At 37.9% G+C, this 71,375-nt stretch overlaps 4 protein-coding genes and 3 pseudogenes across 9 annotated transcripts; 4 read left to right on the top strand and 3 right to left on the bottom strand.

Moving 5' to 3' along the window:
- Positions 1-20,971: 20,971 nt before the first annotated feature.
- Positions 20,972-23,714, top strand: LOC143587310 (putative WRKY transcription factor 33). Its single transcript, XM_077068633.1, has 5 exons — positions 20,972-21,100; positions 22,052-22,794; positions 22,865-23,018; positions 23,087-23,245; positions 23,342-23,714. Exons 2-5 carry the CDS (start codon positions 22,104-22,106, stop codon positions 23,595-23,597), a joined length of 1,260 nt encoding a protein of 419 aa, XP_076924748.1. The 5' UTR covers positions 20,972-21,100; positions 22,052-22,103; the 3' UTR covers positions 23,598-23,714.
- A 77-nt stretch (positions 23,715-23,791) lies between these two features.
- On the bottom strand, positions 23,792-25,703 carry LOC143585003 (UDP-glycosyltransferase 76H1 pseudogene; annotated as a pseudogene). Its single transcript, XR_013144475.1, has 2 exons — positions 25,163-25,703; positions 23,792-24,651 (listed from the first exon to the last, which is right to left on the bottom strand). The product of XR_013144475.1 is annotated as a UDP-glycosyltransferase 76H1 pseudogene (transcript).
- LOC143585388 (uncharacterized) lies at positions 25,263-27,961 on the top strand. Of its 3 annotated transcripts, none has more exons than XM_077067200.1 (4): positions 25,263-25,268; positions 27,057-27,114; positions 27,259-27,451; positions 27,539-27,961. In XM_077067200.1, exons 2-4 carry the CDS (start codon positions 27,061-27,063, stop codon positions 27,667-27,669), a joined length of 378 nt encoding a protein of 125 aa, XP_076923315.1. In that variant the 5' UTR covers positions 25,263-25,268; positions 27,057-27,060; the 3' UTR covers positions 27,670-27,961. The 3 variants fall into 3 exon arrangements, with proteins under 3 accessions (XP_076923315.1, XP_076923303.1, XP_076923308.1); XM_077067188.1 differs by lacking the exon at positions 25,263-25,268 and adding an exon at positions 26,789-26,918; XM_077067193.1 differs by lacking the exon at positions 25,263-25,268 and adding an exon at positions 26,826-26,918 and having other exon boundaries at positions 27,051-27,114.
- A 2,449-nt stretch (positions 27,962-30,410) lies between these two features.
- On the top strand, positions 30,411-32,564 carry LOC143584996 (putative MO25-like protein At5g47540). Its single transcript, XM_077066899.1, has 11 exons — positions 30,411-30,618; positions 30,789-30,982; positions 31,092-31,210; positions 31,283-31,357; positions 31,441-31,534; positions 31,639-31,698; positions 31,804-31,869; positions 32,002-32,100; positions 32,172-32,216; positions 32,296-32,398; positions 32,467-32,564. Exons 1-11 carry the CDS (start codon positions 30,411-30,413, stop codon positions 32,562-32,564), a joined length of 1,161 nt encoding a protein of 386 aa, XP_076923014.1.
- A 1,037-nt stretch (positions 32,565-33,601) lies between these two features.
- On the top strand, positions 33,602-36,317 carry LOC143587293 (putative WRKY transcription factor 33). Of its 2 annotated transcripts, XM_077068623.1 has the most exons (5): positions 33,602-33,777; positions 34,467-35,206; positions 35,276-35,444; positions 35,514-35,672; positions 35,759-36,317. In XM_077068623.1, exons 2-5 carry the CDS (start codon positions 34,531-34,533, stop codon positions 36,003-36,005), a joined length of 1,251 nt encoding a protein of 416 aa, XP_076924738.1. In that variant the 5' UTR covers positions 33,602-33,777; positions 34,467-34,530; the 3' UTR covers positions 36,006-36,317. The 2 variants fall into 2 exon arrangements, with proteins under 2 accessions (XP_076924738.1, XP_076924743.1); XM_077068628.1 differs by lacking the exon at positions 33,602-33,777 and having other exon boundaries at positions 34,461-35,206.
- Positions 36,318-40,573: 4,256 nt separating this feature from the next.
- On the bottom strand, positions 40,574-42,767 carry LOC143587284 (scarecrow-like transcription factor PAT1 pseudogene; annotated as a pseudogene). Its single transcript, XR_013144856.1, has 3 exons — positions 42,749-42,767; positions 42,599-42,642; positions 40,574-42,144 (listed from the first exon to the last, which is right to left on the bottom strand). The product of XR_013144856.1 is annotated as a scarecrow-like transcription factor PAT1 pseudogene (transcript).
- A 13,673-nt stretch (positions 42,768-56,440) lies between these two features.
- Positions 56,441-58,794, bottom strand: LOC143584986 (WUSCHEL-related homeobox 8-like; annotated as a pseudogene).
- Positions 58,795-71,375: the final 12,581 nt, after the last annotated feature.

The raw sequence follows: 71,375 nt of genomic DNA, 5'->3' as shown, positions 1-71,375 counted from the left end.
GAAAAGAGTTTTTAGTTTTAAGGCTTTCCGTGGGGATTCTTCCCGCGGTTTTCCTAATGTCACGTGCAGAAATTCCCGACTTTTCTGCTTGATCTTTGGGTATGATGCGGGTAGGTGTGTAACCTCCTCGCAAGTCAGGAGCATTGAGTTTCACTTGTGTAGATTCTCCGCGAGGTTTTGGTAGTTTTAGACATAGTGATCAATTATGTTAAATAACCAATTCCATCTTGGAGCTTCAAACAATCTAGTTCTCAACGTTCCCGCTATGCGGGGATGTTATTTCCCTTTCCACAAGCATGGCCCAGAAGATCCTTCTTGGTTTTAATTCCCTGCAAGTGCTAAGTATGTGAAGGGTTTCGCCTTGACACTGTACCCGCACTCGTCTTATAGTTACTTGACTTCCAAGGTATTCTTGGCTTCAATTCCCTGCAGGTGCTAGGTATGTGAAGGGTTTCGCCTTAACACTGTACCCGCACTTGTCTTACGGGTTCTTGGTTACCAAGGTATTCTTGGCTTCAATTCCCTGTAGGTGCTAAGTATGTGAAGGGTTTCGCCTTGACACTGTACCCGCACTTGTCTTACGGTTTATTGGTTACCAAGGTAAGGGGGGTATATTCCCCCTTATTTTGAATCTTTGTTTCACGCATATTTTAGTTTAACTTAGCAATTTCTTGAGTAGTTTGGATAAGTTAACCTTTCAACGTGGTAGATAATAGGTTAAAGTTTTGCTTCCTCTTTCGTGATTGTGTGGGTAAGACCGTCACTTTCACTTAGTAGGATGGCTAAACTTTACCTATATCTGACCTGCGTGAAGGTTTTCCTCATCTTTTCCTTAGAAATTTTCTAAGTGTTTTGAATAAGCTAACCATTCGACGCGCGGTTGTTAATAGGTTAATGTTCAGTTTCCTCTATCATGATTGTGCGGGTAGGACCGTCACTTTCATTTAGTGGGATGACCAACTTCACCTATAACTGACATGCGTGAAGGTTTTCCTCATCTTATAAATTTTTGCCGTTTTTTGTGTTTATGCGGGTTTTGCCGCCTTCCACACGCAACTACTTACTTCCCCACTTATTTATGCGGTGAATACCGGCATATCAGTGTGGTCAGATCATAAGTATAAATGTAAGACCATCAGCGTCAATGTGATAAGGAGAATCATTTTCATTAGAAGTGGCTCTAGGCCTTTTCTTTACAAGTTTGGAATTGATCTACATGCAGCCTGTGTAATTGAGCTCCCTTCCATGTTCTTGGGATGGGGGTGTCATCGAGCCTTTCGAGCCGATATGCACCTGGTTCGGAATCTCGTTGTTTACGCAGTTGTAGTCTCCAACATTGAAGCTGCAGTTTCATTCGTGTTTTCCCCAACTGGGGTTCTACACGCATTAGCCTGCTTAGCGTCTATTACGCCACGAGCTTTTGGTGCTGTGAGCGTTGGGAGCTTGATCAAGCGTGACCGAATTTCCTGAAAAGCTGCTTCCGCTTCTGGTGTCCAGCGGAAGTGCGTTTTCTTTAAATAGTTTCTCAATGTTGACACGAATGGGAACGATCTATCCGCATGGTTTGCCAAAAAGCGGTTAAGTGCGACTAGTCGTCCATTCAGTGTCTGAGCTTGCTTGATGGTAGTAGGTGATTCCATTTTGATAATGGCTTCGATCTTTTCAGGGTTCGCTCTGAAGCCATCTTTAGTAACAATGACCCCTAAGAACTTCCCTTCTTCCATCCCAAAGGAACACTTGCTCGGATTGAGCTTCATGTTTATCTTTCTGAGCGTGTTGAAAGTTTATTCGATGTCTTTCAACATCGCTTCTGGCTCATGGCTTTTGATGACCAAGTCATCCATGTAGACTTCCAAGTTCCTCCCAATTCGGGCATGAAACTCTTTGTCCATCAGGCGTTGGTATGTGGACCCGGCATTCTTAAGTCCGAATGGCATCATTTGATAACAAAATGTGCCATCGGGCGTCCGAAATGCGGTTTTGTCCTGATTGTCAACGGCCATGTGGATTTGATGGTACCCCTTATACGCATCAAGGAAGCATTTAAGGCGAAACGGTGTTAACGAATCTACCTTAAGATCAATTTCGGGTAACGGGTAACAATCTTTGGGGCATGCTTTGTTTAAGTCTTTGAAATCTATGCACATGCGCCATTTTCTGTTAGACTTCAGTACCATGACTGGATTTGCAACCCATGTTTGATAACTGCTAACGCGTCCGATGCCCGCGTCAAGGAGTTCCTTGACTTGGGTTCTACACGCGTTAGCTTGTTCCACCCCCATTACTCTGCGCTTTTGTATGACTGGCGTAAAAGCCGGGTCACACTTGAGCTTATGCTCTGCCTTACTTCGAGGTACACCAGTCATGTCAGCTGGTGTCCACGCGAAGATGTCAGCGTTTTTCTGTAGTAAGCGTTTGAGTAAGGTGCGCGTAGGATCAGTGACTGTTGGGCCAATGGTAACAGCCTGGTCAGGGTATTTGCCATTGAAGGCCCATTCTTCTGGTTCGGTGATGGTTAGTTTAGCCATCTTTGGTTTGGGTTTTGATGAGACAGATGCGATGCATACCTGGGGAATACCGGTGATCATCGCTACACCCTCAGCTGTTGGCCATCCCATCATGCCGTGGACTGAAGATACCACGGCATTGAATCTTGCCATCCCGTCTCTCCCGAAGAGAATGTCGTATGTGTGGTGTGGCTTCCTCATTACGACAAAGTTCACGTCTTCTGTGCGGGAGTGTTTCCCGTCTGTGAGAATGACGGGGAAAGATATGATACCCAGGGGGGTGTTTGTGTTGCCGTCGAACCCTTCCATCGAGGCGTAGACCGTTTCCAGGCGTTCCTTGTCTTCGTCGTCTAGCTTGTCGAAGAACTGCCTGTACATAACCGTTGACGAGGCGTCGTTGTCAGCAAGAGTGCGGGAAGTGATGTAGTGCCCCAGCTGGCTTTTGATGACGATAGGGCATTCTTTGCTGGGTCCTCTTGGCACTCGCGGGAAGCGCACCTCAGCTTCCTTCCACGTGCATGGTTCTGTCGTTCGTCTTTTTCTTCCTCTGACGTTACCATGAACCATGTGGATGCTGATGTCAACGGGCTGCTTTTGTATCGGTTATCATTCTTCCCTCCATTCTTGATTGATGCCACAAGGTGTGTAAGTTTTCCATCATTGACGAATGTTTCAACAATATCCCTCAAGGATATACACTCCTCAGAGGTGTGACCCTTTGTCCAGTGGAAGTCACAGGATTTGCTCTGATCCGCGTTATGTCGCTGCCGGACCATTGGAGCTTTTGGCCATGGGAGTTTTTCGGTGGCAAATATCTCCGTGACGCTTTTGGTGAGTGGCGTCCACCGGGGGTTTCGGCTTGATGGGTGCGTGTTATCCCTTCCGCCTACTAGAGGGCGAGAGCTGGATGAGGTGTCAAAGTTTACCCTTGACTGCCAAATACCTAGCTTCCTCTTTTTGTTTTGCCGGGCGGTCCGGACGTTGTTTTCTCTAGTCCTCTGCGTGTAGAGGTTTGTACTCTGGGGAATATCCCTACCCAGTTGCTTCTCCGTTTCGGCAAAGCGCTAGGCCGCCGTCATGATGGCATCCCATGTGGATGGCATGCCGTCTTTACCCGTCAACGTGCGGATAAGCTCTGGGTATTCGGCGCCCTGGATGAAAGCGGCGCGAACAAGATCTTCACTTATGGTGCCCAGACCCAACTTTTTCGAGTTGAAGCGAGTGATGAAGTCTAGTAAAGATTCATCCTCTTCTCTAACGCAGTTGAGGATCGTCCACTACTCTTCAGTATATTTCCTCTGTTGGCTGAAGTGCTGGCTGAACTTGTGTTGGAAGTCCGCCCAATCATAGATGTGGTGGACCGGTAAACGATCAAACCACGCCCTGGCCGCTCCAACCAGCGTCATATGGAACATATAACACCACGTGGGTTCCGTCCAGTTGCTGACGGTTGCCCCCGCTAGGAATCTGTTCAAGTGATCATCTCGGCCGGATATACCATCATAAGTGCCGATGTTGGACATCTGTTTGGCACTCTTCGGGGCGATTGCTTCCGCAATGTCCCTTGCAAACTTGGACGTTCCCGCATTTGCAACAGTGGGTCTAAAGGCTTTGGAGAAGTCACGTGGGTTTCCCCACGCGTTCCTTGGTTTGAAGGTTTCTCCAAAATTCCTTCTTGGTTGGAAGTTCGTTTCCTTGCGCTTCCCTTTCACCCTATGACGAGGGTTTGCGTCACTGTCGGACTCCTCCCAATCATCATCCAAGTACTCGCACTCATTGCTCATGTTGAGCTGTTGTCGAGTGCTTCCGAATTCGTCGGCCTGTTGGAGTGAACGTAAGCGTTCATCCAACTCAGCTTGGAATTCCTTCTGACGTGCTTCCGCCCACACTTTAACTTGATCAAGTGTTTGGCGGGGGAGCCTCGTTTGTTGTTTCTCCAACTGGGTATCAATGAATCCCAGGGGAGGATTGTTTACTGCACTTGCCCCGGCTTGGGTAACCTGGGTAGTGTTCGTAAAAATTGTGTACTCGCCGGTGTTCCCCCCAGTAGCTGGGGTTGTGGTTACCGGGGTTTCTTGGTCACTCGCTGGCCTTGGCACCGGAGTAACCTTAACCATCTTTCCAGAGGTTTTGAAAAAACTGAGAAAATTAGTTCTAGCTTTTATGCACGGATGGTGCCAATGAAGAAACACTAAGTGACCCCGGCGGATTTCGGATAATCTTAGGGTCAAGTAGATGTTTTTCCACGAGGGTTAGGTCCGGCAAAGATGGTTATTCTTCTGATGACCTGCAAAACAGACACCGTGAGCTCGTCACTGAGAAGGGGGGGGTGCCTCCTTGTGACCACCCTCCGGCGTGAGAATCAAACTAGATTGCTCTGAATATAAGTGTATATTAAGAGAAATAGCTAGAGAAGATAAGATCATGATACCGTTCCAAGGTGTTGGAGTATTTATAGCCGAAAGTAGGTTTCCAAGCAGGTACAGCCAGCTGTATAATATTCCTTTTCTACCAAATGTGGGCTACGCACGTGCCGTGCTGGTGGTTGGTGGGTAGGCAGCGGCTGATAGTGACATGGCCGGCTGTGTACTATTCATTTTCCACCAACTGCAGGCTATGTACGTGCCACGATGAGGGTTGGTGAGTAGGCAGCGGCTGATAGTGACATTTTGTACTAGAGCGTGCTCCTCGTCGTACTGTTGTCAGTGAGTTGTCACCCTGTGATGGGCTGCTTTGGTCAGATCTTGTCTATTTTGTCCATACCTTGGCAGGTATAGTACAAAAGATCCTCCAGAAGCGTACGGACTGACTCATTTGGGCGGGAGTATTCCCGCCTTGCTCATTCCTTCTTCAGGTGACATTACTGAATTATTGAGAGTTAGTGCCTTGTGCGTGTAGCCTTACTATTAGTGCGGGTAGCCTTCCCTGATGGCTTGTATCCGCAGCTGCGGGAACAGGCGGGGTACTTCACCATTGGGAGGCTTTTCCTACGGGAACAGCTGACGTACTGCGCGTAAGGTCTTCATCTCTCTGAGCATGGTGGGTCCTGCGGAACCAGTTGGTCTTTGCGCAGACGTCCCTCTTCAAGGTGAATCTTGCGGGTCCAACTGGGCTCTGCTGGGACCTACCTCTTCAATATTCTTTCACCCAATCACCGGGTTGAGGTTGGAAGGTCCTTGGAATATAAAATCCATCTTTCTCTACCCTCCAATAACACTCCATGTGGCGTTGTAAACGAGCACAATAGGGTTGAGTGTGACCAACTGATGCCTCTTGATAGACAATGAAATCCTGATGTTTTGACTCCCAGTTAAAATGACACGTGAAGCGTGAACGTCCCCAAAAGTCTAAGCAAAACCTAATTTGAAATTCCTCCCCGGCATTTCTAACGACATCTCCAAGATCATCATCTTTTGAGTGACAATGAAATCGAAGACTGTTTACCTCAGCTTGGATATGAACAACACCTTTAAACGTAATGCAGTTAATGTCTTCATAGTTGCTAATGTTCTTCTCATAAGTAGCATAAAAAAGTTGAAGTATTAAGACGAAGAGAATTAACAATTTTCCCATGAGAAAAGCGATTTGCTTGAACTAAACAATTGAATAAATGAATTATTTTACATCATATTAGACTATAATATACTGATATTATTATAGTTATTACCATATTATATTATATTATATTATTATTGACATAATATTACACTACTTTATATTATACTTTGTTACGTAAAAGTATTTTATATGTGTTAGGATTGGTTCCTTCTTGATCTTGGCGCTCTCTACAATTGTTCGATTTGTAGCGGAAGATTGAAGAACAACAATCAAGAACACAACTCTTTTGGTTATATATTATTTTATAAGTTAATAAATCGTTAAACATGCTGGAAAATTATAGATAAAAAATTACGTTCTTATTTGTTTTAAAATATCAGCACACTATTAAATAGCAAACAAAAATAATAATAATTTCGTGAGAGCCTTTCATTATGCAACTTTGTCCAAATTGTAATGTAAATGGTGCAAGCATACAATACATCTTTCTATACAATTCTTCTTTATCCTTTGATATAAGTTGTAGTGCTTGATGTACAAGGTTCTATAGACGTGCTATATTTTAGGTTTTTTTTTCTGTAGAATATAGTAGTACGTACATAATAACCCTTATACAAATTGTAATGCTTAATGTGTAAACTTTTATTGTGTGTGATATATTTTAGTTTTCTTTTGTTCAAAGTATTAACAATAGTATAAGTGAGCAATTTCATACATACTATTATATATGTATATGATATTTATAATGTTTGTAAAGATATATATGATATTAATCTTGATATATAAAATACTCATGGTTGACTTTTAATTTTAACAAACATTATACTTTATAAAGTTATTTAACTATTATTATTATTATTATTATTATTAGTGTTATATTCTACATCAATTCAATCCTGCTTCAATTATGAATTAACGTGCCGCAATACATGTCATGGTTCAAATTTTTCATGTATATTTTTTTGTTTGGTTTAATGATCTCGTCGTAACACATTCCCCCTTGAATTGTGACTGACCATACCGCAACTCGCATGCTCAATTGTTTTTTTTTGTTTGGCTTAACAGTCCCGTCACAACACCCTATAACATTAGTAAAGATACAAAATTATCCTAAATTAATTCATATCCGTTTGAATAATGTCATTTTCGGTTTCGACTCAATTTCTCCTTTATACATTGATGTTTTACGTTTTGGTCTAAGTTTTACGTGTTAACGCGACATAATATGCGTGCGTGGTTTAATGATTTACGTTTGTTGTTTATTTGATCAAATTTTTCTGCTAAACCCAATCCATAACAAATGGACACACAGTGCCTTAGCTTTAACTTGCAAACACCTTAAAGAAAATAAGAAGTAGTTGAGTTGGTTAAAAAAACAATTAAAATCCACATGTTTGATATCATTTAGATGTAAAGATATGCTACGCTAGAGAATAAGAGAAACAAGGATTATGGCATCTAATTGCAAAGGAACCCTAAAATCTAATGCATTTTCTAACTAAAACATGTAAAAAAAACAACCCTAGTGAAAAATAAGACGTGTGATACACATTTACGAGAGTAAATTGACAAAAAAAAATTGTGAACAGTGGTGAGACTACTTATACTTGGTAATATTTAATTTGAAGCGTTTATATTTCATTTTGAACCCTTTTATGGATATGAAATTTGTTCAAGTACTTTAGCTCATTTATTATTATCTTTTTGACGTCTGTAACATAACCTACTCAAAACGCTTCGAATCTCATTACGTAAGGGATGTAAATTATCTACAAATTTAGAAAAACGTGAGAGAGTGGGATGGTAATTAGCCTGATACGAGTAATTCTTTTATAGCGATAAGATTCTTTTTTTTTAATCTTATTTTTAAAACCATTAATTGATTCTAATGTGGATTTTATAAAATCATGCCTTCAACTTCAAAGTTTGCACTTGGTTTTGCATTTTGATAAGAGACTGGAAGGCTACTTGTAATATTTAGTTTTATAATTTTATTATATTAAATTTTCAGTTTTAATTTATTTTTCGTCTATCTTCGATATAATCATAATATGTTTTTATTCTTTGTTATTAACTTATTATTAAATTAATTATGTATTATGATGCCATCCTTTTTCACACCGCATTTTTGGAAGTGTAGCCAAGTCAAGTATGTGAGTCATTCGAGATCGACTTACTAAAAGCTCGAACCGAGTGATGCTTGAGCCTTGGCCAACTTCAATCTTGATTCTAAGCCTAAAAAACATGTTTAGCAACTGAGGACTAACCCGAGCTTCACTTATCAATCTCAAGTTGGCATGTAAGCCTAAACATGTCTATTTTATTAATATATTTTTTTATTAAATATGTTTATATACTTAATATCATTGTATGCAAAAGTATGATAAAAACACTTATATAACGTATTATTATATATATATAATTGTAATTTTTAATACACAATGAAAACACGTTAAAAAAGACCGTCGTGATTTAGATTGTCAATAAAAAGAACAAGACAATCTCAAGTGTGATAAAATACAAACGTGTCAAGATAAGCACCTACCCAAAAATCATAGGAAAAAAATGTCCAGATATGATTATCTAAGAAATGCTTTTCAAAGTATAAAATAAGACGTACAAGACAATCACATACCCAAAATGCAAAAAAGAAAACAAGTTTGCAAGTTAACATCACCTTTTCACACTGACGTACTATTGTCTCTTTATTATTTTATCGATTGAATTACAAATTTTGTTCTTTAAATAAAGCTAAATTACGGTTCGTGTCTTTTTTTAGTTTCTTTGCAGGCAGTGTCCTTTAAACACTTTTTTCCTACACGTTATGTCCTTTACGCTAAATGAGTTAGAAAAACTCAGTTAAATACTCCCATGTAAGGCGCATGTGAGAGTATTTTGGTCTATTCAATGAAGTGGTTCAAATATATTTAATAATTAATATTTATAAAATAAACTCTATCTCTCTCTCCAACCCATGTCCATCTCATCTTCATCTCCATTCCACCTCCAAACTTTTTTTCTTCCACCACTCTCCCAGCCACCATCACCACCTGCAACATATGTCACCATCACCATCTCCAGACTCTTTCTTCATCTCCATTCCACCTCCAACATGTGTCACCATCTCTATGACCGCCATTAGCCATTAGATCCGACCACCCTACAACACTAAACGACTTAGATCCAAACTCCGACGAACCCAGATCCGACGAACCGGATCCAAACTCCGACGAACCCAGATCTGACGACCCCATATCCGACGAACTAGATCCAAACTCCGACGAACCATATCCAAACTCTGACGAACCCAGATCTGACGACCCCATATCCGACGAACTAGATCCAAACTCCGACGAACCCAGATCCGACCACCTCCAACCCATCCACCGCCACTGTTTTGAATAGCCATGGCAGATCTAGCGAACAAGAAAAAAACATCCCAGATCTAGCGAACAAGAAGAAGGATGGTTGTTGTTGTGGATGAGAAGAGACGGCGACGAGGATGATTAGGATGAGTAGAGTGACGGTTGTTGTGATTCCAGTGGTGGTGGTGAGTCCGGCGGGTTGTTTAGGGTGGATTTTCTCAGCCTGTGATGGAGAATTGGTTGGTGAGATTGGATGAATAATGTTTAGGGTTGATAATGGTGTATGGATAGAGATTGATGATGGTGATTCAAGAAGGTGTAGTTATGTTATTATTATTGTTATCATTATTAATATGATTATATGAATTTGTTTTGAAAAGACTAATATGCCCTCACATGCGTCTCACGTGAGGGTATTTAACTGAGTTTTTCTAGCCCAGTTAGCGTAAAGGACATAACGTGTAGGAAAAAAATGTTTAAAGGATACCGTCTGCAAAGAAACTAAAAAATGGACACGAACCGTAATTTGTTTTTTTTAAAGGGCAAAATTTGTAATTCTGTCTATTTTATTTTGAAAATGCACATATGTTAGCAAGAAGCTAGAACTGGTTAGAGAAAGTTTTAAAGAAAAACTAAACTTACTCAATTTATCCCGTTCAAGCTATTGCAATTTACGTTGCCAATAATATTGGTAAACGATGACGTAATATTGTTAAAAACCACCTCTTTCCTTGTTCTTTCATATAATAGAATCCAAAGGGGTATAATAATTATTCATTTGATTAAATTGACAAATTATTACACTTTTAATTGACTGGAATAGAAATGAACTCGGTACTCATATCACATAAGAAAAAAGTTGTTACCCCTCTCTCTCTCTAATGTTACCAGCATCGGCATATCTACTACTAGGCATGAGTTAAGGTGATTCGATTGATTCAGGTATGAGATCTTAATTATCATTCTTAGCAGTTATTAATCAATCATCATATATGGTGACTTATTCACTGCATAATCTGGTGCCCTAGGTGTCATCAATTGCCTACACGAACAAGATAGAAACGATGAAGTAACTACTGCTACTACCAGGAGCACAATAATACTAATGTAAGGCTGTTTATTTTCAATTATCACCTTCTCATCTGATCTGATCTGATAATACTAGCTCTTAGGCATCAGAATTCGATTACATTACATTACATTACATTAAAGTTAAGTATATCGTGAAGCACAAATTATATTCAGATTAGGTTTTACAGGACCTAGGGATTGATTAATTGATTTTGGTTTTAATTGCCAGCATTAGCATTTAGTAGCATCATGAGTATTAGCATTTTTGAACAGAGGCGTCGGAAATAATATAATTTATTCACTTAAAATTGTTTGTTGTAATTCTGAATGAAGATTGAATCAGTTAGTTGATTTTATATTTGTTTTTAAGTTACTTCATTGAAAAGTTCACCTTAGCTAAAATAAGTAGTGCTTTGAACCTTCATGGTTGTGGGATGAGGTTTACCAACGATAGCATGTAAACTGATCTCGTTAGGATCTTCCTAAGTAGGCGACTTCATTTTTTGTTTGTTCAATGAAGTCTTCATCCTCCTCTAGCACTTTGAGAGGGCCCGTTTTACATTGATGACTCGACCAGTACCTTATTAAACAAAGAAAAGTTATTCAGCTCAAACGGGTCGTGTTCGTGTCAAGTCATGATCGGGTTGCGAGCACGACCTGTAACCTTATTAAACCATCTCAACCTAAGAATTGTATAGGTTATTATAATTTTTAAGCGGAATAAATACCTAAGATGTATTTCGCTGCAGGCCCGCCACCTGTTTTGGATTTGTCTGCAGGCTTTCCGCGGAAATCAAGTGTGTAGGTTTCATAATCAAGTGATGAAACGTAACCACTAACAGAACTCAAAGGTGACGGTAGACATGTATGAATCTCATCATCGTCAAGATTCCTTGGAGATTCTAGTGAAGCTTCACTGTTTATGCCGTCAGGATTCCCTTGGAAATCTAGTGAAGCCGAAGATTCACTGTCACAGTATGATCGAATCTCTTTGATCAGCCGTGTGGCGCCAACAGTGGTACTAACCTGAAAAATTTTGCTTAAGATGTTATAAATATTAAAGTGATTAAATCAAGTAAACAGAATGGGAATAGGGAAGTAGATTACAGGATGACGTTCGGTCATGTCCCATAACCGCAAAATGCTGTCTGTAGCAGCAGACGCCAGCTCATCTGACCAGACCGTTTCACTTGAAGCAGTTTCTTGCTGGCCACTCACTATACAAAGTGGACGGCAGGTCTTCCTCAAATCGTAATAGCGTGTACTGTGGTCCGCTAAACCAACCTGCAAAAAGATTCATAATTTTTGTCGAAAAATGAAAGATTCTGGGATTGGTTTTTGTTGGAGTATAGTTGGATGCGGGTCAACAAAAGTCAAACAGTGGAATTGGGTCAACAAGAAAGTCAACTGCATAGCTTGTATATTGCTAAATATATGGGCAAAAAGGAAATTCGTTATTTAGAAGAAATTTTTATGCTGCATAAAATTCTGAGTTAGCCAACATCTTGGTTGTAAAAGTCATCAATAGATTATAATCATAAGATGAAACCTGGAGATCAACAAAATAAATGTGAACACTTTTTGAGTGATAAAAACAAAAGTCCAACAATTTAAAGAATTTAATAGTCAAAATTGGTACAAAGTTATTAAGACGTTTTACTTGAGTGAAAACGGTTGAAGAAATTGTAAGGGAAAACAAACTAGTAATTTTGTATTTTTGTGTCGAGTTTTTATATATTTGTGAAAACTGTAGTATTTTATCAATTATTAAATTACCAAGAATCACGGTTCTCAAAATATAATACCGTCAACGAGACATAATTATTTTCGGGGCTAATTTTAGACAAAGTATATCTGTAAAGGAATATAAATATAAGACCCTAAATTATTATATGCCATAGGCAGTTCGGCACCCGAAAATCGTATTGTCGTGCGTTTAGACGAGCCATTGAAATAAACATGTTCAAGGTAAACGAACCGAGAGGAAATTAAATAAGGACTCTGACCGCAGTTAACCAAGTTTATTATTTATTAAAGACTGAGTTACAATATTTGTCATTTTGAATATCCTAAATTATGGATTGAGTCCTTTCCTAAAGTCACTTTCACTCTATATTCTTTATTTGGATATTCGCATCTTTTTAGCTAACCTTTTAGCTAACGGGTATTAAATTTTCAATTAATTCACCCCATGGGCACTGCACATGAGGGCAATTTTGTCAATTTACCCCTTAAAGAGCTATTTTTGTAAATATAATCATAATAATTTAGTTAAAACTTTACAGGGACTAATTATGTAAATACATAAATATAATATTACATTTATTGTTTTTATATTAAAAAAAAAGGACTTTGGCACGCTACTACAGACTTTAAAAAGTCAAACTTTCAAAAATACACAGAATCGTATTTGGGCTCGTGCCAAAAATTCGTGTTGCTTTGGGGATTTGACACGCCAACCCCCAAACATGATCCGTTTAACACACTACTTTGTCATATTTAATAGTTGATAAATGAAGTATCAGTAAGAGGTAAGGTTAGAATGGTATTTTAGGTAACATTCAAGACTTTGACTCTTAAGTGGAATGTTGAGATCCGAAGCTGCAAAATCATATTCATACAATCACTACTTGATTGAATGTCAATTTTTTCCGATCAATCTTTGACCTTTTGAACCTCTGCATTTAACCAAACAATTTGTCTTTTTTGTTATGCAAAGACAACCAACCAATATTTAACTCAAATAAATCTCAAACTGCAATTATATTAGTAAGGATTCCCAATCTAGCCTTCAAGCCTTCAGTTACAAATGTCTGCTTGGTGAAAAATGTACAATTCCAGATGCAACTCGTGGACTTTAATTGAATCCTCTTCAGTTTAATTTCTTTGAAGTTAGCTCTTGAACTTGATTTCCTAACCATCCAAACTAGCAATCCTTAACACGAATGGTTAGTATACACATCATTAATGTAGTCTAATAACTTCTATGTATCATATATAATTATTCTACGGTCCTAGTTGGGTATTAAGACATAAATTTTCAGAAATGATAACTTTGGATTCAAAACCTCAAAAACACCCATTTTTTAGTAACTTATGATTACACTATCTAAATGAAATTCAATGGATTCTCATCATGATATTGGATGATTTAACCCATTAGACTCTACAATCACCATAGAAATTTTTGATTACTGTAGAATATAAAACCCATACAACACACAAATTATATGATGTCGAATAAACATAAGCTATAAACAGAGACAAAACATTCCTAAACTAAAGGCAAAATTAAGGGAAAAAAACCCTAAAAATTCATGAAACGAATTAGCTAGCATTTGATGATTGACTACCTATTGGAATTGAGGCAGATACACTCCTGGGACGGAAGCAGGGGTAGGATCAACAACCGACATATTGATAGGAGGAGCAGAATATGAAATTGTCGCCGATGGAGGTAGAAGGCGAAGACCGCCGAAAACCGTTCGCCGATGGAGGACGAAGGCCACGATTCGCCAGTGAAGGAAGGGGATGACGGCTTTGACGCTGCAGACGGAAAACCTTCTCCCCTTTCTGTTAAAACCCTAGGTGTTATGTGTATTGAAAGATGCGTCAATGGATTGTATCAAATGCAGTGGAAATTCTACGAAGAATGAATAGTAAATTGTGTGACATAATTTAGTTATGTGTATTGTTGCAATTGAAACATAATTCTTGTCCTGGTCGGGTGGTCATTATGGTGTTGTGCTTTGATGGTGTTTTGGTCTTTGCACAGGTTAGTCGACTGGCAGTCTAGTATCAGCTGAGCATGCCTTTGCTTGTATACATTGTTTTTTCAATTGCCGCATTCTTGCGTTTCTAATCTTCTGTGTTTTTTTGCAATCAGGTTAGTCAAATGATACCAGGCGGTGATTAATCGACTATTCGTTTCCATTGTTGTGTTTAATTGAACTGTAGTTCTTAGGTTTGGGCCGTTTGGCTTAGTTTCATATAGTCAGGGTATTCATTGAATGTTTTTGTATTTTAGTTTTTTTTCCTTATTTTGTTTGTGTTTATGCTTTAGTTGTCTATGTTCGGGGAGTTTTTGTGTTATGGTTTATATGTATGAAATGGGTTTCGGTGTCAGTATTCTAATTACAGGCTTTCATTCTAGTTTAGATGTCTGCATACAGATTACAAGTTTTCATTCTGTGTATGTATAAGTTATTGTCTGATATATTGAATTTTTGGTGTTGCCTTAGTGGTGTAGTTATTAACTGTGTTTTACTATTTTTTAAGGTTGAAATTGATTAGAGTATGTATTATTTCAACAATTAATAACTATACTATACTATACTCAAAAGTCGAAACATAACACAAAAATAAAAAAAGCAATAACTCGTTACAAAGCATGATCATAATAAGCATAAACAATTATGAGTTCTATTAACATGTTTAGCCAATGATTTGAAGTCCAACACGTTAATTTTTGAAAATTGTATTTTTGGTTGTTCTTTACACTCTTTTCCATCCATACACGTAATGGTCTTGTTAGAATTTAAATTTAAACGTATCCAACATAACTATTTTCTTTACATTCGAAACCAAAATAGTATATGTTTAGGATTAAAGCTCAACTCGTTTAAATTATAAGTAAAAATATTGGCCGACTTCATTAAAAGAAACACAAAGCAATAAATCAACAAAACAATGAATGCTAAACAAAAAAACTAAACTTAACTATAAAAGGTTGACCAAACTACCATTATCAAAAAAAGAAATGTATTTAAATTTAATTTTTTTCAATATTAGAATGAGTCTTCCTTTGGCATCTATGTTTAATATAACCAGATAGTGGAACAATCATAGTAATGTTTTAATATAAGTAGAAATTGTTGGTAAGTACCATGATTATGATTCTAAGCAGATCAGATGTTCATGAAACTTTTAAGAAGGCATAGTGTGAATGAACCTTCACACACAAATTTTGAGTAATACAGGTACCTATCTAAAAAGTTTCTTAATGCTATTTCTCAGAAAAAATTCACAAAAGTTTGTAATCAATTACACAAAATTATTATTATTTAATTTTTTTTTTCAGGAAAACAGATCTAATCTTATTTCATAAACTTACTTTTAAAAAAAAGAAAAAAAAATTAAAAAAAAAAAAGAAAATGTTTGTGTCGACCCATTGCAAAAAAAAGTATATGATTTTAGACAAAAAAAATCAAAAATAAATAAATAAATGTATTTAAATTTAATTTTTCTCAATATTAGAATGAGTCTCCCTTTGGCATCTAGTGTTTAATATAACCAGACAGTAGAACAATCATAGTAATGTTTTGACATAAGTAGAAATTCTTAGTAAGTGTCATGATTATGATTCTAAGCAGATCAGATGCTCACGAAACTTTCAAGAAGGCATAGTGTGAATGAACCTTCACACACACGCAAATTCGAGTAGTACCGGTACGTATCTAAAAAGTTCCTTAATACTATTTATTAGAAAAAGTTCACAAAAGTTTGTAATCAATTACACAAAATTTTATTATTTATTTTATTTTTTTTAAAGAAAACAGATCTAATCATATTTCATAAACTTACTTTTAAAAAAAATAAAAAAAAATGTTTGTGTCGACCCATTGCAAAAAAAAGTATATGATTTTAGAAAAAAAAATCAAAAATAAATAAATAAATGTATTTAAATTTAATTTTTCTCACTATTAGAATGAGTCTCCCTTTGGCATCTAGTGTTTAATATAACCAGACAGTAGAACAATCATAGTAATGTTTTGACATAAGTAGAAATTCCTGGTAAGTGTCATGATTATGATTCTAAGCAGATCAGATGCTCACGAAACTTTCAAGAAGGCATAGTGTGAATGAACCTTCACAAGCAAATTCGAGTAGTACCGGTACGTATCTAAAAAGTTCCTTAATACTATTTATCAGAAAAAGTTCACAAAAGTTTGTAATCAATTACACAAAATTATTATTATTTATTTTATTTTTTTACAGGAAAACAGATCTAATCATATTTCATAAACTTACTTTTAAAAAAAATAAAAAAAAAATGTTTGTGTCGACCCATTGCAAAAAAAAGAGTATATGATTTTAGAAAAAAAAATCAAACATAAATAAATAGATGTATTTAAATTTAATTTTTCTCAATATTAGAATGAGTCTCCCTTTGGCATCTAGTGTTTAATATAACCAGACAGTAGAACAATCATAGTAATGTTTTGACATAAGTAGAAATTCCTGGTAAGTGTCATGGTTATGATTCTAAGCAGATCAGATGCTCACGAAACTTTCAAGAAGGCATAGTGTGAATGAACCTTCACAAGCAAATTCGAGTAGTACCGGTACGTATCTAAAAAGTTCCTTAATACTATTTATCAGAAAAAGTTCACAAAAGTTTGTAATCAATTACACAAAATTATTATTATTTATTTTATTTTTTTACAGGAAAACAGATCTAATCATATTTCATAAACTTACTTTAAAAAAAATAAAAAAAAAATGTTTGTGTCGACCCATTGCAAAAAAAAGAGTATATGATTTTAGAAAAAAAAATCAAACATAAATAAATAGATGTATTTAAATTTAATTTTTCTCAATATTAGAATGAGTCTCCCTTTGGCATCTAGTGTTTAATATAACCAGACAGTAAAACAATCATAGTAATGTTTTGATATAAGTAGAAATTGCTGGTAAGTGTCATGATTATGATTCTAAGCAAGATCAGATGCTCAAGTTACATCTGATCTATTTGGGACATAAGAAGTGTATATGTCCCAAATAGATGTAAGTCTTGCAAGAATGTTGACCGAAGTTACATCCGATGACATGATTATGATTCTAAGCAGATCTGGACATTTTCCAAAATAAATATAATCATGGCATAAGCTCACTTTTTGTTTAAAGTGATTTTAAACAAAATTATTATTATTATAAATTGTGAACATTTAGCTTGTTATTTAAAACAAAAATTAATGAATTGTAAACAACATAAACAGTTTAGCTTGTTATTAAAAATGCCTTAAAACTACAGGTTGCAAAATTATTATTATAAAGCATGATTTTGTTTTGTTTTTCCACTACTTACAAAACAAATGCACTCGAAAAGATCTGGACATTTTTCAAAATAAATATAAATAAATAAAATAAACTACTATAAACAATTTGAATTGGCCCGTATGAAACTAAAATCGGGCTTGTCCCCTATACATTTTTTCTCAAATTTAACTACCCAAAAAAAAAAACCCCACTAAGATCCCAAACAACCAAGAACCCAACTGAGTAAAATCCATCGCGCTTTCGGTTATACAAGAAGTTGATTTTATATATCCTTGTAACTAAGCTCATGCCTAAGTAGTTATTTCCATACCCCAAGATGGATAACAAAAAAATTGAGCAAGGCATGCACAAAATATAATATATTGAATGATGACTTACAAAGTTAAAAGTTCCACAATAACAAAAAAGTAAGAAATAAAAGCCTGCATAAGCTGGACTACATGTCTACAAACATGATGTAACATATGTCTCGAGCATATGCAAAAGGTTTCCAACTCCTAAGTGCTTTTATGTTAGATAATACATTTTCTGGTCATTCGATGCTTGCTGCAATAAACTGTAAAATGAGAATTAAACATAAGTTTGACTTCTAAAAGTCAAAAGATCAACAAATTTCCTAAATGTACCTTGTAAGAACCCGACCCAGAATTCTGTAATCACGCCCAAAACCACGATTCCAATAATACCCTTTTACCTGTATATTTAACAATCAAATTCAGCCATGCAAATAAGAGCAAAAGCACTTGAAGTTTTACAACATACAATAGATACTTATCATGATGAAAAGTATGACATAGCTACTACTGGTTAGTGAATATTATTCCAATTAATAATACTTTTAAGGAATTTGAAGTCTTGCGATTTTTCATGGTCAGGGGATGGAAAGTTGATGTCTCTGATGCTAAATCAGGAAATTTTTGGAGGTTTTTTAGTGGCTTTGCTCCACTTGCAAGAAAAACACAAACAAATGATATTTAAGATGTTATTATAACAGATATAATACTGACAACATACCGCAAAAACTGAAAACTTGATGATTGATGGCCATAATCTTTTTGGCAATCAGTTTTTATCAATCGTCATGAAATAACTGTACTAAACAGTTGATTTATCCATCTTCTCACTTCTCATTTTTCTATAGATCAATGCCACTAATGGCACAATATCACGATGTTGATGCTTCTCTGCCCTCCATCTAATCACTTCTCATTACTCTACCGATCAATATCACTTCAGGAACATGCTTACTTTATCAACTATTTAATATTCAACTTAAATTCAAATACACAAATCTCATGGGTTTTTTTTAAGAATCATTATCATTGCTGTATAATCTGAACCATGCCATCCTCAAAAAAATGTATCTGTGTAAAGTGAAACTCGTTACCAATTAACAATATATTTTTGCAATTTAAAAAATTCATTAACTAAAATTGAAGTGCACACAAGAAAAATACTATAAAGAATCTACATGCTACAATCAGAAAGCTCAACAACACAGCAATAAACAATGTTTTGATTTACTTTGAAGGTATTGGCATTGTGATGCTTATGAAGGCAACTAAGCTGGCAGTGCTACTGCAAGTTATCGCCCAATTCTGCATGCCACAGCAAGCCCCTATCCAACATTAGACCAGGACCCAATATTTGACTTGACCAAAATGAAAATAGTATTATTTTTTTTTCATTTTCAGTTTATATAGCGGGTCAGTTAGGGTCACTACTACAAAAATTGCTTAGAATAGCTCAGCTAGTGTGCGTCGCCACAACCCAAACCAAACTGAGACCTTTAAAACATGTTGTGGCCCGAACTCATTTTGGCCAGAAGTTTTGGCCTGGCCCAACCTGCCCATTTTGTCCGATGTGGAGAAAAATAAGTGGATATGGATATCATAAAGATGAGCTATACATACCCTTTGGTTTTCTAGATGAATGGGAAGTCAGCCAATTTATAAGTGCAATATGCATTCATCATGAATCAGTCATCAAAACCATATATAAGGATTTAAGTACCTCTCAAAGTTCTTTCACAGCATGTAGTCACATCTTTTTTACCTCTTCAACATGATAAGATTTTATATTCATTTCCTACTTATCGTTCTACCGGGGGTGTTAACCTGCAAATTGAGCACAAAAAAAAGTTTTAATTACTAATATTATTCGTTAAACACAAGAAACTAACAATAGTTTTCATATATACCAGAGCAGTGTATCCTCCCTTTGTCTGTATCGGTTGCCACTCTCATTCCTCTGTGCACTATGAAAGCTTTTGGTGGCATATTATATCCCACAACTATAAGTTGACTTCTTAGTATGAGAAAAAAATATATAAAGTATAAGTTTAAAATCCAACAAATTGGTAAACAAAATCATTAATCATCCTACACAAAAAAACAACTTATACACAGTCACATAATTAATACCTACACAAATAAAAAATCATACACTAATTCATGGTCTTGTTAGAATTTAAATTTAAACGTATCCACAATTTCTAAAATGTAGTATTTCTACGCTACTAGAAGTTTGAAATGAATAAACGTGTCAAACATCATATTGAATCAGTCTTATTAAAGACACCTTCATTTTACTAACATTTTGATCAACACTAGTTATACCAATTCAAGAGTGTTGATGTTTCATTAACCTCTACCTCCAATTATGTTTTGAAACAATCCTATACCTTCACTTTTACGTAAATTCAAGTTCTTGAACCTCAAAATGGTGACCGTAGCTTTTCATTCTATATTCTAAACGGATCTTTCCTTTGCAAGAATGTTGACCATGTTATATTCCCCATTACATAATATATTTTTATAGAATAATTACACACATAGTCTCTCAACTTGCTTATTTCTCAATTTTAACACAAGCTTCACAAAATTCTCTCAAATAAAGAAATTTGCAACTTTTGCAAAATCCCTTCTTCATGTATCTAAATATAAATAAATATAAGACATGAATTCTTAATAATTCATTTCTCCATTACATCCCAATACAAAATATTATATTGTAAATATTGATATGGTTTCTAAGGAGTTTCAAGTCGATAGATTGCATTGTTTATGACGACTGTCGGAAAATTACATATTTAGAGTTTTGTTATGACTTCTAGACATGTTCTAAGAAAAAACAACATAGATAAGTCTGTAGTGGCTCGTGAAACGACAATCAAATCTTATACTTTGAAGTTTTAACTAGCTTACTACAAACTATTAATACTTTTCAATAATAACCCAAATGTCCATAATAAAGAAATCAAAATGTCATTTTCATATTCATAGTTTTAAAATTAAAATAGTCAAAAACAAGGTAAAAGGAAAACAAAGGGACAAGTTGTATATTAATGTAAGAAGTTAAGGGGAAGTTGATGTAACTTATCCAACTACCAACCAAACACATCATATTCTTCACAAACACACATTCCTCTTTTCCTTCGATCCAACAACGTTCGTGGTTTCCTAAACCCACTCTCCCACCGCCGTCCGACCAAATCCACTCTCCGGTTTCAACTCCGCCAACCTTAATTCCACCAAAAAGGTACAAGCTCTAGGGTTTTGGGGTTAATAATTTACTGGGTTACTTATTGTTTTTATTTTTAGTTAACCATGATCAGTTTTTAGCTTTAATAGACAAGTAATTCAGTGAATTTAGTGTGTAATTGTGTAACTCTGTGATTTAATTTGATGGGGTTGACTGTAATAAAAAGGTTGACTTTTTAAGGGTTTACATCCAGTTTTTAATTTTGACTTAATTTATTTTAGGTTTTGGAGTGGGTTGTTTTATGTTACAAGATTGAGTTGGGTTTTAGTTAGATTACTTGTGTTTAGGGAATTAGGGGTTTATTGTGGATGGATATGTTTTAGATTTGGGTTAAGTTTTTAGCTTATTATCTGTTCAAGTTTTCGGTTGTTTTGAATTTTTGACCAGGAAGATTGGTGACTTTTTATGCTTAAAATATGTTTATTTAATCGTTCGATAGAACCGAGGGAAGAATATCGTGCATTTAGCAGTGTTGTAAAACTCGCTGGTTGTTAGTCGTGTGGTTGAGTGGGGACCGGCGATTTAGCGGGATTAATCGGATCAAAATTTTTATGTATAATTTTTTTATTTACAATATACATATTTTGATGTATATGGAATCGCTGGAAAGTGGAAACTGGCCCAAAACTGCAGCAAATCAGCTGGAGTTAAGGTTGGCTAGGACCGATTAGGTCCGACTACCGATTTGCTCGTCGCCGATCACCCAAAAAGTTATCACTGGCCGACTAGCAATTAATCGTCGAGTTGTCCTGATTTTTCCAACACTGGCATTTCTAAGAGAACATGAACCTTTTAGTTTTTCGGAAGTTAATTATGTTTTATGGATCGGTGAATAGGACTATTGCACTTTTGTTAGCTGTATGAGAATCCTTTCGAGATGTTTAAAGATATTTTCAAGAAATGAGTATATAGTATTTGCTTATGTTATATCATTACTGTTGTGTGCAGATACAAATAAGTTGAATCACAATGCAACCAAGATGGAACTGAAGTTACAATAATGGACAAGTCATCCGACAGTTTAGAGTTGGCTAACGACTCCACCAGTGGAGACCAGTCGAATCAAGAAACAATATCAGAGCTAGCGAAAGTCAAGGAGTCTCACGATAGTTCTAATCAAGAAGGAAATTCCGCAACCGTACAACCTGACAAAGAGTTAGATGGTCAAAATGACACACCTACCCTTCATACCGAAAGTGCTGGAACGGAATCTTTTCAAGAAAAAAAAACCCCGGTTATTATAACACCTCAAACCGTCACTGACACTTCACAGCAAACTCCTGCATCAGAGTCTGATGATGAAAGGTTTGTTGTGGCGCCAAGGCCCGAAAAAGGGCTTGATAAGTTACCACTAAGACGTAATGCTGATAATGCTACGGCTGCTCAATTACCAAATTCGGAACAAGGTGTTACTTTCTCAAAACTACCTGAAAAACCTACTGGTGACGGGTATAACTGGAGAAAATATGGTCAAAAGCTTGTAAAAGGGAATACATTTGTCAGAAGCTATTACAAATGCACGTTTGCTAATTGTCCCGCAAGGAAACAAGTGGAACGTACGAATGACGGGTATATTACAGAAATAAATTACTTATGCAAGCATGAACACCCAAAACCGCTACATACACTTGTTAAAGGCTCGGCTTCTGTTCTTCCCGTCCAATCTGAAGCTTCACACGAACCTTCTGAAGGTAAAAAGATTACATTTTTATTTCAGTTTCATGTTTTGGTGATAAATATTGATTTTTTTGTTGTGTGAAGACCGTTCGTCTCATGATCAAGAGGTGTCGGAAACAGAGACTGGTCGACTCGTGGTGGTTCCTGTAAGTGAGAATAATAATGTGGAAGCTGTTGTTAAGGTGTATCAAAGGAGAAGTGAGATTAGTAATGATTTGTCTTCCGACTCGAAGAGACAGTAAGTTAAAACGTTACCTAATTCTTTCATTTTCTTTAAATAATGAAATATTTATATCTCCATTGCAGGAAGAGAGATAATTTTAGCATGAGTGAAGGTATCTCAACTAAGACAAACTGCGACTCGAGAGTGGTGGTTCAGACAACGAGCGTAGTTGATATTGTAAATGACGGCTATCGGTGGCGCAAGTATGGGCAGAAGTTGGTGAAAGGCAATCCTAATCCAAGGTACATAACATCATATCATTATTATTTTTATTAAAGTCTTAACATAAGTCTTTAACATATGTTTCGTATTATAAATATGTTTTCGTTTTATTATAGGAGTTATTACCGGTGTACAAGTTCCGGTTGTCCTGCTAAAAAGCATGTAGAACGGTCGTCTAATGACGAGAAAGTGGTGATTTCAACTTATGAGGGGCGACATGATCATGATATGCCAGGTGGTGTTGGTGGTCGAGCGGTTGGGCAAAACATGCCGGGGAGTGGGACCGGGGGTGGTCCGGAGTCTATGGATATTGTTCTTCATGAGGGGCGCGGGTTGTCTAATTTATCCTATGGTTCTACTCTTAGGTCTTGATGGTAGTCACGTAGTGTTGTTATATACCCATAAAGCTTTGTGATTTGCAGATTAACTATTGGATTATTTGGATGAGTTTATAGATATCGTGAATGAACAAGTATTTATATTTGATTTCGTTTCTTTCAAATATTTTGGTCGGTATTTGGGATAGTTTCTATCGCTTTAAAAATATATTTATCATTAACTATTAATTAGACAATGAAATCCACCAAAGCCTTCAATGCATCTTGTGAAGAACCTTTATCTCCAACAGCTTCTTTAACCATTTCCTTCATATCATTTACTCTAACTCTCATTTCCTCTCCTTTGTCATCCGCCATAACTCTTTTAATCATCCTTTCAATCTCCCCTCTCTCGACCCGCTCCAACTCTAGCCCGAATTTCCACACGCAACTCACATAACGTGCGTTCACTCCTTGGTCAACACCAAACGGTTGACATATCATCACAACTCCTGATGAAATACTCTCCAAACACGAATTCCATCCACAATGACTCCAAAACCCACCCACCGCATAATGGGCTAACACCACCTTTTGGGGAGCCCATTTCACAACCAAACCACGTTCTCTCGTTTCCTCTATGAACCCGTCTGGCAATAACTCGAGCCACTCTGATCCATTGACTATACCAGGTCTAACCGCCCATAGAAACCGTTGGTTACTTTTGGCTAGACCCCATGCCATCTCGGTTAGCACTTTCGAGTCCATTGTGGCTAAACTTCCAAAGCTTATGTAGACCACAGATTTTGGAGGTTGTTTGTCGAGCCATGTGACTCAACTCGTGTCTTCTTGGTGAGAACCCCTAGACGGGTTTGGTGATATTTTGTGTAAAGGCCCGACTGCGAAAACATGAACCTTTAAGTGGTCGTGGATACGCGTTAACGAGTCGTGTTCGAGTGATTTAACAGTGTTCAAGATAACAGCTGAGTGTACTTGTTGGCTGAAGATTGTAACAAGCTCTTTCCAATCTTCAATGGGAGAATTTGAAAATGGCAGGTCTTTGTATCTAATGGGATAATTATTTGGTACAACCTCCTGCATCACAAAATCTTTAAACATTTGGAGTTAGCATCAGTTTGATCTAGGCCCGTCAAACGGATTGGGACAAAACGGTCGAAAGGGGTGCTGGGGTGCGTGGCCCATATCTACATATTCTGGCCCGTTTGAAAAATAACACCATCCTATTCTGACCTGTTTGAAAAATAACACTAATCTATTCAGGCCCGTTTGAAAAAAATAACACCAACCCATTCTGACCCGTTTGAAAAATAACAACTCATTCTCATAGGCTTGAAATATAACACCAACCCTGCCTGACCCGTTTGAAAAATAACACCAATTCAATCTGACTCGTTTGAAAAATAACACCAACCCATTTTGGCCCGTTTTTCAATAACACCGACCCATTCTGACCCGTTTCATTAATACTGGTTGTCTCAATCAACCCACCTTGACCCGCACCATGAGAAAGTAACAAGTAACAACCACCCATGGTAGATCAAAATTACCAGTCATAGTTCAATCATAACCATAAACCAATCTTACATTGATTAAATTTACCTTGTTCAAGAAACCTGCTTTGTTGAGTGAGCTGTAGACGTGCAACGAAAGCCGGAAAGTAGGCCGCACTAGTACTACGAAACACGATGACCGCAAGGTTCATTTCAGCAGCAACAACACCAGCTAAGTACATAATATTATCATATATCATAACTATCGATCTCTTTCCTTCATTAATATTAACCAGTCTAGTCAAGTGTTCCTTGAACGATGCTTTACAGTTGCTGTTGAGCATGCTGATGAAGTTAACGATGCTACCGGATTGTTCAACTGTCGGTAAGTTGCCAGAGAGTGGGAGGAAGGTGAAGCTGGACGGATGGTTAGATGGGTTTGGTGGATTTGATGATTCGGAGTGAGCAATGGCTATGGAGAAGCCTTTTGCATGGAGGGCTGTGGCTAGCTGGAGAGTTGGTGTCATGTGGCCGTGAAACGGAGAGGATGCTAGCACCACCAATGGCCACCGTCTTCCGCCGCCGTGGTGGTTTAACATGTCTGGTTGATGATGACGATGAAAGTTGGAAAATATGTGTGGAGTAAAAATGAGTGGAAGTTAGTATTGGAGTTATCGATATGGAGAGAATTAAGTTAGTTTGGTGGGAATGTGATTGGATGGAAATATGCACCAATCGAAGGGCGGCATGACGTGTACTGTACTGTACCGTTCTGTTCTGTTCTGTTCCCGAGTTTTTTAAATGAAAGAAAAGAAGAGAAGGGAGTTTGAGAAGAAATAAAAGATTTTATGTGTTGCCGAGTTCAATTTTCTCTTTCTCTAGCAAGCTTCTTGTAACTCTCGTTTTGTTAGGATCATCTTTCTTAGTTCTTTATTAACCTTTAAATCAATTTTGTGATATAGTTATTGAATAATACCTATTGTTTTATGGTTTAGAGTACGATTTTAATTTCGCATTATCGTTAGCATCATGGTTATTGTACATTTTTATTGAAATGGCATTTGAACAAATGGTATCTTAGTTTGTAATAGGCGTTAGTCTTCCAGATGTAGTTCAAATCACGTTATAAGCCTATAAGTATATAGATGAATCTAAAAGTAGATTATGAGTCATGCAAAGATAAGTTCTATATGTTTTAAAATCATTGTTTTCTTTTAAAAACAAGGGTTTCTAACAAAATCTCAACATTCAAAATATATGATTATGGGCTATATATCATAACCAATCTTTAATGACACGACAAGATTTCTCAAATGATTATCGTAATTATAAACATCTTAATATATAAATCAAGGTAGCCCAATGGCTTTTTTACAGGAGGTTGCAGGTTCAAGTCTCGTTTGTGACAAAATGTTATGAGCGAGCAAGAGTTTTATCACAGTGGGTCTTCGAACTATGGGTTTCGCTTGAAATTGATGACGGACCGGGTTACCACCGTTGTTTGCAATCGCGAACGTGGGTGACCTTTTGCTATAAGGTTTTTCTTTTTCAATTTTTTTTAAAAAAAAAGACCTTTTGCTATAAGGTTTTTCTTTTTCAATTTTTTAAAAACATTTTTTATATGATAAAGTGGTGTAGTATTTGAATATTTGTGGGGCAGGGTGAAACAAAATTAAAGTATTCAACATAAGTGTCCCAATAAGCTACAAAAAGGTCAAAACACACGACTCTCAGTCACACACAGACACGTGCTTGTGTTTTTCTACTCGTACAATGACAAACACCAATCCAATCCATTCTCTTGTCTCGTTTTCAAATGCCGTAAATCACGATTCACGAACCTAATCTCAACACACTTTCCACACGTAAAGTTTTCATTTTCTTCTTCTTTATTATTATTATTACTATTTTTTATTTTATCATGGTTATGTTAATGATCATCATCTTATTATTATTATTATTATTATTCTTCCTCTAGGTTCATTTCCAGTGTAAAGTTTAAGCAAGATGAGCAAGCACCGGCCACCGGAGCCTCTCGATTTCTTCATATGGACAGTTGAGGTATATATAAGCTTATTATTCATCTTTAACAGATCTTGCTATTAATATATAGTATTATGATGATCTGCTTGTTAGTTAAGATGATCATGATGACTATATGTCTATATATACTTAGTTTTGTGTGTTGTATATATGTTGGGTTAGGATGTTGGGCTTTGGTTAGAAAACATAAATCTTGGTGGGTATCAACAAATTTTCAAAGAAAATGGTGTTAATGGAGTGTATCTGGAAGGTCTGTCCGTCTTCACAACCGAACAAATTCTTCGGTTTATTCGTCGTTGCCATATGAAATGGGGAGACTTCATAACACTATGCAAGGAACTCAGGATGATTAAAGGTTATCCTATCTCTCTTTTATATTTACATATTAATCATGCAATATATTTTTTTTTTAATTAAGATTGGATGAAATTTGTTTGATTAGTTGCTTGCTTAAAGGGTGAGCAAAAAGTTAGGCGACCGCGATGGGCCCCGTCTTGGTTATCTGTAGTATTTGCGAGGGTCGCTAAGCGTAATAGGCAATCACGCGTTGTTTCCTTGAAGATAGAATCTTGATCAAGGTATATATTGGATGTTTGGTACATTCTATCTACTTATGAAAGAGTCTTTCTCTTTGTTTTTGTTTTGGTTTTTGATCAGAAACATTTGGTTTTTAACTTAAGAACCATATCCTATATAATCAATATTCCTTCAAATGTACCATGTTTTTGTGAGTTCTATGTAGCTGTTTCTGCTTGTTGGTGTGGAAAGTTTGTAATATCTTAACTATACACTGAGATGAAAGATTGTATTGCTAATTTATAGCTTTTAAGCACCGTTATATACATTATCATATCCATGGGCGAACAATTATGTATCTTTCTGAATAGTGTAAATTCACTAGTTCCTGTCAATAATTGTGACACCCCCCCCCCCCCACCCACAGGTTTATGAATTTTTTTTATATGTATGAAGTCCGGCTCTCCCTGCATTTTCGTCCAAGCTTCGCCACTAATCATATCAACTTGCAAATTGAAAGTGTGGTCATGGTGACATTTTACCAAGTTTTACATCTTAAAGGACTGAAATATGTCAAGAGCTGACAAAACATCAAACCTAACCTTCTATTTTTTGACAAGACCCTTCCAAATGCTAAACCCTCATCCTTTTGGACTTATAGACAGAGACAAGGAGTCAATGAAAACACCCTGAAATGATCTATCACAAGCCAGCTATGGCTGCAAAGGCACCTTTTCAAGATTATATCACTAGTCTTGGGCTTGATCTATCACAATCATATACTAAGCCAGATAACAAGTTAACCCAGGACCGATCACTTTGCCTCCTGTAGCGAAGCATTTCTCGGAGTACTAAACTCAAAGCATGCATATAAGTGAACGATCGAACTAAGTATCAATTGAATGTGTATTTAAGTGGAGCAAATAAGAATCAAAGCACGCAAAGGAGAATGTTTGTACTTTGTATATTCATAGTATGCAACAAGGTCTACATGTAAGTTATATACTTATATCACCCTAGAGAGAAAAAAATTAAGTCACAAAAATTTTAAATTCAACATAACTACATGTTTACCGACTTCACAAAATAGAGCTATTTATTTAACCAATTTTGTGGTTTAATTAATATTCAGAAAATTATTATAATATGTTAAACCATTTATATATAGTACTAATTTACCAAGCAAAATTAAATTTTATCAATCCAAAATATTGCTCAATGATAGTTAATAATAATTCATTCAAAATTTGACCAACATTTCTAACACTCACTATTTTGTCAAAATAGTCTCGCTAGCATAATCATCATCAAAGATTTATATTTTATTTCCACTCTATTGCGTTAACATGGATGACTACGAGGGAAGTGAGGAAAAGTAATCCATTGTGATCAAAATCGAGTAGGAAGTTAATGTGTGGCAATGAAAATGAAAATTAAGAGTGTCACTGTTTAAATTGCAAGTATGAATTATATCAACCAAAAGTTGTAGGTTGGATTATTAGAATCCATCCCACTTGACTTACAATATGATTTAAACAATAATTTCACCCAAAACATAAAAAAATATTAATTTCTACATGAATTCATATTTGCACAAAAGTTCAAGAAATATCATGATGAAAATCTTTTACAATTATCCTTATGCTAGAGATTATGCATTTATGCTGGAGATAATCATGTCAAGCCACTTATGTATAGATTTATGATCATAGTAAACCTTGTGCGAATGATCATTATGATAAAAATAAAAAGTAAAAAAAAGACCTTTTAGAATTTAACTTTGCCAAACAAAACAACTTGTTTTTTAAGTTTATCCAAGTTACATATATTATTATTATTATTATTTCGTTCAAAAAATATTAAAAAAGATAATTGTAGGAGGCTTGGATTTTCCGATAGAGACCCAAGTTCGATCTCTAGTTGTGTCACTTTTTGTAGATCATTGTCAGAATTTGAGTTATGTCTTGCGAGGCTGTTAGTTCGAATCCCGAGCTCACCTTTTGTCACACTGTGTGTTACACTAAAGAGTGTTACCCTTGTCGTGGTACAACGGTTGTCGAGTAGCATCCGCCAGTATGATTTCACGTGAAACGTCCAAACCAAACTCTGGAAGTCCGCGCATAAGACAACACAAAATTTGAATAATAATAATAATAAGTAATTGCATAGGTGTCGTTTCCCGCTAAATATGTGGGGGAATAAATAAGAGGCAGTTAGAAGTTAGAGCCGCAAACAATGAGAATCAAAGTCGTGTTTCTTTATGAGATTGAATTGATTGATGCCTATCCGAACCCTAAAATCTCTCATCATCCCCAATTTTCACCTTGAAATTAATCAATCAATCGAATAATAATTTGCAAAACCCTACCAATTACAATTAATTAATTAATAGTTATTGAAAACGGAATGAAGCTGGGGCTTTTCAAACCTAAGCCTCGCACCCCTGTCGAGCTTGTTCATCACCTCCGTCACCTCCTCCCCTACGCCGCCCCTAATCCAGACCTTCGCAAATCCAAACGCCGTGAAAAGGTTTTTTTTTTATTCTACTATTTATTTAATTTGCATTCATAGATTACAACATTAATATTAAACCTAGAGTCTATTCATTTACATATTATTAATAATATTCCTCCGGGAACACCTACAAGCCCAGGCCCGTAGGTTATAGCTTCAAATGTAAAAACTATTATTACTAAATGAGAATATGAGATCCAGTGGCTTCTGATCATGGTAAGTAGTCACAAGATGAGAGCGGCTGCCGCGTTAGGTTAACAGTAGTGGTGGTTGTTGTTGTAGCGATGGTGGCGCCGGTTATTCAGTTTTATTGTTGGAAAGGAAAGGAATTGAAAGTTGTTAGTTTGAAATGTAACGAAGAAGGTTTCCGACAGAAAGCTGTAATGAAGAGGTGCTTGGATGGAGCTGCAGCGGCCGGCCGGCCCGCTGCTGAATATTTCTCGTTGGTTGTGCTTCTGTGCTCTGATACTAAGTTAACTTGGTATTCGTTTTGTATATCTGAGTTATGGGAATTTCAAGGATATATATATAGATAACATGCTCATTAAACCCAGAGTCTATTCGTATTCATATTCGTATTCTGTCTAATTGTTCTTATAATACATTATTAGCATAAATATGAAACTCAGCATTCTTAGATCTGATTTATGGTTAACTTTTAGGGCTTCTTCTGAAATTCACATTTGCGGTGCAGATTTGTGAGCTGCGAAAGGTAATCCTTGAAGTGAGGACAGTACTTTATGGAGACGAACGGTCAGAACCAGCAGAAGAGGCTTGTGTAAAGTTGACACAGGAGTTCTTCAAAGAAGACACATGTCACATGCTAATTGCATCTCTTCCTCATTTGGACCCTGGGGTATGTTAATGTAGCATGAAGTATCATTTCTTACTTGTGGAATGATTTGATTTTTATATTGTTTATGTTTCTTCAATGCTGTAAAAGCAATGAGTTTGGTATCATGCAGACACGTCAAGATGTCACACATGTGATCGCAAATTTGCAGAGGCAACGAGTGAATGGGCGGTCCCTTGCTTCTGATTATTTGGAGAGCAATACAGCTCTTCTTGCTATGCTGCTACCAGGGTTAGCTCTCTGTTACACAATGCGTGTTTTTATTATCTGGTGTGAGATAATCTTAGTATGTTCAATATTCAGATGCGAAGACTCGGAGCTTGCTATATCATATGGTGCTATTTTAAGAGAATGCATTCGTCATCAAGTAGCTGCAAAGTAAACAATATTAACAAAAAAGTTGCTTTTTCATGTGTGATCTTGTTATAATGTTTTAAGCTAACTTCTGTCTTGTTTCACAGGTATATTCTGGAGTCAGATCATATTAAACTGTTCTTCAAATACATACAAGATCCAAGTTTTGACATTGCATCAGATGCAGCATCAACATTTACAGTTAAGTATCACTCTTTCATTATGTTCTTCAGATGCATATAAATGTGAAATTTGCATGTCCTGTTATGGACAGCTTGGTGAGTGTTTTTTCATACTTGTTTCAGGAGCTATTGACCAGGCATAAGTCAACTGTTGCCGAATTTCTTGACAAAAATTATGATTGGGTGAGTAGTTGACTGACAAGAAACCACATCTCAAACTAATGTTTTATGTTGACCACTCATTTATATAAATTATATTTATTTGTAAATTATATTTCTTTGGTGTAGTTCTTCCTGGAATACAACTCATTGCTGGAATCTTCCAACTACATCACTAGAAGGAATGCTGTCAGGGTTAGTGTTTTGTTTTATGATCTTGTAGTATAATTTACAAGTACCATTTTTCTATATTCTGTTAGATATATTAGCCTTTTCTGTTATATATTTTATATTGTGATTATGACTGGGAGCCTGCAAACTTTTCAGTTGTTGAGAGCAATGTTATTGGATCGTTCCAACACCCCGGTGATGGTTCGATACGTGTGCTCATTGGACAACATGAGAATTTTCATGAATCTTCTCAGGGTACTTAAAAATCCATCGATGTTACATTTTTATATTTTTTACGATGGCTGTTGAATGTTTTTATCCTCCAGGATTCAAACAAGACCATACAGCTAGAAGCTTTCCATGTGTTCAAGGTAACAATGGAAATTTTAATTGATTAATTCTAAGTTGATTTATGTTTTCTTTAATCGGTTCTTTTGGCCGTTGGATTAGCTTTTTCCTGCTAATCAGAGAAAGCCTCAAGAGATTGTCAAAGTGCTGATTGCTAACAGAAGCAAACTCATTCGGTTTTTTAGCGACTTCACTTTTGAAAAGGGTACAGAAAAGATTGATATTTCAGTTTTTGCTACTGTAACATGATGCTTACATCATACATTTTTGCAGCCGATGAAAATTTTGAATCTGATAAAGCTGAAGTGGTGAAGGAAATTGCCACCCTTGAGCTAGAAGGTCAACCGAGTTTGAAAGAAATCTCGTGTTGAAAAACCAGTGGTTACCTCTTTTTATTTGTTGAGCCAAGTAGAACTGATGCCTGCATATTTATATTTTGCATGATGTGAAGGCATAGTTGTTAGACGCTTAGATGCTTTCTTTTAGACGGTCAACCGAGTTTGAAAGAAATCTCGTGTTGAAAAACCTTAATTACCTCTGCTTGACGCTTTCTTTTGTTTCATGGACTAATTTTTATCTCATGAAGCTGAATTTGCATTAGCATTAGTATAGATTTGTTGGTTTCACAGTTTTCTTTTCTTTTTTATATATAGTTTAATACTTTTTGTATATGCTAAAAAAGGTTTATAAAAAGTATAGGAAGACATCAAGAATCAGTAGTAGAGATGGGCAACAAAACTGGTTAACCGAACCGACTCAAAAATCGATTTGAAACCGATTATGTAGAAACTGGTTTGGAATCGATTAAAACTGTAGGTTCGAAACTTGTTTGTATTCTCACTACCGAAACCAGTTTCAATCAGGTTAACTGAACCAAAACAGTTCAAGAATCAGTCAAAAACGGAAAACCTATTGTAAACTAGTCAAGAAACTAGCTTCAACCCTCACTGAAACCGATCATAAACTGATTTTGACTTTTGTTGACCAAATCAAATCGGTTTAGGGTTTGAAACCAGTTTGTGCACCTCTAATCAGGAGGCATATACACATAGTCACATATTTGAATAAAGAGGTGTACACGGCCTTAAATTCCATTTTTTGAAGGAATTAATTCCGACAACTCTTTTATTATACAACAAAACACAACTTTAAATTAAAAGTTTTTCATATTCAACTTTATTGAACTCTACAAACTAAACGGCCCCTTCCTGTCGGAGAAAGTTATGGCCGGGGGAGAAACGGCTTTACTAAAATCATTTATTATTATTATTATTATTATTCACCTATAAATCGTTGTTTGTTGACATATTCAAACTAGCGAAAACAAAGAATAATTGGTTATATAAAAGTGAGGGAGAAGTTATATAAAGAAAAGAAGTGAAGGGGAGGTAAATGTAAGTAAGCTAACTACCAACCAAACTCATACTTCTTCTTCTTCTTCTTCTTCCCTGCACTCCACCACACACAATCACCATTTCTCGCTTCGACCCATCGTTAGCTTGCTCAATTTTACACTCGCCGCGACTCATACACCTCCGCCGTGTCATCGCCGCCTCCGGTTTTCACTCCAATTCGACCAAAAAGGTTTAATTTAGGGTTTTTACTGTTTTTGCTAATTTTATTATGGTTTGATCAGTTTTAGGTTTGATAGACGAGTAATTCAGTGGATTTAGTGTTTGTATTGGTGTGGTTTGACTGTGATTATAAGGTTTGACTTTTCAAGGTTTGTGATTTTGACTAATTAGTTTTAGGTTTTCAACTGAATCGTTTTGTAACTCAGGATTCAGTAGAATTTTACTCCGACAGTTGTTTTGCAATTAGGTCAAATTTTTTTAGTTTATTTGGCTAGTAGTTCAGTATGATTATTATTGTGGTGGTGCCAGGAATATTTGATGCGATTATTATTATTATTCGGAAAAATTGCTTCTGTAATCAGTGGGAAAATACGATGCATTTAGAAAAGAATATGGACCTTTCTTGAGTAGTTACTGTGATTTAAGTAATTGTACATATCTAAAGTGATGCTTAAATGTATTCCATGTTTAGATGACTAAATATTTTCAAGGTTAGAAACAGTATTTATGTGAAACGGAGGCGAGATGTTGTGAATGTGAAGGAATGAGTATATAGTATTTGCTTGTATTTTATCAAAACTGTTTTGAGTGAGATGTGTCTGAATGTTACTCTTTTGATTGATTTACATTTCCAGATAAGATTAAACAATTTTGATTCATAAGTCATAACAATAACTTCTATATCTTATCTAGCTATAGTTGGGTGGTTATACCAAGGAAGTCAATCAAAATGCAACCAAGATGGTATTGAAATTGCAAGATAATGGACAAGTCATCTGATAGTTTAGACTTGACAAATAATGACTCCAACAGTAGAGACCTGTCTGTATCAGAGTCAACAAAAGTCAAGGAGTCTCATGATAGTTCTAATCAAGAAGGAAGTTCCACAACCGTACAAACTGACAAAGTGTTAGATTGTCAAAATGACAAACCTACCCTTCAAATCGAAAGTGCCGGATCAGATTCTTTAAAAGAAGAGGAGCTCACAATAATACCTAAAACCGTCAGTAACACCTCACAGGAAACCCCTGCTTCAGAACCTGATAATGAAAATAATATTGTGGTATTGAGGCCCGAGAAAGGGCTTGATAAGTTACCACTACGACGCCATGCTGACAATGTTACAGTTGCTCAATCACCACATTCTGATCAAGGAGTCACTATCTCAAAACTACCTGAAAAACCTACTGGTGACGGCTATAATTGGAGAAAATATGGTCAAAAGCATGTTAAAGGGAATATATTTATCAGAAGCTATTACAAATGCACATTTGCTAATTGTCCTGCAAGAAAACAAGTGGAACGCTCTAATGACGGGAATATTACAGAAATAAATTACTTATGGAATCATGAACATCCTAAACCTCCACATACACTTGCTAAAGGAACGCCTATCGTTCTTCCTGTTCAATCAATACCATCTGACAAGCCTTCTGAAGGTACATGATTGATTTTTATTTTCATTTCATGTTTTGGTGATAACATGTTAATCCTTATGTTATGTGAAGATCATTCATCTGTGCTTACCACACCAAATAATGATCATGAGGTGTCAGAAGCTGAAACACATCAGCTCACAGTGATTCCTGTAAGCGACAATAATGTGGAAGCTGATGTTAAGGAAAACGAAACGAAAAGTGAGATTAATAACGATGTGTCACCAGACTCGAAAAGACAGTAAGTTAAAACAATACCTGATTCTTTGATTTTTTTTTTAATTTTGAAATATTTATATCTCTATTATAGGAAGAGAGACACTTCTAGCATGAATGAAGGTATTGCAACTAAGACAAACTGTGAGCCGCGAGTGGTGGTTCAGACAACAAGTGTAGTTGATATTGTAAACGATGGCTATCGGTGGCGCAAATATGGGCAGAAGTTAGTGAAAGGCAATCATAATCCAAGGTAACATTATTAAAGCTGTTAACTTGTTATGCATAAGTAGACAAGTTTATGTTTTGGGTCATAAAAGTGTTTTGGCTTTAATGCAGGAGTTATTACCGGTGTACAAGTGCCGGTTGTCTTGCTAAAAAGCATGTAGAACGGTCATCTAATGATGAAAAAGTGGTGATTACAACTTATGAGGGACGGCATGATCATGATATGCCTGGTGGTCGAACGGTCACTCCAAACATCTCAGGGACCGGGACCGGTCCAACATCTGTTGAAAATGATGGTTCAAGAGGTCAAGCAGAATCTAGTGGTATGGAAATGGTTCTTCATGTTAGCGCCACATGAGGTTCGAGTGCTAGAGTTATCTACTTTATCCTTTAGGTCATAATGATAGTCGCATAGTGTTGTTATTGTTTTATACCTACCTATAAATCTTTATGATTTGCAGATTAAAGATTGGGGTTATTTGGATGAGTGAATAGATAACATGAACAAGTATTATTTATATTTGGTTTTGTTTACTTTGAATGTTATGGTGGCATGCCATTTGACTTGTGAAATCGACCAAGAACACTTTGTAGTCGCTAGTGGGGTTGTATTGGTTTTATCTTTTTGTATCATGTTGGCTCTTTTGTGGTCAACTCTTTATTGTTCTTTTTGTAGTTTGTCTTTCTTGGGTTCCACCCATTTGATGCTTTGATAAACATACCAAGAATCAAGAAACAAACATTCACATTACTCAATTCCCAATATGATAATTATATATCATTAAATCTACTGTAAATTGTTGTGTAAATTAATAAATAGTATTTAGATAGGATTAAGAAGCTAAACAGGGACAGAAAAGATAATATAAAGGTCCAAAACACGAATATTACCGCAACCTCGTGTCACACCCTTAAAATCCACTAACGGAGTTTTACCGTCAGAGGGTGTGAACTAACATGATCGGAATCATTAGTTATAATCAAACCATAAAACAAAGTTTCAAAACCATGAAAACGTTTACGAGTAATTAAATGCGGAAGCGTAAAACCATAGAAAACAATGTTACGTCACGCAGGACGACTTAAAACCCAATGATCATAGTTTAAAATAAGTTTGCATAATTAAAAATGTTTCAAGCAATGCATGTTCCTAAACCGCGCGCCCGCCTCGGCTACCTGAGAATAACATACTAAAAGTGTCAACACAAGGTTGGTGAGTTCACAAGTTTAAATAAAAATAAAGCGTTTAGCGTTCAGCTTTTTGCGTTAAGCGTTTTGCGTTACAGCGTTTTGCGTTACCAGATAATGTTATGTCAATTATATATCTATAGGTAGCTAGCCTATAAAACAAGTATCACTAAGTGTTCGACACCGAAGCGGACTGTTTATCATTTGCCTTGCCACCAGGTCATCCAGACCATGGTATGTGTTTAGCCAAGATTACACCTACTCGACCTCCAGTCGAGTTTAGCGTTGGGTGGGGTTTGTCAAACCCAGTAGTACTACTCAACAGTGACTCGCTATTATCCAAATATTAACCGGTTCGATGTTATGAAGGACTTTAGTTAACGCGTTTGCCACTTAGTCTTTACAAGTGATATATAATCTATATTAACAAAATCTTAAATGCGTTTCGGAGTATGTTATCTCCCCCAAGTGAAAAGCGTTTAAAAAGTTTAAAAGGGGAAAGTGAAACTCACTGTTTGCGAAGAAATTCCCAAATTAAATCACCAAGATGCGCGTCACAGAAATAAACTCTCTCTAGCGTTCTAAAACAACAAAGAGACTTTTCTCAGTGTCGGAATATTATCGAGTCTCTAGACCCGGCACATAATACCTATGCACATAACATGTTCCGTGTTTCGTTTGTGAATCGTGTGTGACTTTAACAGGTGTATTTGTGATACAATACATGTGTAAGCAATTATTTACATGTCATGTATTCATAAAATTCATCACTAGCAATTACTCCCCGTAAGGGCAATTTGGTCAACACATAACAATTAACTAGCCATTATTCCCCATGAGGGCAATTTGGTCAAATCATGACAACCAATTAGCAATTATTCCCCGCAAGGGCAATTTGGTCAAATCATGACAACCAATTAGCAATTATTCCCCGCAAGGGCAATTTGGTCAAAACATAACAATTATATAGCAAGTGTCATGTTTCATGCAATTTCACAAAACTCAGCAGCTAGTTCCACCGAGACAGAAATCCAACTTGAAAGATTGTACTATTCCACCGATCATAGCATCTCAATTAATTTACCAAAAATCATCACACAAGCATATATGTCTTAGGTTTCCAGAACATATTTTATTATATTTTTATTCCACATAGGTTTCTCACAATCATCAAATCATTACAGCAAACTCATAACAGTCAAATTCATGCGCAACAGAATGTTATTTGCAATTCCCGTTAAACGAAAAATCAAATAAATGCAAGACCACTTGGGTTAGATTCCTAACTCAATGAGTCAACTTCCAGAAGTGGAACCAACCCAATTGGTCTCGTAGTTTATGAGATATAATATTTACAAAACAACCTAACAGCAGGTCTAACAGCTCAGCTTTGCACAACGTTCTTGTAAAATCATAAAAGTTAACTTTTCCACGTCCAAAAATTACAAGTTTATATTCTTTAGAAACTAGACTCAACCTAGTTTACTGTAGTATCAATAAACTCAACCAATTTTCACATTTACACCTCGTTACAGTCAATTAAACATCAATAACACAATCTGTCCAGAAACTGTTTGCATCCAAACTCAACATATTAACTATCTATGGACCATCATGCATTCATATAACACTCTAGACTCCATAAACACTACCCATGCACATCAATTACACATTACATACATGATTAGGGTTTTTGTTTGAACTCAAATCAAAGACACAACAATTAACATGTAACAATATCCAATCTAGTTATCAAATCAACAACAATGATATCAACTACATACACACATAAAATCGGCCTCTAGGGTTTTTAATTAACCCATTAAACATCAAAATCAAGTATAAATGATGCATAGGATAGTCGTTTATACCTTCCTAGCACCTTAATCTTCGATCAAAAGTTGAAATTGATGGTTGTATGTGTGTGTATAGATGACGGCAGCCAAGGAGCCAGGGGAGGGGTGGGTTTCCGATCGGGATTGTGGGGAATAATAATAATAAGTTAGGGTTTATTATTATTATTTATAAAAATACCATGTTACACTTTGGCCCATCCACTTCTAAGTATTACTTATCTAGCTTAACTAACTTGTTTACATCTTGAGTTAGTGTTTATAACGATGTTATCACACAACACATAAGTCTAACATATAATTATCACATAATTACTGTTTTGACGTTTTTCGTTTATTCATCAATCGTTCGCGTCAACTCGTTCGCGTTTCGGTGCAAATCCCGAAAGACTACACATGTAGTAAGTGTTAAGCGCCATTTAAATCCTAGTTTAAATGTAATGAAGTGTGCGTTATAGATTCAATGATCTTAAGTTTGAATTGACGGAGTTGAGTTAACGGAGTTAACCTGAAATTGACGATTGTCACACCTCGTATACTTATATAGCTCCAACAAATCTTGGACACTAAATGCATAAATGGATCGCTTATGCGTATGCAATGAATCTAACTATGAGTAGTTGTGAAATACGATACATCACGATTCATGATAGGGACCCTAAAAGATTTAAGCGAAAACTTAAGAAACCTTATGTAAGAAAAAGTGGTGAATAAACCCCACAAAATGTAAGTGGCATCCAAGGTTAAAAACACGCAACCACAAGCCACACACGTGAAGTACTTGCTCTGTTGATGTTCAAGCGACGACATACCGTTACGTGCTACAAATGATCTAAATGCGAGGTTCATGAGGCCTAAGGACCGCCCGTGACATATAGACAAAAGATAAAGAAATATATATATATATATATATATTAAAAAGGGTTAAAAAGGAAAGAAAGGTAAGTTAAATGTTTATGAATGTTATATCATGCTTTGCCTATTAATCATGAGATGAAAAAGGTTTATGACAAGATTTAAAATTTTTAACTTTTAAATTGAAGAGGAGTACTTCTTCCCACAACTTGCTTATATTGAAATTGACGTGCAAAAAAGAAGTATAGGCTTTATATATCTCTAATCTAGTAATGGACCATTCGATTTATGACCCACGTACCATACGTCAATCGGAGGACCACCTCTTAAAGAGAAAAACAAACCGCCTGACCACCGGACAACCATATATAGGCCTACAAGACAATAAGTCATCAAGCATTCAAGCATAAGACTTGAACTTCTAGTAACATGACTTAACGTTTTTTTTACAAGTATGTAGAATGTGTGTTTTGGGTCTTAATGTACGAGTTATTACCGATCTCTAATCCAATGGACAACTCGATTCGCTGTCCACATATTAAGGGGTGATCCCCGACACTGTTCAAAACATGGCTTGAAAATAATCAGGTTTTCAACTGGCTAGTATAACTTGCTTATTAACCATGTCAACCGAACATGAATTGTTTAGTAAATAGATCAAGCCAAACACCACACTCATTTTTAATAATACAAGCTAAATAAATAATAGCAAGTTGTTAACAGAGGCTGTATCCTCCATGGGACCACCTCTATAACTCCATCCTTTTGGGGACAACCCTATATGCATCCTAGGTAGAAAAGAAAACATTTTATATTTTTAACTGATTGACCAGACATCTAAGATCACCCTCACGAACTTGATGATCCGGCCACCCACAACTGGGAAAACTCCCTAACTCAACCCATAACAAAATGCTTCATTCGAGACTCGATCCCATAGATGAACCATAACATTTGATCTTCTAATTACAGGCCCAAATTAAGAAAACAAGAAAAAAAAACATGTTTCAAGCTTCTCTAATTTAGATTTTCTTAGATCAAAACTCAAAACAAAGATGACCAAATGTTTTTAAGTCAATTAGCATCCATTTATTTCATTTCCATGCACAACAAGCAACCAGATCTCTATTCATCCACCCAAGATACAATGCTCCATCTCTTTCTTCAACTCGATACCGCTCGCTGTATTTCTTCATCAGCATCTTTATCGTCCCGTTGACCAACGAGCTCAATGGGTACGGGTCAAACCCCGCCATCATAAACCTTAACTTCCATTTCCCAACTAGCTCGTGTCGTTCCACCCGTTCATCCCCCTCACACGCGATTATGTTCACCGCACCTTTTGCAAGACAATGCTGCTCAACATTTATCCTCTCCTTATTCTCACGTGGCAGACAAACATCCATTGATTCAAACATTGCATTGTAGTAGTCAATGGTTTCAAGAAACCTAGGATAGAACGCAGCTGTGTTCGTGTTTGATTCTTGCTCGACTAACGTTACCACTTTCGGTTTCATACTCTTTGCCAACCGTATAATCCGGTCTCGATGGTTTTCAATGCTCACACTCTCGTCTGCCAACCCGTGCAATACAAACGCGAAGTTAACCGCCAAGGCTTCCCCGGGCCGGACACGGATATGTTTGGGCCCGGCTTCGGACACGGAAACCGAGACCGGGTTGAACTCGAAAGGCAGGTTGAAAGATCTTGCAAGTTTGCAGAGTCTTTGACCGACAATATTCAGCCCGTTTCCCTCGTCGAAGCCCGTTATCCGTATATGAGGCGGCCCACCACGTCGGGCTGCAAACGCCTGGATCAACGGGACCCATTGACTTCCTTGACCGATCTTAAAATCAATGATGTGGACTCGGTTTTCATCCTTCATTGCTTCAGCAATCGCACCGTTTGCTGACATGTAACCGAATTTAAAATACGGGCAGACCTTGTACAACATGTTAGAGTATGAAATGAGCTCGTGTCTCGCGGGCTCTTTGCATATCGAGCTTCCTGAACTCGAGATCCGGGCCACTAGACCCTCGAGCATGTACGCCCCAAGCCGTTGGATCGGTTCACCAGAAACCGACACCATCTTTTGTAGGTCGGATATTAAAAACTGTGCGGTTGAAAAATCGTTAACTGAAACCGCGTTTGCACACGTGATTAGAACAGATTTCACGTCCCGTTTAGGAACCCCTTCCACCATTTCTTTCCAGACTTCTATATCCGGAATGTCAACCGACAACTTTCCATTTTCGGGATCTTCATACAAATCGGAAAGCATTACAGTCTCCAATTGCCTCAACTTATGTTTAAACTCATTCAAGTCATCGGTCACGGATGACTCGGTTACTGGTGAATCAAGGGTGCAGCTACCACTACCCGAAGAGGAATCCAGGGTGCAATACATCTCGGGTTTGATGAACAAATTGGTTCCATGGTTGATATTGTCCAAACCTTGAAACTGCGGTTTGCATACGACCTCGAATTCTTGCATTGATTGGTAGTACCACCGCGTATTTGACATCGCAGATGTTTCCTTTCGGTACGCTTATGCAGAAAACAGAATACAAGTCTCAGTTGCAGGGGATATTAACTTCAAGAGCCTGCACAAAAGGAGGAAGCTTTATAGCTTATATCAAGAACAGTTTAGAAGTCATGATCAAATAAACTGAAAAATAAGTTAAATTTCATCAACTTACAGTAAATTAAAGAAGAACCCATCTCAATTTTTACATAATCTTGGGGGGGTTTAACTTTTACCCCCAATTTGAAATTAAGGGTAAAATTCAAGAAAATTATGCCTTTTTAAGTTTTTATAAAAAAACCCATCTCAAATTATTAACTTTTCTTGGTAATTCAAGAAAGTTAGCCTTTTTACAAGAATCCACATCAAGTTGTAAACTTTTCTTGAAAAAGATTCCCCTAATTTGATTTGGGTAAAAAAACCCTCATCAAACAAAAATCAATAGAACCCTAAGTCAAGAAATTGTATAAACAAGCAAAAATCATATAAACAAGCACAAACACACATACATATAAAGAAAGAGAGAGACCCACCTCAGGAAACACCATAAAAATGAGTTCTTGAGCTCAAATTTCTGCTGGGAAGTAAGAAAATAAAGAAACTGGTTAGTGATTTAAGCATGAAGAAGTAAAAAAAGATGAGTTAGGAGATGACTGATGGAAGAGTAGCATGATAAGACTAACATGATAAATAAAGAAAAGGAGTGTGATATGGGTTTGAATGAGACAGTAGCAGAGAAGCAACTGAAATGAAATAGAAAGAAAGTGGAGTGAAAGTGAAGATGAAGATGATGCAAAGCAGGCCCCCACCCCACCCCACCCCCTTGGGGAAAGAGATTATTATTATTATTATTATTATTATTATTATTATTATTATTATTATTATTAGCAACTTAAAAAGTATAAAAGAATTTACTTTTCATATGGGTCCTTGTATAACTTAATATTACATCTATGCCATTCACTTTTTATATAATATACCTAATATTAATAAGCTTTTAACAATTTTTAAAATGATATTAAGTTGTTGTGTTACTATAGTGATAAGAGGTCTGGATTTTTCAACGGGGACCTAAGTTTGATTTTCATATATAACACTTTGGGAGGGCATGGTGGCTTGATGAAGCAAGACTAGGTGTCCGAGTTTTACCACCAGTGGGTCTTTGGGAGAGTGGATTTCCCCGAAACTAAAGATAACTTGGAGACGCTTAAGAGCTTTATATGGCTGGGTTGGGGCAGCTGACGGCGGTCTTTTGTCGCTGGGTCATCCCATACGAAGTACCTAGATCTCTGTTTGTTGGTCGTTCAAAAAAATTATTAAGTTGTTTCATATAATGTATCAAAGTTCGTGGAATTAAAAAGATTTCATTCAAAATTATGTTTGTTTGATGAATTGAATCAACCGGAATTAAAAATTTTCCGATCTCACTTTTCTTAGTTTATGTGATGAAATCATGAACACTCCGATGAATGTTCAAGGATTACCAAAAACACCCTCATATACTATCATTAAAAAGCACCCATAAGGGGTAATTGGGTATATAGCAGTGGGCAATCCTCGGTCCTGAGTGACAGCCAAATAACACTTCTTACTCTGCCGGTCTCACTGAACCCACCCCCCCCCCTCTCAATAAATTGTCACGAGTGACCTGAGGCTACTGACCATGGTCAGTAAGGTCAGTGATCCCCTCATTTGAGGGTAACCAGTCATATTTATTTTTTATTATTTTTCATTTTTTATTATTAAATAATGGAATTGTGGAGAATGATGACATATTGATGTATTTCACTGGTTGAAGGGTGATGTTGAATGATGGGTGGAAAGCTGACACGGCGCAGACGTGATAAAATAAGGGAAATAATATTGAAAGGTGTATAGCCCTTAGCCTAAGGATTACTAGTATTTTCAATGAAGAACAAAAAAAAATGGTTGATTTTTGAAGAAGACCATGTAGGAACCGAATTCGTGAATTGAGTAAATAAATAGAAAATTAACAAACAGTTTTATTACTCATACAATACAATACAAGAATCTGAAATACAATACAGAATCAAAGAAATAAACCAAATACAATACGGAAAAAAAATATATAAACGGTTTGGTTGAGGATCGTGTTGAACACGGGGCCCTTAAAACAATATTTCGAATCTCCCAAGAGAACTCGTTGTTTCCCAGGGTACAACAGCCGGAGCAGTAGTACTACCGGAGTTAACCATAAACCTGAAAAAGGTTCGAATAAAAGAAACCAGAAATGTAGAAGAAGAAGAAGTTGGAAAAACCTTGCAACAATGTTTGTGTTGTGTGTAAGGTTTGGTGTGTGTTGCAACTTAGTTTACCTCTCTATTTATAGAGGAAAAACAAGGCACAAGTTTTTCATCCCACCAATGTGGGATACACCACTATAGTATTTTCTTTCAAATACACACAATCACACATCGATATATCATGCATCAATGTCTATTAGTGTGCATTTGTTGTGTCATAACAACCTACTAATGCACACGTAACAAATTTTTCAACAATCCTCCACATGAATGGAAATCGATTCTTCGAAGTAAGTTTCAGCAGTTGAGTATTGCCGGATAAGTAGGTGCTACCATTTGAACCTTCCGTTGTGAAGCATACTTAGCCTCCTAGCGGTTTGTAGTCGCGATGACTTTGAACAGACCCCCATTTATGTAGACGACAATATGCCTTCACACAATACTCTCCCTGGTTTGGTCAACCCCTAATTCTTGTGTCCGTTATGGTCATGGATCACGGTCCTGATTCTGCGAGAGCTCTAGGAAATTGTGCATCCCCACAATTCCATTCGAAGCGACCACACTTCTCTCTAACATAGGTGATTCCCATGAATCATTAAAAGCATCATGGTTATTTCACTTAACCTTAATATGCTTAACCTCTCCCAAATGTCACTGGTTTTAGGGTACTCCCCTAGGAGAAAGGACTAGGAAGTTCAAGACTCCCTTTGGTTTTGGGATACTCCCCCACAGTGACTGCCTCTGGTCATATGATTAAGTTTACCTATTGAACTTAGCTCTTGGGATCTCCAGTCTGCTAAGTTAGGTTTCCCTCATACTTCCTTCATCGCGGGCTTTAGTCCCATTCCTCTCGACAACTTATAAAATTTATCCGTGCTTAAGCCTTTTGTTAACGGGTCTGCAATGTTATCTTCTGACCTCACATGGTCAATCGTGATAACACCCGTTGACAGTAGTTGTCGTATCGTGTTATGTCTACGTCTCATATGCCTTGATTTGCCATTATACATTGAACGTTGAGATCTACCAATTGCAGACTCACTGTCACAGTGTATGCAAATTGCCGACAACGGCTTTGGCCATTGTGGAATGTCTTCAACGAATTGACGTAACCATTCTGCCTCTTCCCCATATTTGTCTAAGGCAATGAATTCAGACTCCATTGTGGATCTAGCAATTACAGTTTGTTTGGATGATTTCCAAGATATTGCTACCCCACCAAGTAGGAACACGTACCCACTTGTTGATTTGGAATCTTTCATATCCGAAATCCAGTTCGCATCAGTATACCCTTCGATCACAGCTGGATGGTTGGTATAATGCAAACCATAGTCTCTTGTGTATCTTATGTACCTAAGCACCCTTATAATAGCTTTCCAATGTTGAACACTTGGATTGCTGGTATATCTACTTAGCCTACTCACTGCGTATGCTAAATCGGGTCTCGTACATGTCAAGAGATACATTAGACTTCTAATGATTATTGAATACTCTAATTGAGCAACCGGCTCAGCTCTATTTTTACATAGATGTAGAGTGGTGTCAACAGGAGAACGAGCCACTCGCTTGTCTTCCTTGTTGAATTTTTCAAGAATCTTGTCGACATAGTGTGCTTGACTCAAAGTAAGACCTTCTTTGGTTTTAATGATTTTTATTCCAAGAATAGTATCAACTAAATGGGTCTTTCATGTCAAATCGTGCCTTTAACATGTCTTTTGTAGATTGAATCATTTTATCATTACTCCCAATGATAAGCATGTCATCCACATAAAGGCATAAAATAACATAACCTCCATTTGTGTTTTTAACATAAACACATTTATCACACTCATTAATTTTGAAACCATTGCTAATCATGACTTGGTCAAACTTTTGGTGCCATTGTTTTGGAGCTTGCTTCAAGCCATACAAAGACTTGATGAGTTTGCATACTTTGCCCTTTTGACCAGGGGCGGAGAAACCCTCAGGTTGCTCCATGTATATCTCTTCTTCCAAATCACCATTTAGAAAAGCCGTTTTTACATCCATTTGGTGCACTTCCAAACTTCGTAAAGACGCGATTGCAAGCACCAACCTTATAGAGGTTATACGTGTTACAGGTGAGTAAGTATCAAAATAGTCTAGACCTTCCTTTTGTCTAAAACCTTTGATCACTAGCCTCGCCTTGTATTTATCAATACTTCCATCGGCTTTCATCTTCTTTTTGAATATCCAACGATATCCAAGTGGTTTGCAACCAACTGGAAGATCTACCAATTCTCAAGTATGATTTTGTAAGATCGAATCAATTTCATTCTTGATTGCTTCTTTCCATTGAGGTCCTTCAGGTGAGGTCACCGCTTCATGGTAGGTATTAGGTTCACCTTCAACCATAAAGCTTACGAAGTCATGACCAAAGGATTTTGCAACCTTTTGTCTTTTGCTTCATCTTAAATCACCATCCTCAGTCTCGGGCCATTCATGTGTTCCTTCATGAACCAAGTCGTCATTTTGTGTTGACGAGCTTGCACCTACATCATTCGCTCGTGATGATGAGGCCTCATGTGTGTGTCCTAACTTAGGAAACACGTGCTCAAAATACGAGACAGTATTGGGGCTCGCCTCCATAAAAGTGTTTACGTGTACATTTGGATTTTTGGATTCATGTACCAAAAACCGATGTGCACTACTATTGTGAGCATATCCAATAAAAATACAATCAACAGTTTTGGGACCAATCCTAAGAGCTTTAGGAGGTGGTACGGTGACTTTAGCTAGGCACCCCCACACTTTCATGTATTTGTACGAAGGTTCTCTTCCCTTCCATAACTTATAAGGAGTCCCGTCCCTATTCTTGAGAGGTATCTTATTTAAAAGATAATTTTCCATTAAAATGGCATCCCCCCACATGTCATGGCTCACCCCAGAACTAACCAACATGGCATTCATCATCTCTTTCAATGTACGGTTCTTTCGTTCCGCCATGCCATTTGATTGTGGAGAATAAGGAGGGGTTAATTCATGTATTATGCCACTTTGTGCGCATAAATCCGCAAATGGTGAAACGTATTCACATCCTCGATCGCTTCTCACACGTTTAATTTTCTTGTTAAGTTGTAACTCAACTTCATTTTTAAACAAGATAAATTTTTCTATTACTTCATCTTTACTTTTAAGTAAATATACATAGCAATATTTTGAGCAATCATCAATAAACGTGATGAAATATTTGTTTCCCCCCTTTAGTGTGAATTAAATCAAGTGTTTCGGTTATTCTTTCAACCGATTTGAAGGATGATCTTGTAAGTTTGGATTCAACACATGATTCGCATTTCGAGTTTGTATCAATGTGGAATGTTGGTATGCTTTTTAATTTAATTAAACGACGAAGTGAATTGAAATTTACATGTCCTAATCTACCATGCCAAACATTTGAATTTAAAGACTCAATAATATAAGCAGAAGTAGATGCCTTATTCATTTCATTTCCAATCACGGTTACATCAAGTTTAAACATACCATTGAGGGCATATAGCCCTTACCAACATACATTCCACGCTTAGTCAAGACAAACCTGTCCGACTCAAACACTAAACGAAAACCAAACTTATTAAGCAACCAACCCGAAACCAAATTCTTACGAATTTCGGGCACATACAAAGTGTTGCTCAAAGTAAGCTCTTTTCCCGAAGTCATCTTCAAGATCACATTCCCTTCACCCTTGATGTCGGCCGTTGCTTGATTCCCCATAAACAACTTAGCATCACTAGCAGCCTCCTTAAAGGTGCTAAAGAGGGTCTTGTCACCACACACATGACGGGTCGCACCCGTATCAATGAACCATCCTTGCGGTTTGTCCCCCACAAGATTGATTTCTTCAGTCATTGCCGAGAGCTCGGTGATCATTGCCACCAACGGTTCACCATTTTCATCCACCATATGCGCACGCTCACGCTTAGGCTTCTTGCATTGGTTCGCACGATGGCCATTCTCATTACAATTGTAACAAACACCTTGGAAATTTGAAGATTGAGGTTTCTTTTTCACAACCTCCTTCTTCGGTCCAAGGTTCACCTTTCCCTTTCCCTTATTCATTTTATCCTTACCCTTATGCCCCCCCCCCTTACAAGATTGTCCAAGTTCAACCATGTTGGCCTTAGCCATTGGCTCCACACGAGCTGATTTTTGAGCCATTTTATTGTCTTCCTCAATTCGAAGACGAACAATTAATTATCAATAGTCATCTCCTTTCGTTTGTGCTTAAGATAATTCTTAAACTCAACCCAACTAGGAGGCAACTTTTCAATTATGGCTGCAACTTGGAACGTTTCACTAAGTGTCATACCCTCGACATGAATTTCATGAAGTATAACTTGTAGTTCTTGGACTTGGGTGATCACAGTCTTGGAGTCAACCATTTTAAAGTCCAAAAAACGGGCCACAACAAATTTCTTTGTTCCCGCATCTTCGGTTTTATACTTCTTGTCTAAAGACTCCCATAGCTTTTTGGCAGTCTTTATCCCACAATAGACGTTATACAATGGATCCGCCAAGCCATTGAGCACGTAATTGCGACATAGAAATTCAATATGTTTCCAAGCGTCCAAAGCACTCACACTTTTGGCATCATCTTGGGCAGTGGGTATGGAGGCTGTTTTCTCCAAGAACTGTGCTAAGTTCAAGGTTGTCAAGTAGAAAAACATTTTCTGCTGCCACCTCTTAAAGTGGACACCCGTGAACTTTTCGGGTTTTTCAGCATGGTTAGCCATTATGGTTGCTCCCACATTGGCTGGGGTGGTCAAATGGACAGCAGGGGTAGCATTAGAAGTGTTTGGGGTTGGTCCTGTCATTCTTGCACACAGAAAACAGACCAAGTTAGTAACTTAGAAAAAAAATTCAGAAAATTCTGAAATTTGCCAGATAAATTTATCCCGTGCGAGATAGCTTTATCTCGTGCGAGATAACAAAACCAGCCCAAAAAGGAGCCTTTTCTGATTTCAGAATGCTAAACCAAGAACGAATCTGTCTAAGTCCAACTTTGAAGATCCAATTCTTGATTCTGAGACCAAAACAGAAAAGAAAAACTGTTTTTAAAACATATACTATTTTGAAACAAAACTGGTTTGGATCAAAATAGAATAGTTTCTGAAAATTTAAACAAAGTTTTCACGATATGCTATCTCGTGCTGGATAGCCAAAAATAGCCCAAAAAGGAGCCTTTTCTGATTTCAGAATGTTAAACCAAGAACGAATCTGTCTAAGTCCAACTTTGAAGATCCAAGTCTTGATTCTGAGACCAAAACATAAAAGAAAAACTGTTTTTAAAACATATACTATTTTGAAACAAAACTGGTTTGGATCAAAACAGAATAGTTTCTGAAAATTTAAACAAAGTTTTCATGAAACGGTTTTAAAAATATTGTTTTAAGATTGTAGGAACCGAATTCGTGAATTGAGTAAATAAACAAAAAATTAACAAATAATTTTATTACTCATACAATACAATACAAGAATCTGAAATACAATACAGAATCAAATAAATAAACCAAATACAATACGGAAAAAAAATATAAACGGTTTGGCTGAGGATCGTGTTGAACACGGGGCCCTTAAAACAATATTTCGAGTCTCCCAAGAGAACTCGTTGTTTCCCAGGGTACAACAGCCGGGGCAGTAGTACTGCCGGAGTTAACCGTAAACCTGAAAAAGGTTCGAATAAAAGAAACCAGAAATGTAGAAGAAGAAGAAGTTGGAAAAACCTTGCAACAATGCTTGTGTTGTGTGTAAGGTTTGGTGTGTGTTGCAACTTAGTTTACCTCTCTATTTATAGAGGAAAAACAAGACACAAGTTTTTTATCCCACCAATATAGTATTTTCTTTCAAATACACACAATCACACATCGATATATCATTCATCAATATCTATTAGTGTGCATTTGTTGTGTCATAACAACCTACTAATGCACACGTAACAAATTTTCCAACAGACCAAAGCAATAAATTTAACAAACTATAATACATCTTGCATGAAGACTTGTTGAACCAAACCAAAATTGATTTGCAAAGTAAAATAAAATTCGAAAAGACCCAAATAAAAAATCACGAATTTGCAAACATGATACAAAAATTAATATACCACCTATTCAATAAAGGCAAGTTAGGGCTGGGAGGAATAAACGTCTTAGGAAGGGGATAGGTTGTGATAAATATTAGTTGAGTCATTTAGCTATTTAAACATTACAATTCCTTTCATCAATTTATATTAACCAAACACAACACATTTTTTTAAAGGATTTCTTTCAAATTTCAATTCCAAATCATTTTTCAATCCTGTCCGCTAACATTTCATGAAGCAAAGGATCCTTAAGAGTCACGTATATAATTTCACGTATAATTTCACTCACATGTTAGATTTTTCTCTTGTCAATAATAACTTAAATAACGTGCAACACGATATCATGTTAAGTATAGATTCTTGTATGTAATGTTCTTCATATATAAACTCATGTTTGGACTTTAACATGTCTATAAATTTGCGTATGTATCATCATGGGCGTATAGAATGAATACATCGAGGGTATAGGTGAGTTATATGCGACCAAAGGTTCATGTATCTCATGGTTATATAACATGAGATTGTTCTAAGATGGGGGGTCGTGATACATGCATAACATATTTAGAAAATAAAAGTAACTTATAATGTAACATATAGAATTGTAAAAAGAAATGTAAAATAATTTGTATCGTGTCACATTCTCACAACCACCTTTTTTTTCATTTATTGCGGTTTTAAATCTTGATCTAAACCTATAGTTAATTAGTTGAATCAGCTTTTACTAATCAAGGTCATTTGTGTCTTCATTAAGACACTACCCCTTGAGACGTCCTTAGGGTGGAACCATGTTTAGTTTGGACAACATAAGTCAAAAATGCACCACTTGATGTGTAAAATGTCTAACATACATGTCATTATAGACGTACATTGAGTTGACTCATATTATAAAATGCTGTTTGGATAGCATATATGATAAATTTAGTTTTATCATTTTAACCGACTGCACCATCAAGGTCCTATTGTCGCTTTTGAAATAAATCTTTCGATATTTTTACTTTCTATTTAATATATCATAATAGTTATCTTTATTTTGTTATAATTATTATAATAACATAGATTTGCTAATTTCTCTCTTCATGACCTTTGACCTTTGTAGATTGTATATCATGTAGTAAAACATTTTGTATACTAAAGATGAACTTGAGATCATATGAAAAAGAACTTTTTGTATTGTTTGCGGATAATTTACAAGAGATCTTTTCAAACTTGTTTTCGAGATGGTTTATGTCCAATGAGGCTACCATTGTCTATACTCTATACTAGTCTCAACCATGGATACGATCTTAGTTAATAGTGTTCAAAAACACCCTGGGCATTGTACATATTTACCCTTTGCTATATTTATGAATAAAAAATAGCTTACTTTAGCTATTTTATTCTTTACATATGTGCACGTATATATTAGAAGCTTTGGGCTTAGTGGTATTAAAGTGTTGGATAAGGTTTTATATATTTAATGATGAGGGTTCGACTTCGAGTCCATATAGGTGTAATTATGAATAGATTTAGAGAGTGTGCTGAGTTGTTGCGGTTTAATGTCCGCACACCTAGTTTAACGTTGACGTTTGTTTTTTGTTTGCTTTAACACCGTCGCCGCAACACATAGATTTTAATTCCTATGACAATTGAATAAACTGTTACAGAGAATTGATTGGTCATGTGTTCTAAATTTTAATAATACTGAGTTGATCAAATATTGTCATGTGTCACGAAGCGTAAGGTAAAAATCCTCGTATAGTTTGATTACAAATAGTTTAATAACAAAATAACAATCGTGTCATAACTAAATAACAATTGATTTAAGGTGTTATATTGAATATTGTCTTTTTTTATAAAATAAAGTTTTTTAATTTGAATGGTTTAATGATATTTAAAAGAAAGTGAGATGTGATGAAGAGAGAACAAGTACCTTCCACATCATCATCAACTAAACAAATATATTAAAAGTACATTCGTTGCATACTTGCAATTTTTTTAATACCATAACCTTGTCTTTCTTATATTGACCACTTTATTTAGGCTTACTTTGATAAAAAAAATTTCTAGATAATTTTATATTATGAAGTATTGAATTTAAATAAATTTCAACTTTTACTTATTCGATATCATTCACAACTAAGGAAATATTTATAATTACTTATTTTCTTTTGTATAACTTTTACATTATTTTCTTTTGACACTATCAAACTAAAGAAACACTATTTCCGTTAATTATTTTTGATGAGACATTTTTTTTTAATATTAACTAAATATCCGGTACTCTTTAGTTATACAGATCTGATTGTTATTTGAGGTCATTGAGTAATTAAACTTTCAATAAATATGAGCATATAACTAAAAATCATAATCCATTAAAGTTATCTCTCGTTTTATAAAAGCCATTACATCTTATTCCTCAAAATATATAGATAAAAATTAAAAGGTGAGTCCCTAAAAATAAGTAACTCATGTAACTCTTCCTCAAATTTTAGGCATGTGAAATGGAATGGAGATTGTGACAAATAGCATTTCTTTTGTATTTTTATTAACTTTTAGAGACGAGAATGTAACAGGGATAAGGTTGTTCAAAAAGTTCAAGGCTTGAAGCGCGGGCTCGTGGCTCGCTCGATAATAGCTTGAATAAAACTAGCTAAAATAACTTGATTTGAAACATCCTGGGCTGAGTTGGCTTATTTTTGTAACTGGGCCAAAATCGACCTAGGCTTGGCACGATCATTGATCGACTCGTTGGCTCGATCTTAATCTCGCTTAACTTCAAAATCGAGCTAGAGTCTTAGTTGAGTTGCCTCGTTTAATTTTGAGCCCGAGCTCTAAACCACTCGGGCTCGACTCGTAAACCAACCCTAAACAGGGAACCCAATGAAAATACCAAGATATGATATTTTTCAGGTGGAATCAAGAAACAAGGGAAAAGGTGAATTTGGTAATATGGCAAGAGACGTAATAGATAATAGATTAATTACAATCCTTCTATAAAGAAAAAGAAATAATACTATTAAGTAAGGTGGGTCCCACACTCTTGAAAATAATAAATTACGACTAATTCATCATTTTAACTAGTAATCATCAATCATGTCTATCACGGTTATGAACTAGATAAAAGATCGTGATCAAATAATCATTTCAAGATCTACACATATACTTAATACTTTACAATAGTAATCATAAATCATGCCTAGTTTTGTATTATGAGCGTTCACGGGTTAACCAAACCGACTCGGCACTTGCAGTCTTGAAAAAGACAAACTAAACAGCTTGGGACAGTTGAACCATTAATCAAACTATGAATCTATTTTTTTTTCTTTTTCAAAACGTAAACTATATGTCAAATTGTATAAATTTTAAACTGACTAAACCAACTGATGTGTCGCACTTAAAATGGTTCAAACAATTTAAAAAAGTTATATGAACACATTTTTCGTAACTTTAAAGGCCTAGACCAATTTTCACATGTGTTAAAATGAAACTATGATAGCTAGTCCAACCCCAACACGTATAAAAGCTACATTCCATATTAGTAGATCACAAACCACTAGATCCAAAACAAGAAATCAAAAAGAAGATTGGATGTATGTGATAAGAAAGCACCAAAAATAAAGATATGATTTTGTATGTTAAAAATGCATTCGAGTGACTCATGTTGCTGATAGACATCATGCGGATATTGCAATTTACAAGGGTCCCATTATCAGATTTTCTTTCTGTTGTTTCTATTGTTTTATTGGAAGAAACTATTTTTTTTTTAACTTTTGTAAAATCTATTTCTTGTCTATTTAAAAAAAATGCTTTATTTTGAATACAACATATTCAGTTTTTTATAAAAGTTAATGAACACAAGTTATTAAAAAAAAAAGAAATATATAACTTTTGGAAGGCAGAGAAACTGAATAACACACTCTGTTTTGAAAAAAAAAATCGTATTTAACAAAATTTGTTCAGAATGTCGAGAGAAAAAAAATTAAACACAGTTATGTATTTAGGTTTTGAAAAAAACTTTCCCTTGATATTCAAACTAAAACTGAAACTCTACTCTAATTCCCTTTGCCTTGGCCACTTAACATTTCAGCATTCACGTTCATTCCATTGCCGACGAGCAACGCTCTAGTTATACAGTTTCACAACCTCTGCTTGGTATGCATGTTTGTATACGTCCGTGTTGGTTTAAAAGGTTAACGATTGAATATGCACAAATTCATTTCTTTAACTAACGAAAACGAAATATTATTTGGTTACGTGTTAAAAAATCTGCTTGTATGATAAAAAATTAACGAACGAACGTGAACAATGTTCTGTCTTTTTATATGGCATGCTTTAACAACAAAAGTTTGCTACTCTAAAAAAATATTTATTCATTATCTTAAATTTTATATTCATTTAAATATCATAAACAAACGCACGCGCAAAAGTAGATAGGAAACTACAGTTCTATGCATGCACCTTGTTTCAACCCCACAACAAAAATCTGAATTTATTCACGTTATACTATTTGTATTATATAATTATATCATTATTTATTATATGTAACAATTTGTTTCTTTAAAGTTTATAAAGCTCCTATCCCGTACATTGGTGTGTTTTATTTAGATAGTATATGGTATTAGTTTACCTTTTCACCCAACAAATGTCAATTGGTCTAATTGTATCTCAACTCTCATGTTGTTTTTTTTTTTTGAGAGGTTGTGGATTCAAGTCTTATATGGAGTAACTGTTTTAGGTTGACTTATGGGTTTTTCTCAGTTATAAGTTTCCTCCTAGGTGGACGGATCATGTCACAAAGTTTTGTGGAATGATGATCTATCCGTCAGGTTGATCTCGGATATTTTGGTTGTTTTAAAAAGGGGGACTTTTTTTATTCTAACTAACGCAAAAAATATTTCCTTATAAAGTTTTGGTTTTAGTTTTATTTGTTATTGGTTATTAAAGTCATACACCAATCTTTTTGTTTCTTTACCTTTCATATTTCTAAATTTATCGAATGATAAAAATTTATAAAAAGTTAAAACAGTAAGAAATATTCTTGGGAATCCCAGCGAGTAAAATTTAATGGGTATATGACCATGTAGCAGAAGTTATGGTCATTGTTTGGTCTAAAACGTTAGGGAACACCGCTCCCTTGGCGTTTTGGCCTTCAAAAACTCTCCCAACGTTGTGTAGAAAACGTTGGTTGAAGAAATTGGTGGGACTAAGGGGAGAAATCATTCAATGAGATGAGAGGTGGTGGTGTTTCTCACATTATAACTAAGGTTGGTCTAAACATATGCTTTGTATTGTATTAAAGTTTTTTAGAACCGGTATATAATATGTACTGGCTTTACACGTAGCCGTTTATGTTCCAACTAGTGTTTGTGTTGTTCGATTGCGGGGTTCTTCGTCGCTTAATTTTTAATGTGCATGAGACTATCTCCAAGACTCCAACGCATAAAAAAAGAAGGGGTGTCATTCTCTGCCATTGATGATGTGGTTGGATGACGTGGATGGGGGGGTGAATATGAAGTTAACGACATAGAGAGAAATCAAGAAAGTCAAGATTTTTGAGTTTTCATCATCAATAATTATCCATATATATTTTATGGGTCAAGCTAAACTATCCCTCGGTTGTTTGTCATACCAGCCTCCCCCCCCCCCCCCCCAAAAATCCCCCGCGCGGAAAAACCAACTTTCAGTCAAAATCGGTGAGGCATTTGATGCCCACTCTTCCTGAAATTCGGCACCGACCGATTAGAGGTGTACAAACCGGTTCTTTTAACCTAAACCGAATCGGTTTTCAGTCAAAGCAGTGAAAATCGGTTTTTGTCTAAAACGGTTCCAATCCGGTTTTTCTTGTTTAAATTAAAGAAGATGGAGACAAGCTATGCTAGTTTGACTGTTTCCTAATTCCTTGTATGTCACAATTAAGAAATTAAATGTTATAGGCTGTGAAAGTGTGAATTATTTGTGCAAACTGGTTTCCAAATATGATCAGTTTGCAATTGATTAATTAGTCAAACTCTAAATCCGTTTGCAACACAACTATATATATAAGAAAAGTTGAAAAAACCGTTAACAGATTGTTTTTATCGAACACTGTACTAAACAAGAAACACATACTATGTATATATATCATCCGCAAAACACAGAGTGAAGTACAAGAAACGATCACCAAAGATTCATAAACTATCAGCGTCTATACTTGCGTGTCAAGAAGTACCTTTAGCCTGTCATATTGTATTCATCACCTTGCATATATGATTGGTAGCTCCCTGGAACTTCCATCTTCCCGATTATACGGTCCATTCCTGCATTAAAGATTGTACCAGATGCTATGAATGTTGTACATTCTAAATATTGCTAACTTGTGGTGTAAACGAGCCAAGCTGCTCGTGAGCCACTCAAGTTCAGATCGTTAAAAGCTCAAATCTAGTCAAGCTTAAACGAGCCCAAATTTCACTTATTGAGCTCAACTTGGCTCACGAGCCTATTTGTATACAAGCTTATTTCATATATTAAGTTTATATTGACAAATAATAACTATTCATTAAAAACAACTAAACAATATATAAAATATTATATAAAAATTATAGTTAACATATATAAAAATAGTTGAATATGTATATAATACAATTAATAAATAATAAATAGTAGACAAGCCGAGCCCGAGTTTCGCTTCACGAGCTAAAGCCGGCTAGCGAGCCTACACAAGCCTATTATTTTTAGTTAATATATTAAATTAATATTAATAAGTAATAACCGAGCCTAGCCCGAGATTCAGTTAATGCGCTCAAGCTGGCTCACAAGCCTAAAGGAGTCTATTATCTTTTTTTTTACTAAGCTCGGTTTTCAATTAAATAAAAGGATCCAATTACAATAAAGAGGCAGATAAGCGGGCAACAAGCTGCGCTGCCACCCCCCTTTTAAATATATAAAACATAAATTTATATAGTAATGACTCCTATAACTAAAACATATATAAAAACAAATCTAACTATCTATACGTGTCGCTCTCAGGTTGTTCCCCTCATTCTCTAGAGCAACCAGATTGCTTAATTTCTAAATGGAGGCTTCTCATGCATTTGACCCGAAATCATGGGTATGGGTCTTACCAAACCCATATAGTTTTTAAATGGGTTATAACATTTCATTTATTTGTGAAACTCTTTTATAATCAAACATTAATTTTCACGGGTCATGGGTCTCACCAAACCCGGATAACTCTTAAACGGGTTATAACATCTCATTTATTGTGAAATAACCCCTTAATCATCAAAGAATAACTTTCACGGGTTATGGGTTTTACCAAACACTAATAGTCCTCAAATGGGATATAGAATCTTATTTATTGGTAAACACTTTCATCATCAAACCCTTCCGTTGTTAGTCTATCATCTCTATCTTCGGATAACTTTCGATACTACCCACCATCGTCAACTACATCAACGTTCCCTTTTTTATTAGACAAATATTTGTGTTCATGTTTGTTCATTTAAAAAAATCAACATGCTCATGTTTGTTCGTTAAAAATCTAAAAAACCTACACATATCAATTGAAAATACCCAAACGCCAAAAATATAATAACAAACTAATATATATGTATTAAATTAAAACAAAATTACGTAAAAAAAATTAAATAAATCATCATAAAATTACAAAACGATTATAAAAACTTAAATAAACCCCCATAACACGGGAGGATCAAACTAGTATTATATATATATATATATATTAATTTATAAATAAACAACAAGTCAAGCCAGGTTCGACCGTACCCGTTTACAATGAAAACACTTCACTAAACACATTTTATGATTGCATACTTACTTGGATTCGACAACATACTTCCATAATACGACATTTGGCCCACATTTCCCGCAGGCTTCGAGCTAGCCTCAGACGGGAAAATGGGCTCAACTTTCTTGGCGCGTTGATCCACCGAACACATAATATTTGGAGTCTGAAAACACGTGTTATCATCAGCCATTGATACTGAGTTCTGTTGTGGTTTTGGTGACTCGACTTCGGTTTCAACTTCAGACTCTACATTATTATTATTAGGTGCAGATACATGTTGCTTCCTCTTGGACCTGGCCCGACTGTTTTGGAACCAGTTATAAACATTTGTCTCAGAAATCTGACCGTGTTGTGTTAATTCGGATGTTATTTCTTTTATTTTTTGTTTGGTTGGTGTCCCATTTCCTTGCTCGAAAAGACGCTCGAGAATTTGAAGTTGAACAGGTGTTGGGGTCCAGAGAATTTGTGGCCGCCAGACGGATCGTTGTATATGTTCCGGAGTCTAACCCCTGCAAGAAAATAGTAAGCAAGATTTTTTAGAACTTTTTGTATAGAGTAGTGATATTGTAAGTTAATAGGTTTTAAGGGAAAAAGAAAAGTCAACATGGTCAATCATTTTGACCTAAATTCTGCTAAACTAAAGATTATATAAATCGGTTGAAATGCATAAAAGAGGTACTAACTAATTGGATGGACTAGTATGTTTGTTATTAATAACTTGGAAGGTTTGGTAGTTAAGTTGGTGTCATAAATTTAGCAATAATATGTTATAGTCGACAAAAACGAGTGATTAGCGGTTGAGGAACCGATCTAAAAGAAAGTGTTGATGTGATAAAAAAAAAATCCTTAGGGCTCGTTCGCTTTACGGAATGGATTGGAATTGGAATTGGAATTTGCATAGGAATTGGAATTTAAAGAAATTGGAATTGAAATTTAAACATTCCCATAGGAATGGAATTTGCTGGAATTGGAATCCCAATTCCATCTAACGTGTTTGGTTGGCCAATGAGTCGGAGGCAATCACTTTGACCCACTCTACCGACGACCCACAACGTTTTTGAACGATCCGGCCCGCTGGTGATCCGAACCGCTTCCACCCGACCAGACCCGGCCCATAGTTACCTAATTCGCTACCCTAGCCGCGGATTTCGTATTGGATCGGTTCGTATCGAATCAGAATTCGAAAGCGAATTCAATCGCTTTGGTTCGGCGTTCCGATTAAGCCCGATTCGGCGATCCAAATCCACAAACGAAGTCGGTGTTCCGATACGCTCCCGTATCGCGGTGTCAATTTCCGATAGTGGTGCTGCCATTTTTACCGGAGAAGGAGGTAACGGGAAGCGATGTCAGCGTATCCGAAGTTAACGTGGGTGAGTTTGTTATAGGTTATAAAAGTTTGGTTAATTTGACATTCAACCCCCCCCCCCCCCTTTAAGCTTTCACCTGCTTACATTTAGTTCCTAAAGTTTATAAATATATACATAAAAACAATAAAAATAGTAAAATTAGTTTGTGTTTATTAACAATTAACTCCCACTATTTTCACTAGTTTAAATTTGATTCTTAAACTTATAAGTTTATAAATAAAAGTATAACATAAACATGATATATGCACAATTATATATAAATTATAAATAGCTAATATTTTATTTGGGTATATCGAACCGAACTACATGGTACACCGTACCGGTTCGTACCGAAATGAGTCTACCCCCTTCGTACCGAATACGTTACCTTTAGCGAATTGCGTACCCGATCCGCGAACCCGTACCAGAACGAACCGCGAATTACGTAACTATGACCCGGCCCGCTTTCGTTTTTATATTGTTTCGTTATTTTTGCCAGTTTCATTTCGGTTCGTTTTTTTTTTGCTTCAGTTGGTTAGTTTATTGGGTTTTGTTCCGGCTCAGTATCGATTTTTTTGGTTCGTTTAGGTTGGTTTTTCGTTTTCTGTTTTCTTCGAGTTTGTTTTTTTCTTTTTTTTATTCAGTTTTTTGAGATTTTGGCCCGTTTCGGTTTTTTTGGTTCGTTTAAGTCGTTTTTTTCTATTTCTGTTTGGTTCAAGTTCTTTTTTTTTTTGCTTATTTTGTTCGGTTTTTCGTTTTTGTGATTGGTTCAAATTCGTTTTTTTTGCTCATCTTGTTCAGTTTCTTGGGTTTCGGCTCGTTTCGGTTTTTTTGGTTTGTTTATGTTGTTTTTTTCGGTTTTCGTTTGGTTCAAGTTCGTTTTTATTGCTTATTTTGTTCAGTTTTTTGGGTTTCGGCCCGTTTCGTGTTTTTGGTTTGTTTTTTTTCGGTTTCTGTTTGGTTCAAGCTCGTTTTTTTGCTTATTTTGTTCATTTTTTTGGGTTTCGGCCCGTTTCGGTTTTTTTAATTCGTTTGTTGTTTTTTCGGTTTCTGTTTGGTTCAAGTTCGTTTTTTGCTTATTTTGTTCAGCTTTTTTGGTTTCGTCCCGTTTCGGTTTTTTTGGTTCGTTTATGTCGTTTTTTTTGTTTCATTTTAGTCGGTTTACTCGGTTCGGTTTAACTTTTATTTTGGTTAGTTTTTTTTTTGTTCGGTTTATGTTTTTTTCTGTTCCGTTTTGGTTAGTTCGGTTTCGTTTCATTTCGGTTTCTCTTCTTTGTTTCGTTTTGGTTCATGAAATGGTCGGGGAGTCGGCGGACCGGGTCGGGTTGAGCCGAACTGACCCTGGCGTCAAACCGAACATAAACTGATGCGGGGCGCCGAACCGAATGCGAGCTCACCCGGGGCATTGACCCAAACACGACCCGGCCCGGAGCACTGAGCTAAAATCGCTAAGACTTGGAGTGTCGATGTGAACACACCCGAAATGTCGACCCGAACGCGACCATCTTAGTCTCCCAATTGAAGATTCCATCAAATTTACTTGAATTCCTTCACATGATGGAAGGATTTAGAATCCCTTTGTTTAAAGGAATTTGAAGGAATTGAATTCCAATCCCTTGTCAACCGAACACACTAAAATGGAATTAAGATTCCAATTCCAACGAAACGAGCACGTCATGTCATGGGATTTTAATTCCAATTCCTTTAAATTCCCACAAATTCTGTGAAACGAACACGTCCTTAATGAATTCTTCGTTAGCGAATTCATTGTTTGGGTTGCCACGTATTTTCTCTTGTAGCACTCAATTCTCAAAAGACAAAACACCTGCGCACTTGTACTTGGCAACTGAAGAAACACTAACCAGACCCCGGGCAAATTACTGGTAACCTGGGGGTTGGAGAGCTGTTTCCCACGAGGGGTTAGACCCTTGGAAGATGGTTCTTCTGATAACCTGCAAAACAGACACCGTGAGCTCGTCACTGAGAAGGGGGGGGTTCCTCCTTGTGACCACCCTCCGGCGTGAGAATCAGACTAGATTGCTCTTTAAATATAAAAGTATATTAAGAGATTGCTAGAGCAGATATCAGGTATATATGATAAGATAAGATGTTCATACCATTGGGGTATTTATAGCCGAAGGTAGGTTTCCAAGGGGTTTAGCCGGCCCAACACGCTACCAACTGTAACCTATGCACGTGCCCTGCCTGTGAGTGGTGGATAGGTAGCGGCTGACACAGAGCAGGCGTGTCGTGCACTCTTCCTCTTCTGCCAACTACAGGCTAGGCACGTGGTATGGCAGGAGTTGGTGGGTAGGCGGCGGCTATTGGTCACAGTGCTGTGGCGTGCTGTCTGCCATGCTGCTGTCAGTGAGCTGTCGCATTCTTGGTCAGATCTTTTGTCTGTACCTCGTCAGGTATCACACAAAAGATCCTCCATCATACGGACTGGCTCATTTAGGCGGGAGTTTTCCCCCTCCCGCCTTTGCTCATTCCTTCAGGTGACACTGGGGAGAGTTAAGTGCCTTGTGCGTGTAGCCATGCTGCGCGGGTGGCCTTCCCTAATGGCTTGTATCCGAGGCTGCGGGGACAGGCGGAGTCCTTCACCATTGGGAGGCATTTCCTGCGGGACCAGCTTGCGTACTGCGCGTAAGGACGTTACGTCTCTGAGCATGGTTGGTCCTGCGGATCCAGTTGGTCTCTGCGCAGACGTCCCTGTTTAAGGTGAGTCTTGCGGGTCCAACTGGGCTCTGCTGGGACCTACCTCTTCAAGTCCCCCCAGTCCAATGTTCTTCTCATGAGTGTTTAATAAAATGAGGTGAACTTTTGGACTTGAGCAAAGGGTTTTGAAAAGGGTTTTGTAAGGTTTTCCATGGGGATTCTTTCCGCGGAAGTCCTTGTCACTTGCAGAAATGCCCGAGTTTCCTGCTTGGTCTTTGGGTATGATGCGGGTAGGTCTGTAACCTCCTCGCAAGTCAGGAGCATTGAGTCCCAGTTGTATGTATTTTCCATGAGGTTTTGGTAGTTTTGAACATAGTGATCAATTATGTTAAGACCACCAATTCCATCTTGGAGCTTCAAACAACGTAGTTCTCGACGTTCCCGCTATGCGGGGATGTTATTTCCGTTTCCGCAAGCATTGCCCAGAAGATCCTTCTTGGTTTCAATTCCCAGCGGAGCGCTAGGTATGTGAAGGGTTTTGCCTTAACACTGTACCTGTGCTCGTCTTACGGTTACTTTACTTCCAAGGTATTCCTGGCGTCAATTCCCTGCGGGTGCTAGGTATGTGAAGGGTTTTGCCTTTACACTGTACCCGCACCCGTCTTATAGTTACTTGTTGCCGAGGTACTTGGCTTCAATTCCCTGCGGGTGCTAGGTATGTGAAGGGTTTTGCCTTAACACTGTACCCGCATCCGTCTTACGGTTACTTGTTCACCAAGGTTTTCTTGGCTTCAATTCCCTGCGGGTGTTAGGTATGTGAAGGGTTTTGCCTTAACACTGTACCCACAGCCGTCTTACGGTTATTTGTTTGCCAAGGTTTATTTGGCTTCAATTCCCTGCGGGTGCTAGGTATGTGAAGGGTTTTGCCTTTACACTGTACCCGCGTCCGTCTTACGGTTACTTGCTTGCCAAGGGGTAAGGGGTATTTTCCCGCTTACTTTTTAATATTTTCGAATTTTGAATTTTGAAATTCGAAGAGTTGGTGAAAAGATAAGTCCAAACCTCTGAAACGTCGTGCGACGGTTTCTTCTGACTGTGTCAGGACGTGCAGGGAGTTATGGTGACGTGACAGAACATGGTCATTCCAGTTGCTTTTTCAGGCGCGTGGGCACGGGATTTCGGGCGCGTAGCCGCGAAATCTCTGGCATACGTCCTTGTGACAGATGTTGCCAGCTTGCTTTTGCCACGCGTCATAGTTTCATTGCACCTTTGATTTCTCTCTCTTCCGTATTAAATTCATCGCATTAATTGCGATTACTATATAAAGGGGGAGAGGGTTATTTGCAATTCACACTTTTCACTTTCATCTCTTCTTCTCAAGTAATTTCCGGCGAATTTTTCTGTTCAGTAAAGCATTACCCTGAAATCTCTTTTCATCTTTCTTCCACCATGTCTTCTCATGATGCTGATGACCAGAAGACTGCTGGCGAATGCCAGTGCTCTCTTCCTGTCGATCTGTACCAGTATATCGTCAGGAAGTTCATGCTCGAGTCTCTCGAGCCTGAGTTTCCTGAACCCCACCATACTGTGTACGATGCCCCTAGTGGCAAGATCGGGGTTTATGCTGCATTCTTTGTCTACGGAAACCTTAGGTTTCCGTTGACAAAGTTTGTGTACCGTGTCCTGGAGAGGCACGGTGTGCACCTGACAGAGGTGCACCCCATGGCCATTGCCAAGGTCCGGCACTTTGAGTGGGTGTGCCGGATACTGGGCCTTGAGCCCCTCGTTGACCGTCTGATGACCTTCTACACTTGGAGGTGCATCCAGGGGTGGTACACTCTTACAACCCGTATCAAGGGTTTAAAGATTTGTACCACCGAGCGGAGTCTTCGCTCATGGAGAAGAGAGTTCTTCTTCATATCCGCTCGCGCCATCCCCATCGCCATGAAGTTCAAGAATGGCCAGGCGCTTCCGAACCTTCCCGCCCTCAACTACGAGGAGGCGGAATGGTTCTCGAAGATATCCCGGGTCCAGTCCCCGGTTTTCCGTTTTCCGGAGTCGGCGATGGTGATGCTGGGGATGAGCCGGGTGTGGAAGGCGGCGAATGCGGATAAGGTTCCGATCGTCCTTGAATATGGTTCGAACTCTGTCCCTTATGGTACGTCTTGTTTCATTTTGCTGACTTCGATTTTTTCTAACTTTCTTGTTGATTTCAGAGGGGAACGATCTTCAGTCGCTCCTGAACCCGCGGGAGGAAGATGGTCCCGCGCGGATGGGTACTCGTGCTCTGGACGAGAACGAGTTGCCCATCTTAGAGCAGACCGCGGGTCGGTTCGTGGAGGTTTACCCGCCAGGCCAAGAGATCCTGAGCCACCGACGGCCAGGTAAGCCTATCTTCTACCCTGAACCTCTCAATGCTGTGCCTGCTGCTGGAGTTGACATTTCTTCTTCTGAGGAATCCGCAGAAGGTCCTCCACTGGTGCGGAAGAAAAAGGCTGCCGTCGGGAAAGGCAAGGAGAAGGTGACCTCTACGGCCGACCCGGTAGTCCTATCTGACTCGGAGTCAGATAGTGCAGAGGTGGCGGGGAAGCCCGGTGGTGAGGAGACCACCGCTCCGGAGGATGTAGCTGTTACCTCCGGGGAGGCAGCGACGACGACGGTTACCGGTGTCAAGAGGCCGGCTCCATCGGGTTCGCCCCCGCTCGTCCGTACGTTCAAGCTCAAGAAACCCCGTAAGTACCCCCATAATTCTTGTCTAGATTTGTTGTTTCAAATAAATTTTTCTAACACTTTTGCTTGTGCAGGTGTGGATGTTGACGCATTCCAGGGTGGAGTTGGAGCAAGTATTCCCCCGCCAATGAGGGAAGGCTCGGTCAGCCTTCCCGAGGCGTCGACCTAGGCGTCTGCGCCTGCTTCCGTTGGTTCCAGCCTTCCTGAGGCTGTTCCAGCTGAGAAGGTGTCTCCGCCGGCCGTGAGTGCAATTTTTACAGCATCTTTCACGGAGCCGGCGGTTACTGTTGCTGAGGAGGCGACGCCAACAATGGCTACCACAGCGGCTGCCACTATACCTGCGCCACCGGCACCGACGGCCGGACCATCAGGTACGCGCCGGGCTTCCCGCCGATCTATGCCACCTTCCCATCTGCCTGACCTGTTGGATGGATTTCCTTTAGGTTCAGGTGATGGGTTTGGCGGCTATCGGCCTGTTATTGACCCTACAGGTACGTAGGGTTCTTTTTCCTTTGTATATTTTTGTCATCTTTTCCTAACTGCCTTTGTTTCTTTTGCAGTGTCGGATTCCAATGAAGTGTATGTTCCAAGATGGAACATACGCCGAGGAACAACCCTTCGCACCCCTGTGGAGTGCGTGGATTGGGCTCGCCACGCTGCTCCTCATGGTGCGTTGGGGGAAGCCATGGCTAGCTACCAGGAGGGTAGGCTAACCAATGAGCTTCGGGTTCTCCAAGCCCGGATGCAGCCCCGCGTCGAGCTGCTTTGTCGTGAAAACGACAAGTTAAAAGCAGCTCGCGCCAAAGAAATATCTGAGACGCGGGCTCTGCGGGAGGAGAACCGGCAGTTGGCCGCTGCCGCCGCCGAGAAGGAGAGAGCATTCAAGGCCCTCGAGGTTGAAGTCCAGGCGCGACTCGAGGCCCGCTCCAAGGCTGCCCAAGCTGTGAATGAACAGCTTCGGCTGGCTAAGGAGACTGCGCGAAACTCAACTGAGAGGGCTGCCAAGGCTGAAGCTGTTGCTGAGCCGCTTCGCGAAGAGAATGAGCAGCTTAAATGCAAATTAAAGGCTCTTCAGCATGCTCATGACGCCTTGGCAATGGAAGATGCCAAGAAGCTGCAGGAGATCCTTGACCAGAGGGGGGTGCTTGACCGCACTGAAAGGAAACTCAAAAGCGTCGAAGAGGCTGCCGCCAAGGAAGTTCAACTTGCCAACCTTGATAAAAGCGGAGCCGAACGTGCTTACAAAGAAAGTCAAGCTACCCTCCAATGGCTGCTTCGAGAAGCGTTGCCTCAGGTATCTTTATCTTTTTCTTTACGCTTTCCGCTCGTAATTAGAAAATGTTCTAACTTGTATTCTTTTGTAGGTTGTGCGTCGGGTCCTTTCAGAGACCTCTTATGACGATGCGATGAGCGCAGCCCTCAACGCTTCTCATGAGGATGGGGAGAAGACTGGCTTCCTGCTTGGTCTAGGGTTTGCTGAGAGAGGCTTTCCGCCCTCCAACTTCCCTTTATTCAATGTTAATACTGAAGCTGCTTATGACCAAGCTGTGAACCAGTACGCTGCCTTCCCGCATCCAGTGGTGGAGAAGGTGAATGAAGCTGCTGCTGCTGATGATGGGCTAAACATCCTTAAGGCTTTCCTTGGGCAGCCGCTCTCTGACGGTGCTGGTCCAAGCGGAGGTGGCCCTGAAGCCTGATCCTGAAGATCCCTTCCCACTGCTAGGATAGACTTAGCTTTGTATAGATTTCTTTTAGGCGGGTAGTTACCCGGCCACTGTTGTAATATATCATTGAAATATACGATTGTTATTCCTTTCATTGGATTCTTTGCTTTATAAACTTATGACTTGCATACTTAGTTTAAAATAGCAATTTTCCAAGCGTTTAGAATAAGAACCTTTGAACGTGGTTGATAGTGGGTTAAAGTTTCGCTTCCTCCTTCGTGATTGTGCGGGTAGAACCGTCACTTGCACTTGGTAGGATGGCTAAACTTAAACTTTTATCTAACCTGCGTGTAGGTTTTTCTTACTTTTTGAGGGTAAGTTAACCTTTGAACGTGGTTGATAATAGGTGTGAAGTTTTGCTTCCTCTTTCGTGATTGCGCGGGTAGAACCGTCACTTGCACTTAGTAGGATGACAAAACTTTACCCATACCTGACCTGCGTGTAGGTTTTTCTTACCTTTTTAAGAATTTTGTTTTGAATCGTTCGACGCGCGGTTGTCGATAGGTTAGTGTTCATTTTCCTTTCATGATTCATGCGGATAGACCGGCACTTTCATTTAATGGAATAATTGAACTCTTCTCCTTCAACTGACCTGCGTGAAGGTTTGCCACGTTATTGGGTTCGTGCGGGTAAGACCGCCTTCCCACGCAACGACTTCACGTAATGTGAATGCCGTCACCAGTGTTGGATAGTTTTAACCGTTCGACGCGCGGTTGTTGATAGGTTAGTGTTCATTTTCCTTTCATGATTCATGCGGATAGACCGGCACTTTCATTTAATGGAATAATTGAACTCTTCTCCTTCAACTGACCTGCGTGAAGGTTTGCCTGTTGAGGATAAGTTAACCTTTGAACGTGGCTGATAATAGGTGTGAAGTTTTGCTTCCTCTTTCGTGATTGTGCGGGTAGACCCGTCACTTGCACTTAGTAGGATGGCATAACTTTACCCATATCTGACCTGCGTATAGGTTTACCTTTTCCTCTTAAGAATTTTGAACCGTCCCACGCGCGGTTGTTGATAGGTTGGTGCAGTTCCCTCGAATGATTCATGCGGATAGACCAGCACTTTCATATGGTAACTTTTTTCCCCTTCAACTGACCTGCGTGAAGGTTTATCATTCTTTTTGGGTTCGTGCGGGTAGGACCGCCTTCCCATGCAATGACGTTTTTTGTAATTATGCGGTGAAAACCGGCATATTAGTGTGTACAAAAGTATAAATGTAAATCATCAGCTTCGACGTTTGAAAGAGAATCATTTCCATTAGAAGTGGCTCTTGGCCTTTTCTGTACAAATTGGAATTGATTACATGCAAACTGTGTAATTGAACTCCCTTCCATGTTGGGACAGGAGTGCCATCGAGCCGACACGCACCTGTTTCGGGATCTCGTTCTTTACGCAGCATGTAGTCTCCATATTGAAGCTGATTTTTTATTCGTGTTTACCCCAGCCATGGTTCCACACGCACCTGCCTGCCTGCTTAGCTTTTATTTCGCCACGAGGTGTGCGAGCGTCCCATCTCTGACGAATGTTTCGACCATGTCTTTTACGTCTATGCATTCTTCAGTGTTGTGGCCTTTTGTTCTGTGATAGTCACAGTACTTGCTCCGATCAGCATCGTGACGATGTCGGATTACTGGAGGCTTTGGCCATGGGAGCTCTTCAGTAGCAAATATGTCAGTGACGCTTTTGGTAAGTGGCGTCCATCTGGAGTTCCGGTGCAGCTTTACATTATCCCTTTCACCCAATCGGTGCTGTAAGCCGGATGAGGTGTCAAAGTTTACCCTTGACTGCCAAATGCCTTGCTTCCGTTTTTTGTTCAATCGGGCGGTGAGGACGTTGTCCTCTCTCGTCCTCTGGGTGTAAAGGTTTGTGCTCTGCGGAAGGTCTCTACCCAGTTGCTTCTCCGTTTCCGCATAGCGTTTGGCTGCTGTCATGATGCCATCCCATGTGGATGGCATTCCATCTTTACCCGTTAGGGTGCGGATAAGCTCTGGGTCCTGCGCGCCCTGGATGAAGGCTGCGCGAACAAGATCCTCGCTGATATTGCCCAAACTTAACTTCTTTGAGTTGAAGCGAGTGATGAAGTTTGGCAGAGATTCATCTTCTTCCCGTATGCATTTGAGGATTGTCCATTGCTCCTCGGTATACTTTCGCTGCTGGCTGAAGTGTTGGCTAAACTTCTGCTGGAAGTCTGCCCAGTCGTAAATGTGGTTAACCGGTAAACGATCAAACCAAACCCTAGCAGCCCCCACCAGCGTCATTTGAAACATGTAACACCACGTGGGTTCCGTCCAGTTGCTGACGGTTGCCCCTGTTATGAACCTGTTCAAATGGTCGTCTGGGTCGGACATACCATCATAAGTGCCTATGTTGGGCATTTGTTTGGCACTTTTTGGGGCAATTGCTTCCGCAATGTCCCTTGCAAATTTGGACGTTCCCGCATTTGCAACGTTCGGTCTGAACGTTTTGGAGAAGTCTCGTGAACTTCCACCTGTGCTTTTTGGTTTGAAGGCTTGTCCAAAATGCCTTCTCGGTTGGGAGTCCGTTTCCTTACGCTTCCCTTTTGCCCTATGGCGAGGGTTCGCGTCGGAGTCGGATTCCTCCGAGTCATTGTCCAAGTATTCTTCGAATTCGTCGGCCTGTTGGACGGAACGCAAGCGTTCGTCCAACTCAGCTTGGAATTCCTTTTGTCGTGCCTCCGCCCATGCCTTAACTTCATCGAGAGTTTGGCGGGGGAGTCTTATTCGTTTTTCAAACTGGGTATCGGTGAATCCCAGTGGGCGATTATTTACTGCACTTGCCCCAGCTTGGGTAACTGGGGTAGTGTTCATAAAATTTACTTCACTTGCCCCGGCTTGGGTAACCGGGGTAGTGTTTGTAAAAACTGTGTTGCCGGTATTCCCTCCAGTAGCTGGGGTTGTGGTTACCGGAGTTTCTTTAACCATCTTTCTAGAAGTTTGAAAAAACTGGAGAAAAATGAAGTTCTAGCTTTATGCACGGATGGCGCCAATGAAGAAACACTAACCAGACCCCGGGCAAATTACTGGTAACCTGGGGGTTGGAGAGCTGTTTCCCACGAGGGGTTAGACCCTTGGAAGATGGTTCTTCTGATAACCTGCAAAACAGACACCGTGAGCTCGTCACTGAGAAGGGGGGGTTCCTCCTTGTGACCACCCTCCGGCGTGAGAATCAGACTAGATTGCTCTTTAAATATAAAAGTATATTAAGAGATTGCTAGAGCAGATATCAGGTATATATGATAAGATAAGATGTTCATACCATTGGGGTATTTATAGCCGAAGGTAGGTTTCCAAGGGGTTTAGCCGGCCCAACACGCTACCAACTGTAACCTATGCACGTGCCCTGCCTGTGAGTGGTGGATAGGTAGCGGCTGACACAGAGCAGGCGTGTCGTGCACTCTTCCTCTTCTGCCAACTACAGGCTAGGCACGTGGTATGGCAGGAGTTGGTGGGTAGGCGGCGGCTATTGGTCACAGTGCTGTGGCGTGCTGTCTGCCATGCTGCTGTCAGTGAGCTGTCGCATTCTTGGTCAGATCTTTTGTCTGTACCTCGTCAGGTATCACACAAAAGATCCTCCATCATACGGACTGGCTCATTTAGGCGGGAGTTTTCCCCCTCCCGCCTTTGCTCATTCCTTCAGGTGACACTGGGAAGAGTTAAGTGCCTTGTGCGTGTAGCCATGCTGCGCGGGTGGCCTTCCCTAATGGCTTGTATCCGAGGCTGCGGGGACAGGCGGAGTCCTTCACCATTGGGAGGCATTTCCTGCGGGACCAGCTTGCGTACTGCGCGTAAGGACGTTACGTCTCTGAGCATGGTTGGTCCTGCGGATCCAGTTGGTCTCTGCGCAGACGTCCCTGTTTAAGGTGAGTCTTGCGGGTCCAACTGGGCTCTGCTGGGACCTACCTCTTCAGCAACCCAAGCAACAAAAGACACTATCTAAGATAACAAAGAACCCTGAAACAACGTACATATAAAAATCCTATCCTCTTATATTATATACATCTTAATTAGCTCAATATATAAATTTCATAAAGGTACCATAACTGGAATATTTAATGAATCAAACCAAACCACAAAGCCTATACTAATAATAATTTAACCAAAAATCATCCTCATTTCAAGATTCAACAGATTTGGTACCAAAAAAATTACACACACACACACAAATAACAGTTTTCATTAAAAAACCCTAAACAAAAACCATGAAGCAATCAAGCAACCAACCTGCAAGATATGATGAGAAGTTAATGATTTGTGCAAATCAACAAGTTGTTGACAAATCAACTCATTACTTTCACAAACATCCCTCTTCCTCCTCCATTATTATTATTTCCTTCATCTTGCTCCATAACTCCTCTCACCGAAAACACAACACAACAAACAAACACTGGAGTAGAGTAGAAGGTGAATAATATTAATTAAAGAATTGGGGAAAAAAGGAACGAAAATGGCGGACAATAAATACAAAGACATAACATAAAGTATATCTATCTAAAGTCCAACACTCCAACCACTTCAGAATTCAGCATTAGATGTTGTTTATTGGGCTTAGTTGGCTCAAACCAAAACTGCAAATTACTAACTTTTCTTTTCCTTTCCTTTTTATACTTTTCTTTCATACTATATTTTCTTTGATAAAATTATGAAACTACTTTTCTTTTTTCTACTTATTTTCCAGTGTATGGTATTCCACTATAGTCATGTGAGCA

The sequence above is a fragment of the Bidens hawaiensis genome, unplaced genomic scaffold (assembly GCF_021521415.1).
Source record: "Bidens hawaiensis isolate Kalapana, Puna unplaced genomic scaffold, B.hawaiensis_p1.1 tig00001575_1, whole genome shotgun sequence".
NCBI lineage: Eukaryota > Viridiplantae > Streptophyta > Magnoliopsida > Asterales > Asteraceae > Bidens > Bidens hawaiensis.
Note: the sequence above shows the minus strand (reverse complement) of the source record. Positions and strands in the feature narration are given on the sequence as shown.

Bases quoted from the DNA above. Each gene is read 5' to 3' on its own strand.
- LOC143584996 (XM_077066899.1), top strand. From the start codon at position 30,411: ATGGTGGCGCCGGTTATTCAGTTTTATTGTTGGAAAGGAAAGGAATTG. The intron at 31,870-32,001 runs GTTAGTGTTTTG...CAAACTTTTCAG, and splicing joins CTAGAAGGAATGCTGTCAGG to TTGTTGAGAGCAATGTTATT. The intron at 32,101-32,171 runs GTACTTAAAAAT...TTTATCCTCCAG, and splicing joins TTTTCATGAATCTTCTCAGG to GATTCAAACAAGACCATACA.
- LOC143585388 (XM_077067200.1), top strand. From the start codon at position 27,061: ATGAGCAAGCACCGGCCACCGGAGCCTCTCGATTTCTTCATATGGACA. The intron at 27,115-27,258 runs GTATATATAAGC...ATGTTGGGTTAG, and splicing joins TCTTCATATGGACAGTTGAG to GATGTTGGGCTTTGGTTAGA. The intron at 27,452-27,538 runs GTTATCCTATCT...TTGTTTGATTAG, and splicing joins GGAACTCAGGATGATTAAAG to TTGCTTGCTTAAAGGGTGAG.
- LOC143587293 (XM_077068623.1), top strand. From the start codon at position 34,531: ATGGACAAGTCATCTGATAGTTTAGACTTGACAAATAATGACTCCAAC. The intron at 35,207-35,275 runs GTACATGATTGA...TGTTATGTGAAG, and splicing joins ATCTGACAAGCCTTCTGAAG to ATCATTCATCTGTGCTTACC. The intron at 35,445-35,513 runs GTAAGTTAAAAC...TCTCTATTATAG, and splicing joins TCACCAGACTCGAAAAGACA to GAAGAGAGACACTTCTAGCA.
- LOC143587310 (XM_077068633.1), top strand. From the start codon at position 22,104: ATGGACAAGTCATCCGACAGTTTAGAGTTGGCTAACGACTCCACCAGT. The intron at 23,019-23,086 runs GTAAGTTAAAAC...TCTCCATTGCAG, and splicing joins TCTTCCGACTCGAAGAGACA to GAAGAGAGATAATTTTAGCA. The intron at 23,246-23,341 runs GTACATAACATC...GTTTTATTATAG, and splicing joins AAAGGCAATCCTAATCCAAG to GAGTTATTACCGGTGTACAA.